Genomic DNA, 72089 nt, shown 5'->3' with positions numbered 1-72089 from the left:
TTTGCATAAGGTCCAGTGAAGTTCTTTGAGGGCCGTTGTGGTATCGGCTTGAGGGGGGATATACATGGCCGTGACTAAAACCAAATAACATTTTCTTTGGAGATAATACGGTCGGCATTTGATTGTGAGATATTCTAGGTCGGGTGAACGGAAGGACTCGAGTTCCTGTATGTTACTACAATTACACCATGAGTCGTTAATCATGAAACACGCACCTCCGCCCTTCTGTTTCCCGGAGAGAGATTTATTCCGTCTTAAAACTGCAACGCGTACGTTTGCATGTTAAAGCACAACTGAAGGCAATAAACAACTTCTCTGATAGGCCGTTTTCTATGTGGCATCGATATTAGTCAGAAACATTTATAATGGTTTCAAAATTGACTGCAGGTTAACCCCTGCAAGTGTAAATAGGATAATTTTGTTCATAAAGTCAGTCTTGTCCAAAACTGAGTTTTGTGAGTTCATCATGACTTACTTGAGGGTTGGGTTTTGATTTCGACAATGCTCCCTTGCCCACTAACATGGGATACACAGCTGTGGTTATTGTGCTAATGGGCGCCTAACTTTGTCTGGAAGTGGGGGTGTAAAAGCCTCGGAGGGGGGGTCTGGGGCACCTCCTCCATAACAGTTGTGCATTTTTTTATTTTTTATTCCTGCAATTCTACGCTGTCTTAACAGGGGTAATCCATATTTATGAACAGAACACAACTATCGTTCTTAGGTTTTGCCACAAAAAATAAAAAATAGTTTTAATGACAATATTACTAATCTACTCCCTTCCTTGAAAATCCCACCCCCAATAATTAATTGACAGGTCTGAAACCTACCAACCCTGTGACTCAAACATCCCTTCCCTGACAATCCCACCAACAGTGATCGATTGACAGGCCAAACTGTTAAGAATGTGGCCAGGATAACGCATGACAATGAGGAAATGAAATAAAAAAAAAGGTATAATATTGTTTTACCCAATAGAATTAGAATTTAATAAAAAGCAGTGTTAAATTGCACATTGAGTTTATCTTTTTGTCACAAATAATGCAATCACAATAATGTAGTACAATTACAAATGTGAACCTTGATTTATCTTTCTCAATATGGCAGTGTTATCTGGAGGGGCATTGAACTGTCAACTTAAATGCAAACTTTGCATTTCAATTTGGTCATTGATTATGTTCACATAAAAATTATATTGCAAACAGATTATTAATTTATCATTATCAAATTTGCATTTTTGGCAGCTATATATATCCATAAATTGCGGCCCAGAATCTTTAATATAAATAATAAAATGTAGCTCCAGTAATATTGGTCATATTTGAACAGTTTGGGCTAGAGCAGGGGTCTCCAACCATTCTTTTATAAAGGTTACTTCATGCAACAACAAAAAATTGAGTTTTTGTGTAGGCGTAATATGATAAATATAAACAAAGAACAGCACTGCATACATAATATCATTGCGTTTTCATTCTTAAAACCACACAGTTAAAAACAAAAATAATTATACTGTAGCCTACCTTGAGAATCTTGCCTTTTTAAGATGATAGAAAATGAAGGGGTTTACATTTGAACAAATCTGTAGCCTGCAGTTACAGGACTAGACTACTATCAATTATTTTCCAATTATTTTGTCATTTTGAACAACGACCACAGTGAGTAGGCTACATATTTGACAACAAATCGTGAAGAAACAGAATAATCATGGAAAGTATGAGGAATAACAGAAGTGTATTCTCAGCAAGCACATTCATTGACAATTCCACTTTTCTTCCAACATGGACTTTTTATGGCACAGTTGTTTGAAGCGCTGTCACCATGAAAATGTAAAAAATTATCTTGTCTCGGCAGCATACATATTTGATGCAAAGAGGGTAGAAATTTCTTATTTTGTCTATTACTTGCCAAGCCAAGCAGAGCTGTTTGTTTTATCAAGATTATCCTGTGCTTTTTCATTTGGCGGATAGGCGCATACATACACAGCTTGGCTTCATTGTAACTGCAAAGCGGCAACGGTGCGCTCGCATATGGGGCTCACCCAGGACTGTTACTTTTAACTGAATGAAAACATTTTAACTGAAACAATACAAGTAACAGCACAACAAAATAGATAAACACGTTTATTTTGCAGATGCCTTTTAATTTTATACACCAGTGGTGCAACTAGTGCTTTCTAACTGCCCTGAACTAAAACTGTGGCACGCGGGAGCGAAGCAAAACGTTTGTGGTCAAAACCATTCATCTTGAGGTGACGGGGGGGACGGGGTGCAAAATGCAGTCTGTTAATTATTATATCATATATAAAATGGACATATCCATGTTAATACATACTAGCTCAAAACATTACTAATCATTGAAAATGACAAATTACCCAATGGATCATGATCATTTTCTGGTAAAAAAGTGGGGGCGCAGAAACATACGTTTGCACCCCTTTTTTTTTAAAGTGGGCGCCTATGATTGCGCTCTATCCAATCCTACTACAGAGGGAGGGACCTACCTGAATTTGTCCAATAGAAACTCAAATTTTACTGTTTGGCTAATAATTACAACCCTGACTTTGTTTACATAAGACATTTTTTTACTTGCGAAATATTTCACCAAACACCTCAGCAAGATGTAAAATTGCGCAACTAAAACTAGGGCTGGGAGTTGCCAGGGACCTCACAACACAATATTATCAAGATATTTAGGTGCCGATACGATATATATTGCGATTCTCATGATTCTATATGTATTGCGATTCGGTCTTCCAAACATTGATCACCAAATGTGTGCTGCATAGGGACAAGAGAGCCATGAGAAAACAACTAGTTTTGATCAGTCATGGAAATAAAAGTGCTGTAAATAAATTGTCTCCCTTAAACTTGAGTTTGGTGCAGGCACAGTCAACTAGCGCAAAAATAGTGATATTATCGATACGATATAACGTCAAAATAAATAAAAAAATCTTCGCCCCCATCACTAACTAAAACCTCAGCAAAAACATCAAAGTTAATTACAGATTTCTTGAGTTATCTTAGATTCATTCTGACTATTTTGAGGAAGTAATACTGGGTCTGTTGCTATAGTGTCTCATGGGGAACAAGCATCAATAACTGCCACATCGAACCACACCCCCAAGCCTGAAGTCTTCTTTCTTAATGACCGACAGAGAAACACATGCGGAATCGCTGCGTTCAGTTGCTCTTTAATGAGTGGCTGCGGATCCCGACGCTTCTGCGCATGTGTGGATCACGTTCTGCGCATGTGTATATTATCCACTTTACGCATAGAGAACAGGCTACTCAGGCGAATCTTAGTCGTTTAATAAAGTTAGATCAAAGCTGAATCAGTCTGCAAGATCACGTAATGATAGTCTTCTACATAACAGAACCGAATATAATAGCATAGTTTAACGTTACTGCATTTTTCTCATGTGGCCAAAACTCAGCACAGGCCACTAGGAAAAAATACAGCGGCTATGCTACAGTTTTAACAACATCTGCTCAAGAAAATTGTTCACTGTACATCAATCAAAACAACTCTGTATAACTCAAGATCTAAATGCATATCCCCATGAAACTGATTGAGCTCAAATGGTTGGAATGCAGATGCTGCAATGACGTTTCACCAGTAAAACTTGAACTATCATTCACGATTGAGTGCCGTAGTAGTGTTGTCTTAAAATAACATTAGGGCTGTCAAACGATTAAAATAATTGAGTTAATGGCTTTAGTTAATCGCGATTAATCAAAAAAAATTAATTACAGAAATTGGGCCCTAAAGAACGATTTTTCCATTTAAAAGCAGTGCATTGAGTTACAGTGCATTCCAAAGTATTCATACCCCTTCCCCTTTTCCACATTTTGTTACGTTACAGCCTTATTCTGAAATGGTTTGAATAATTTCCCCCCCTCAATCTACACACAATAATACCCCATGATGGCGAAGCAAAAACAGGTTTTTAGAAATGGGGGAAAAAATGAAAATGAAAAAAATACCTTATTTACATAAGTATTGAGACCCTTTGCTATGAGACTTGTAATTGAGCTCCGGTGCATCCTGTTTCCATTGATCATCCTTGATGTTTCTACAATTTGGAGTCCACCTGTGGTAAATTTTAATTGATTGGACATGATTTGGAAAGGCACACACCTGTCTATATAAGGTCCCACAGTTGACAGTGCATGTCAGAGCAAAAACCAAGCTATGAGGTCGAAGGAATTGTCCGTAGAGATCCGAATCGAGACAGGATTGTGTTGAGGCACAGATCTGGGGAAGGGTACCAAAAAATGTCTGCAGCATTTAAGGTCCCCAAGAACATAGTGGCCTCCACCATTCTTAATTGGAAGAAGTTTGGAACCACCAAGACTCTTCCTAGAGCTGGCCGCCTTCTCCCCCTGAGCAATCGGGGGAGAGGGGCCTTGGTCAAGGAGGTGACCAAGAACCCGTTGGTCACTGACAGAGCTCCAGAGTTCCTCTGTGGAGATGGGAGAACCTTCAAGAAGGACAACCATCTCTGCAGCACTCACCAATCAGGCCTTTATGGTAGTGGCCAGACGGAAGCCACTCCTCACTAAAAGGCACATGACAGCCCGCTTGGAGTTTGCCAAAAGGCACCTAAAGGACTCTCGGACCATGAGAATCTAAATGTTCTGGTCTGATGAAACAAGGTTGTACTCTTTGGCCTGAATGCCAAGCGTCACGTCTGGAGGAAACCTGGCACCATCCCTACTGTGAAGCATGGCGATGGCAGGATCATGCTGTGGGAGACTAGCCAGGATCGAGGGAAAGATGAACGGAACAAAGTACAGAGAGATCCTTGATGAAAACCTGCTCCAGAGCACTCAGGACCTCAGACTGAGGCGAAGGTTCACCTTCCGACAGGACAACGACCCTAAGCACACAGCCAAAACAACGCAGCAGTGGCCTCGGGACAAGTCTCTGAATGTCCTTGAGTGGCCTAGCCAGAGCCCGGACTTTACCTGATCAAACATCTCTGGAGAGACCTGGAAATATCTGTGCAGCGACGCTCCCCATCCAACCTGACAGAGCTTGAGACGATCTGCAGAGAAGAATGGGAGAAACTCCCCAAATACAGGTGTGCCAAGCTTGTAGCGTCATACCCAAGAAGACTCGAGGCTGTAATCGCTGCCAAAGGTGTTTCAACACAGTACTGAGTAAAGGGTCTGAATACTTATGTAAATGTAATTTAATTAAACATTTTATAAATGTGAAAATAATTTAAAACCTGTTTTTGCTTTGTCATTATGGGGTATTGTGTGTAGATTGATGAAAAAACCCCAAATGTAATCAATTGTAGAATAAGGCTGTAACGTAACAAAGTGGAAAAAGTCAAGGGGTCTGAATACTTTCCGAAGGCACTGTTCCTTGATTGTAAGGGAAGGAAACACAAAATTATCTAGGCTACATCAGAATTTTTAAAATGGCATTTTCACCATAAACACAAAGTTACTAACAGTAATGCTCCAATGTTTAAGTAGGCCTACCTAGGGCTGTTGCGTCGAAGAAGCTAGCTAGCTCGCAGCTGAGTTAGCTTGCTGCCCTCTGGCTGCTGTCGAGTGATCTGTTATCGAGCCAGAGAGCCATCTAAGTGAGCTAGTTGGCTAGCATCTATTTACATGTGATTGGGTCAGATGGCTAGAAGCTAGGACTTGCAATCAGGATTGTATTGCATTTATCTGTAGCTAGGTAGCAAACATTAGTTGGCCAGAGATCCTAATTTACCAGCCAAGTGCAAAGCAATCCCTCAGCTGGAAATACCAACAATATTTATTAGCTAGCTAACACTATCTAGCTAGCTGTGGCAGGTTTGCTAACTAGCTAGTGTTGGTTACTATCATACAGAGATTGTTATTATGCGCACCACCAATGCACAAGTGAAATTACTTGTTAATGGGTAACGTTAGACCCATTTCATTTGCTCCTTCAATGGGGCCAGCTATCACCATTGTGTGTATTTATGATAACAAAATATAAACTGTAGCTACCTATGGACTTGAAATGTAATTAGGCTAGCTACAGTGCCTTCAGAAAGTATTCACACCACTTGACTTTTTCCACATTTTGTTGTGTTACAGCTTGAACTTAAAATTGATTAGATTTAGATTTTGTCACTGGCCTACACACTACCCCATAATGTCAAAGTGGAATTATGTTTTTAGATATTTTTTTACTAATTAATTACAAATGCAAAGCTGAAATGTCTAAGAATGTGCTTAATAAGTTGCATGGACTCACTGTGTGCAGTACTAGTGTTTAGCATAATTTTTGAATGACTACATCATCTCTGTACCCGACACATACAATTATCTGTAAGGTCCCTCAGTCGACCAGTGAATTTCAAACACAGATTCAACCACAAAGACCAGGGAGGTTGTCCAATGCCTCGCAAACAAGGGCACCTATTGGTAGATGGGTAAATAAAAAGCAGACATTGAATATCCCTTTGAGCATGTTGAAATGATTAATTACACTTTGGATGGTATATCAATACACCCAGTCACTACAAAGATACAGGCGTCCTTCCTAACTCAGTTGCCAGAGAGGAAGGAAACCGCTCAGGGATTCACCATGAGGCCATTGGACTTTTTTTTAAACAGTTAGTTTAATGGCTGTGATAGAACTGAGGATAGATCAATAACATTTTAGTCATTCCACAATACTAACCTTAATGACAGAGTGAAAAGAAGGAAGTCTATAAAGAACAAAAAATATTCCAAAACATGCATCCTGTTTGCAATAAGGCACTAAACTAAAACTTCAACAAATGTGGCAAAGAAATTAACTTAGTCCTGAATTGTGTTTGGGGCAAATCCAACACAAAACATCACTGAGTACCACTCTTCATATTTTCAAGCATGGTGGTGGCTGCATCATGTTATGATGGGTATGCTTGTCATTGGCAAGAACTGGGGTTTAGGATAAAAAGAAACTGAATAGAGCTAAGCACAGGCAAAATTCTTGAGGAAAACCTGGTTTCCAACAGACACTAGGAGACAAATTATCCTTACAGCAGGACAATAACCTAAAAGATGAGGCCAAATATTCTCGAGTTGCTTACCAAGACGACATTGAATGTTCCCGAGTGGCCTAGTTACAGTTTTGACTTAAATTGGCTTGAAAATCTATGGCAAGACTTGAAAATGGCTGTCAAGCAATGATAAACAACCAACTTGACAGAGCTTTAAGAATTGAAAATAATAAATGGGCAAATGAGCAAAAGAGCAAAAGCTCTTAGAGACTTAACCAGAAAGACTCACAGCTGCCAAAGGTGATTCTAACATGCATTTACTCAGGGGTGTGAATACTTACAGTACCAGTCAAATGTTTGGGCACACCTACTAATTTCAAGGGTTTTTCTTTATTTGTACTATTTTCTACATTGTAGAATTATAGTGAAGACATCAAAACTATGAAATAACACATGGAATCATGTAGTAACCAAAAAAGTGTTAAACAAATCAAAATATATTTTATATTTTTCCAAGTAGCCACCCTTTGTCTTGATGACAGCTTTGCACATTCTTGGCATACTCTCAACCAGCTTCATGAGGTAGTCACCTGGAATGCTTTTCCAACAGTCTTGAAGGAGTTTCCACATATGCTGAGCACTTGTTGGCTGCTTTTCCTTCACTCTGCGGTCCAACTCATCCCAAACCATCTCAATTGGGTTGAGGTCGGGTGATTGTGGAGGCCGGGTCATCTGATGCAGCACTCATCATTCTCCTTCTTGGTCAAGTAGCCCTTACACAGCCTGGAGGTGGCGTATCGCTGCAGAATGCTGCGATACGCCACCTGCCATCCAGGACCTCTATACCAGGCGGTGTCAGAGGAAGGCCCTCAAAATTGTCAAAGACTCCAGTCACCCTAGTCATAGACTGTTCTCTCTGCTACCGCACGGCAAGCGGTACCGGAGTGCCAAGTCTAGGTCCAAAAGACTTCTCAACAGCTTCTACCCCCAAGCCATAAGACTCCTGAACAGCTAATCATGGCTACCCGGACTATTTGCACTGCCCCCCCACCCCATACTTTTTACGCTGCTGCTACTCTGTTAAGTATTTATGCATAGTCACTTTAACTCTACCCACATGTACATATTACCTCAACTACCTCAACTAGCCGGTGCCCCCGCACATTGACTATGCAACGGTACCCCCCTGTATATATAGCCTCCCTACTGTCACTTTATTCTATTGTATATATAGCCTCCCTACTGTCACTTTATTTTTACTTCTGCTCTTTTTTTCTCAACACTTTTTTGTTGTTTTATTCTTACTTTTTTGTTTAAAATAAATGCACTGTTGGTTAAGGGCTGTAAGTAAGCATTTCACTGTAATGTCTGCACCTGTTGTATTCGGCGCATGTGACCAATAAAATTTGATTTGATTTGATTTGGTTAAGTGTGCCTTGAATTCTAAATAAATCACACACTGTCACCAGCAAAGCACCCCCACACCATCACATCTCCTCCTCCATGCTTCGCGGTGGGAACCACACATGCAGAGATCATCTGTTCACCTACACTGCGTCTCACAAAGACGGAACCAAAAATCTCCAGATTCCAACCGGTCTAATGTCCATTGCTCATGTTTCTTGGCCCAAGCAAGTCTCTACTTCTTATTGGTGTCCTTTTAGTAGTGGGTTCTTTGCCGCAATATCGACCATGAAGGCCTGATTCACGCAGTCTCCTCTGAATGGTTGATGTTGACATGTGTCTGTTACTTGAACTCTGTGAAGCATTTATTTGGGCTGCAATTTGAAGTGCAGTTAATTGCTGATTTCTGATGCTGGTAACTCTAATGAACTTATCCTCTGCAGCAGAGGTAACTCTGGGTCTTCCTTTCCTGTGGCAGTCCTCATGAGAGCCAGTTTCATCATAGCGCTTGATGGTTTTTGCGACTGCACTTGAAGAAACTTTCAAAGTTCTTGAAAATGTCTGTATTGACTGACCTTCATTTCTTAAAGTAATGATGGACTGTCGTTTCTCTTTGCTTATTTGAGCTGTTCTTTACATAATATGGACTTGGTCTTTTACCAAATAGGGCTGTCTTCTGTATACCAACCCTACCTTGTCACAACACAACTGATTGGCTCAAACGCGTTAAGAAGGAAAGAAATTCCACAAATTAACAAGGCACACCTGTTAATTTAAATGCATTCCAGGTGACTACCTCATGAAGCTGGTTGAGAGAATGCCAAGTGTGCGCAAAACTGTCATCAAGGCAAAGGGTGGCTACTTTGAAGAATCTCAAATATAGAATATATTTTGATTTAACACTTTCTTTGGTTACATGATTCCATGTGTTATATTTCATAGTTTTGATGTCTTCACTATTATTCTACAATGTAGAAAATAGTAAAAATGAAGAACCTTGAATCAGTAGGTGTCAACTTTTGACTGGGAGTGTATGTAAATTATTTCTGTATTTGATTTTCAATAAATGTGCAAAAACTAATTAAAACATGTTTTCACTGTCATTATGGGGTATTGTGTGTAGATGGGTGATTTTTATTTATTTATTTATACAACAATGGTGGAATGAGTCAAGGGGTATGAATACTTTCTGAAGGCACTGAATCTTGTTAGCTAGCCAGCTAGACTTCTCCTTTTTATAGGGAACATAGAGACTTCCGTGTTGGACTGCCTTCAATTCATCGCCACATTACAGTAATTTTTGCTGACAGTCCCATTTACAGTGCTATGTTTATCAGTGACATGAGACAGATAAATAGTTATTGAAAAACGGGGAGGAGTAAAAGAAAGCTGCAACTGCAATGTATGTACGATTTATGGTGTAACAATTGAGAAAATGCTTAAGTTCAATGCATGCAGGCCTTCTAGCCATCTAGTTACTTACAGTGCCTTCAGAAAGTTCACACCCCTTGACTTTTTCCACAATTTGTTGTTACAAAGTGGGATTAAAATGGATTTAATTGTCATTTTTCATCAATGATGTACAGAAAATAATCGAATGTCAAAGTGGAAGAAAAATTCTAACATTTGTAAAAAATAAATATGAAAAATAAGACACTTGATTAGAATAGTGTTCAACCCCCTGAGTCAGTACATGTTAGAATCACCTTTGGCAGCAATTGCAGCTGTGAGTGTTTCTGGAAAAGTCTCTAAGAGCTTTCCATTTCCATTTAAGTCATTTAGCAGACGCTCTTATCCAGAGCGACTTACAGTTAGTGAGTGCATACATTTTCATACTGGCCCCCCGTGGGAAACGAACCCACAACCCTGGCGTTGCAAGCGCCATGCTCTACCAACTGAGCTACAGGGGGCTTTCCACACCTGGATTGGGCAACATTTGCCCATTTTATTAAAACAATTATTCAAGCTCTGTCAAATTGGTTGTTGGTCATTGGTAGACAACCATTTTCAGGTCTTTCCATTGATTTTCAAGCAGATTTAAGTCAAAACTGTAACTCAGCCGCTCGGGAACATTCACTGTCCTCTTGGTAAGCAACTCCAGTGTAGATTTCGGCTTGTGTTTAAGGTTATTGTCCTGCTGAAAGGTAAATTAATCTTCCGGTGTCTGGTGGAAAGCAGACTGAAGTAGGTTTTCCTCTAGGATTTTGCCGGTGCTTAGCTCCATTCCGTTTAATTTTTTATCCTGAAAAACACTCTAGTCCTTAACAATTACAAGCATACCCATAACATGATGCAGTCACCACAATGCTTGAAAATATGGAGAGTGGTACTCAGTAATGTGTTGTATTGAATTTGGCCAGAACATAACACTTTGTATTCAGGACAAAAAGTTAATTGCTTTGTCACATTTCTTTTCAGTATTATGTAACTTGTTGAGCAAACTTTTACTTCTGAACTTATTTAGGCTTGCCATAACCAAGGGGTTGAATATTAAATTACTCAAGACATTTAAGCTTTTTATTTTTAATACAATTTCACAAATCATAATTCCACTTTGACATTGTGGGGTATTGTGTGTAGGACAGTGACACAATCTCAATTTAATCAAATGTTTTATTCACAACATATGTGGAAAAAGTCAAGGGGTGTGAATAGGCCTCCTGTAGCTCAGTTGGTAGAGCATGGCGCTTGCAACGCCAGGGTTGTTGGTTCGATTCCCACGGGGGGCCAGTATGAAAACGTTATGCACTCACTAACTGTAAGTCGCTCTGGATAAGAGCGTCTGCTAAATGACTTAAATGTAAATGTAATGTTGCGCAACATTTTTTATAGGCAATGCAACCGCGCAAGAAAACAGAGTGATTGCCTCTACTAAAAAGAAGATCCCATCAGCTTTCAATAGGCTAGGCCTACTATATTTATTTCTCAACTTTCCTAATATTAAGCACATTGCTTATATTTACAACAGGAGTATAGCCTACCTGCCTGGCATGAAAATGAACCACTGGAAAAGCGTCCTCCATTCGCTATTTAAGTGCATAGATGACGTCTTTTTTTCCCGCTGCCCCTGTTTCGATACAGGTGCATGATAATGGTACATTCTAAATCAAAGCAAATGTCACACATACCGTATATTATTTAGTATATACAGTTGAAGTCGGAAGTTTACATATACCTTAGCCAAATACATTTAAACTCAGTTTTTCACAATTCCTGACATTTAATCCTAGTAAAAATTCCCTGTCTTAGGTCAGTTAGGATCACCACTTTATTTTAAGAATGTGAAATGTCAGAATAATAATGATTTATTTCAGCTTTTCTTTCTTTCATCACATTCCCAGTGGGTCAGAAGTTGCATTGCCTTTAAATTGTTTAACTTGGGTCAAATGTTTTGGGTAGCCTTCCACAAGCTTCCCACAATAAGTTGGGTGAATTTTGGCCCATTCCTCCTGACAGAGCTGATGTAACTGAGTCAGGTTTGTAGGCCTCCTTGCTCTCACATGCTTTTTCAGTTCTGCCCACAAATTTTCTATAGGATTGAGGTCAGGGCTTTGTGATGGCCACTCCAATACCTTGACTTTGTTGTCCTTAAGCCATTTTGCCACAACTTTGGAGGTATGCTTGGGGTCATTGTCCATTTGGAAGACCCATTTGCGACCAAGCTTTAACTTCCTGACTGATGTCTTGAGATGTTGCTTCAATATATCCAAATAATTTTCCTTCCTCATGATGCCATCTATTTTGTGAAGTGCACCAGTCCAGGCTTTTTTATGGTGGTTTTGGAGCAGTGGCTGCTTCCTTGCTGAGCGGCCTTTCAGGTTATGTCGTTATAGGACTCGGTTTACTGTGGATATAGATACTTTTGTACCTGTTTCCTCCAGCATCTTCACAAGGTCCTTTGCTGTTGTTCTGGGATTGATTTGCATTTTTCGCACCGAGGTACGTTCACCTCTAGGAGACAGAACGCGTCTCCTTCCTGAGCGGTATGACGGCTGTGTGGTCCCATGGTGTTTATACTTGCATACTATTGTTTGTACAGATGAACGTGGTACCTTCAGGCGTTTGGAAATTGCTCCCAAGGATGAACCATACTACACATTTTTTTCTGAGGTCTTGGCTGATTTCTTTGGATTTTCCATTGATGTCAAGCAAAGAGGCACTGAGTTTGAAGGTAGGCCTTGAAATACATCCACAGGTACACCTCCAATTGACTCAAATTATGTCAATTAGCCTATCAGGAGCTTCTAAAGCCATGACATCATTTTCTGGAATTTTCCAAGCTGTTTAAAGGCACAGTCAACTTAGTGTATGTAAACTTCTGACCCACTGGAATTGTGATACAGTGAATTATAAGTGAAATAATCTCTGTAAACAATTGTTGGAAAGATTACTTGTGTCATACACAAAGTAGATGTCTTAACCGACTTGCCAAAACTATAGTTTGTTAACAAGAAATTTGTGGAGTGGTTGAAAAACTAGTTTTAATGACTCCAACCTAAGTGTATGTAAACTTCCGACTTCAACTGTATAAAGATTAAATCAAGAATAGGCTGATGGGTGACAATATTAGCCTATCACTTGTAAATTATATATTATCACTTGTGAATGATACCCAGCATAAGAAACAATTCCTTTTTTTAAGCACATGAATCTGCTTTATAAGGGGTGTAGAGCCTAACTGGCATATATAAGAAGCGTGTGAGTTTCAAATTTGGGGAAGATCAATTTTCACCATAAAAATGCACCTTTTATAATAAAAGTAGTACATGCATAATTGCATTTGCAGTCACTTTTGATAATGGTGTTTTCTGCTAATGGAACATTCGCGCTTATAGCCTATTACCATATGCTGCTACCATGTGCGCATTGCTGCGCTTATAATGTGACGAAATAGCCTAATAGTTTATCAACATTTTAAGCTAAACGTTCTGATCTGTTGCGTCAGCCACATTGCATAAAAAAGGTTTTTGGATGCTAGTGGTTGTATTAATTTGGGCTCTATCGCATCCCACAACTGTCCCAGACTGTTGGGAATATTTATTTCTCGCACAGAATAGGTCGACTTTTGTACTATGGGGTATAGTAGATTGACGTAGGCTAGTGCTTTTGCTGTTTGTTAGGCCTACTCATCTTGTTGGCTGACGAAAAGTAAATGTGGACAGTTCTTCCAAAATCTTCAATATGCACCTCGGAATTGGATAAGGACGCGCGCAGTTGCGTCCCTGCTGTGTCTGTCTTAACTTGTAGCCTGTGCGAAAGACCCGATCACGTGATGGAGAGCCGTGTGAGTGAGAGATGCTTCGGATTGCGCAGCACACTCAGGGAGAAGGGCACAATGCAGCACTCCGGGCCTCAAAAGGCATGGATTGTTTTAGGGTGCATTACGGCCACAAAGGGGATGTCACGGTAAAATTCGAGGCATTATCAAGTGCTTGTCAAATTGTGAATGAGAGACTATTGGAGTGTGTACAGCCCACACAAAACAAAGCAGAGCTCATGCTTTTCAAGCGACTTTTGTCAAATCATTAGTCTCATCATGCAGACTTACAATGTATAAAAAATCTAAACATATAGCCCAACGTTTGTAGAACAACTAAAGTTACAATAACTCTAAATTAAGCATATAGGAGTACCTATTTCATTGTTATCCGCTCAACACAGAATAGCCATATGTGCGCACTCCCTCATCGTTTGGAGAAAATATCCTTTCTATTTTATTCAGCTTTGTTCAATTGTATTCTTCATACTATAAAATATAAAATAATGCCACGGAATTATAAGCAAATCTTGTCTGCTAAATGATCTTGGGTAGCCACAGCCATTTGGCATAGCCACATCAGGAGGTAACATAAGGACAACTCAGAGTATAATATTTTTTTCTTCTGAAATAGACTACATTTTCTTCATGTCATGCTTATTTAGACCTGTCTAAAATAAATGTATTTATTGTGAAGGTGTAGGCTATATTACATGGATTTATTATACTTTTTTAAATGTAGATGTTCCAAAGGTCTGCATCAGTGGCTTGTAGGCTACGTGTGGAAGCCAGGAGATGCTAAATGTGTTTATGTTAATTAACGGTAAATTACCATGAGACCGACAGTTATTTGTTTGACAATCACCGGCTGACGACATTTCGTGACCGCCACAACCCTAGGTGTCAGCCACAGCCCTAGGTATGAATAGTTTCTGAAGGCACTGTATGTGTTGTATCTAAAATGTTTGTTGTTTATAATCTTCAACATCAAATTGTGTCCTCATGCCATGCAGGTGTGGCTAATATCCAACTCCTCTCTTGTATTTGTGTTTGCCCACAGATTTGTCTTTGGAGGGGTGCAGGCAGCCACCCAAATTAGCAACTGGGATGCCATTGCCAACACCAACATGAACATTTTCGATTGAAAACATTTGAAGGCGAAAGTTTTTTGCCGTGGGGCAACAAGCTAGGAAGGGGCCTCCCCATCCTTCATAATGGTAGGGGAAACACTGTATTAACCTAAATGCATTTCACAGAAAAACATGGTCCTGAAATGATTTTGATCTATGTAGTATTATTATTCACTGTAGCACACAAGTTCATATTTTCATGCTTTAGGTCAGCTTGTAATATCTTCATCCTATACCTGTTGTGGTTGAATGCAAGAGATGGACTGTGGCAGACCTGTGTTAAATTTCATATAGGTCTAGTATCGTATTTGTTTTCTTCTTTCAAATACTCCGAGCATTTGATTTGATTGGGCCTGCCTGCCTGCCTGGAGTGCCAGAAATGGGTTGGGTAGGTTTGCACTTTTGGGACTATTCCATAGACGGGTTGGTTGTTTAGCAACAACCGACGCGTGCACAACTATGGGGCAAAACAGCCGGAGTTGGCTTAAATTGTTAATAACATGTAAAACTATATTTAGTCTTGATGTTTATTGAAAACAAATACATTTGCACAATGAGCACTTATCGCTCAAATACATTGTTAGAGTTGTTGGTTAGCTAGCAAATTTTAACCACATTAGCATTGACAGGAAAGCAGTCAAAACACCTCAAAACAAGACATGATATAAACAAGATAAAACTAGCTGAAACAAGCCCCCTATGATTCCCCACATGGCAGCTTCTTGTCATTGTTGCTAGCTATCTGACTGTTCAGACTCATAATAATGCACCGTTTCTGGCCACATCGATGTGCGCAGATCATTTGTGACGTTGTCAGCCAACCCGTCTATTGGTTCCACGGGGTTTGACATAAAGGTCTGAAAGGCACTTGCCTTTCGGGCAAGTCAGGAGTCTTTTTTTGGTTGCCCGAAGATTAAGAATGGGGCGGCAGGTAGCCTAGTAGTTAAGTGCGTTGGGCCAGTAACCAAAAGGTCACTGGTTCAAATCCCAGAGACAATGAGGTGAAAAATCTGTCATTGTGCCCTTGAGCAAGGCACTTAACCCTAATTGCTCCTGTAAGTCACTCTGGATAAGATTGTCTGCTAAATGACTCATATGTAAAAAAAATATATATATATTAAAGTGATGCTCCAGAACTTTTGTATAATTTCAGCCAGTAGTTAAGTGGTGCTAACGAGCCAAACTGGTCCCCTTTTTGTGTGTGTGTACTACGTCATCCAATTGGTATGATATGTTACGAATTTGTTGTGTTTAAGATTAGGGTTATGAACTTTTAAACTAAATTGAATCCTTAACGTTAAGAAAAAATTCTGCCCAAAAACAGGCTTTTTTTACTCCACAAAATTACACTAATCAAAAATATCAATGCAACAATTTCTAAGATTTATACTGAGTTGGAGTTCATAGAAGGAAATCAGTCTGAAATAAATTCATTAGGCCCTAATCTATGGATTTCACATAACTGGGAATACAGATATGCATCTGTCAAAGATACCTTAAAAAGAAAGGTAGGATCAGAAAACCAGTCAGTATCTGGTGTAACCACCATTTGCCTCATGCAGCGCGACACACCTCCTTCGCATAGAGTTGATCAGGCTGTTGATTGTGGAATGTTGTCCCACTCTTCAATGGCTGTGCGAAGTTGCTGGAACTGGAACACGCTGTTGTACACGTCGATCCAGAGCATCCCAAACATGCTCAATGGGGTGACATGTCTGGTGAATATGCAGGCCATGGGAACATTTTTAGCTTTCAGGAATTCTGTACAGATCCTTGCGACTAGAGGCTGTGCATTATCATGCTGAAACATGAGGTGTTGGCGGTGGATGAATGGCACTACAATGGGCTTCAGGATCTCATCACGGTATCTCTGGGCATTCAAATTGCCATCGATAAAATGCAATTGTGTTCGTTTTCCGTAGCTTATGCCTGTCCATTCCATAACCCCACCACCACCATGGGGCACTCTGTTCACAACGTTGACATCAGCAAGCTGGTTCCACCATTGGGGTGCCAGGACAGAGAAGAGCTTGGACTGGGCTGGGCTGGGCTGAGCTGGGGGGGTGGGAGGGCCAAGAGACCAGACGTGGCAGAACGGAGTGCTCAGGTTGGGGTGTAGGGTTTGAGAATAGCCTGAAGGTAGGGAGGGCAGTTCCTCTTGCTGCTCTGTAGGCAAATCCATGGTCTTGTACTGGATGCGAGCTTCGACTGGAAGCCAGTGGAGTGTGCGGAGTAGCGGGGTGACATGGAAGAATTTAGGGTTGTTGAACACAAGGCGGGCTGCCGCGGTCTGGATAAGTTGCAGGAGTTTGATAGCGCAAGCCACAACGACCAGTCTACGTCAGTTACGGAGTACGTTTACATGCACACTAATAATATGATATTAAACTGATTAGGGCAGTAGGCAGATTATGCAATAGTCATGTAAACAGTTGCTTATCTTAATCGGCGTAAGGTCAAAATCGAAGTAAGCATACGCCAATTAAAGCACCAGATTTTTTGAGCAATGTTTTGAATTATTAGGACATCTTGATTGGCGTTCCAGCGGTGCATTTGATCTGCGCATGTGCTAGTACCAGCCGAGCAAGCCTCCCTCTTTAGCGCGAGTAAATGAATGCGTCTTATAAAGTTTATGTAAAGACTACTTCTATGTCCGAACTCAATCAAATATGCTAACATATTTCTGCATTTTTATCAGACTGCCATCAGGTAGCCTGATTACAGATGTGTCCATGTAAACAGGGTTATTACAGAAATCGTTACTCTTGCAAAGCATGTAAACTTTTTAAATCAAACTATTATATGAATCTGACTATCCACATTATTCACATTATGAGCATGTAACCGCACTCACTGTTTAATGAGGGGAACACCTCAACGAGAACATAAGACACACAGGTTTGTGATAGGCCACCTATTGAGTTGGATCAACGGTTCTGAGAAATGCAACGGACCAGACAAACACATTGGCAGAAATATACTGAACAAAAATATATATATGTCGAAGCTCGCATCCAGTACGAGACCATGGTATTTGCCTACAGAGCAGCAAGAGGAACTGCCCCTCCCTACCTTCAGGCTATGCTAAAACCCTACACCCCAACCTGAGCACTCCGTTCTGCCTACGGGAGAGCAGCTCCAGCTCAGCCCAGTCCAAGCTCTTCTCTGTTCTGGCACCCCAATGGTGGAACCAGCCTTCCCCTGAAGCTAGGACAGCAGAGTCCCTGCCCATGTTCCGAAAACAAGCCCCCCCCCACAGTATCCTACAGTCATGTCTGCAAACACTATAGTAAAACTACAGTAAAGTCCGCAAAAACACTGAATACTATAATATTTATATTGAACAAAAATATAAACGCTACATGTGAAGTGTTGGTCCCATGTTTCATGAGCTGAAATAAAAGGTCCCAGAAATGTTCCATAATGCACAAAAAGCTTTCTCAAATTGTGCACAAATTTGATTACATCCCTGTTAGTGAGCATTTCTCCTTTGTCAAGATAATCCACCTGACAGGCGTGGCATATCAAGAAGCTGATTAACAGCATGGTCATTACACAGGTGCACCTTGTGCTGGGGACAAAAGCCACTACAATGTGCAGTTTTGTCACACAACACAATGCCACAGATGTCTCAAGTTTTGAGGGAGCGTGCAATTGGCATGCTTACTGCAGGAATGTCCACCAGAGCTGTTGCCAGAAAATGTAATGTTCATTTCTCTACAATAAGCTGCCTCCAACATCGTTTAAGAGAATTTGGCAGTATGTCAAACCGGCCTCACAGCCGCAGACCACATGTAACCTCGCCAGCCCAGGACCTCCACATCTGGCTTCTTCACCTGCCAGATTGTTTGAGACCAGCCACCTTGTACAGCTGATGAAACTGAGGAGTATTTCTGTCTGTAATAAAGCCCTTTTTGTGGGGAAAAACTAATTCTGATTTGCAGGTCCTGGCTCCCAACTTTTTCCACATTTTATTATGTTACAGCCTGAAATTCAAATGGATTACATTGAGATGTCACTGTCCTACACACAACCCCATAATGTCAAAGTGGAATTATGTTTAGAATTTACTAATTAAATAAAAAGCTGAAATGTCTTGTCAAGTATTCAACCCCTTTATGGAAAGTCTAAATAAGTTCAGGAGTAAAAATGTCCTTAAATCACATAATAAGTTGCATTGACTCACTATGTGCAATACGTTTTTTACATGATTTTTGAATGACTACCTCATCTCTGTAGCCCACACATACAATTATCTGTAAGGTCCCTCAGTCGAGCAGTGAATTTCAAATAGATTCAACCAAAAGGACCAGGGAGGTTTTCCAATGCCTCGCTAAGGGCACCTATTGGTAGATGGGTAAAAATAAGAATAAGCAGACATTGAATATCCCTTTGGGCATGGTGAAGTTATTAATTACACTTTAGATGGTGTATCAACACACTCAGTCACTACAAAGACGTCATTCCCCAACTCATTGCCGGAGAGGACAAAACCGCTCAGGGATTTCACCATGAGGGCAATGGTGACTTTAAAACAGCCTTACAATGTATTAAAAATCCAAACATATAGCCCAACATTTGTAGAACAACTAAAGTTACATGAATAACTCTAAATTAAGCAGATAGGAGTACCTATTTCTTTGTTAACCACTCAACACAGAATAGCCGCATGTGCGCACTCCCTCTAGTCGTTTGTAGAAAATATTATTTATATTTTATTCAGTTTTGTTCAATTGTATTCTTCATACTATAAAATAATGCCACGGAATTCTAAGCAAATCTTGTCTGCTAAATGAACTAGTGTAGCCCACAACCATTTGGCATAGCCTGATCAGGACCACTCATAGTATGCTATTCTGTTCTTCTGAAATAGACTACAATTTCTTCATATCATGCTTCTTTAGACCTGTCTAAGATAAATAATTGATTTATTGTGAAGGTGTAGGCTGTATTAGATGGATTTATTAGACTTTTTTAAATGTAGATGTTCCAAAGGTCTGCATCAGTGGCTTGTAGGCTATGTGTGGAAGCCACATTGGGGACGCAACTGCGCGCGTCCTTATCCAATTCCGAGGTGCATATTGAAGATTTTGGAAGAACTGTCCACATTTTACTTTAGGCCTAACAAACAGCAAAAGCACTATCCTATGTCAATCTACTATCCCGCATAGTACAAAAGTCAACCTATTCTATTCTGTGCAATAAATAAATATTCCCAACATAGTCTGGGACAGTTGTGGGATGCAATAGATCCCAAATTAATACAACCACTAGCATCAAAAACAACTTTTGTATGCAATGTGGCTGACGCAACAGATCAGAACGTTTAGCTTAAAATGTTGATAAACGATTAGGCTATTTCTTCACATTATAAGCACAGCAATGCACACATGGCAGTAGGCTATACAGTGGGGAAAAAAAGTATTTAGTCAGCCACCAATTGTGCAAGTTCTCCCACTTAAAAAGATGAGAGGCCTGTAATTTTCATCATAGGTACACGTCAACTATGACAGACAAAATGAGAAAAAAAAATCCAGAAAATCACATTGTAGGATTTTTAATGAATATATTTGCAAATTATGGTGTAAAATAAGTATTTGGTCAATAACAAAAGTTTCTCAATACTTTGTTATATACCCTTTGTTGGCAATGACACAGGTCAAACGTTTTCTGTAAGTCTTCACAAGGTTTTCACACACTGTTGCTGGTATTTTGGCCCATTCCTCCATGCAGATCTCCTCTAGAGCAGTGATGTTTTGGGGCTGTCGCTGGGCAACACAGACTTTCAACTCCCTCCAAAGATTTTCTATGGGGTTGAGATCAGGAGACTGGCTAGGCCACTCCAGGACCTTGAAATGCTTCTTACGAAGCCACTCCTTCATTGCCCGGGCGGTGTGTTTGGGATCATTGTCATGCTGAAAGACCCAGCCACATTTCATCTTCAATGCCCTTGCTGATGGAAGGAGGTTTTCACTCAAAATCTCACAATACATGGCCCCATTCATTCGTTCCTTTACACGGATCAGTCGTCCTGGTCCCTTTGCAGTAAAACAGCCCCAAAGCATGATGTTTCCACCCCCATACTTCACAGTAGGTATGGTGTTATTTGGATGCAACTCAGCATTCTTTGTCCTCCAAACACGACGAGTTGAGTTTTTACCAAAAAGTTATATTTTGGTTTCATCTGACCATATGACATTCTCCCAATCCTCTTCTGGATCATCCAAATGCACTCTAGCAAACTTCAGACAGGCCTGGACATGTACTGGCTTAAGCAGGCGGACACGTCCTGCACTGCAGGATTTGAGTCCCTGGCGGCGTAGTGTGTTACTGATGGTAGGCTTTGTTACTTTGGTCCCAGCTCTCTGCAGGTCATTCACTAGGTCCCCCCGTGTGGTTCTGGGATTTTTGCTCACCGTTCTTGTGATCATTTTGACCCTACGGGGTGAGATCTTGCGTGGAGCCCCAGATCGAGGGAGATTATCAGTGGTCTTGTATGTCTTCCATTTCCTAATAATTGCTCCCACAGTTGATTTCTTCAAACCAAGCTGCTTACCTATTGCAGATTCAGTCTTCCCAGCCTGGTGCAGGTCTACAATTTTGTTTCTGGTGTCCTTTGTCAGCTCTTTGGTCTTGGCCATAGTGGAGTTTGGAGTGTGACTGTTTGAGGTTGTGGACAGGTGTCTTTTATACTGATAACAAGTTCAAACAGATGCCATTAATACAGGTAACAAGTGGAGGACAGAGGAGCCTCTTAAAGAAGAAGTTACAGGTCTGTGAGAGCCAGAAATCTTGCTTGTTTGTAGGTGACCAAATACTTATTTTCCACCATAATTTGCAAATAAATTCATTAAATATCCTACAATGTGATTTTCTGGATTTTTTTTTCTCAATTTGTCTTTCATAGTTGACATGTACCTATGATGAAAATTACAGGCCTCTCTCATCTTTTTAAGTGGGAGAACTTGCACAAATAGTGTCTGACTAAATACTTTTTTTCCCCACTGTAAGCGCGAATGTTCCGTTAGTGGAAAACACCATTATCAAAAGTGACCGCTACTGCAATTATGCATGTAATACTTTTATTATAAAGGTGCATTTTTATGGTGAAAAATTATCTTCCCCAAACTTGAAACTCACGCGCTGCTTATGTATGCCAGTTAGGCTCCACACCCCTTGTAAAGCGGATGAATGTGCTTAATTTAAAGAAATTATATGGCCACTTTAGTGATGCACACCTCATGTAGCCCATAGGTTTGTGACTATGATTCTAAAAAGTCGCAAAAAAAGCCATTGTTTCTTATGCTGGTCCGTATTCACAACTGATAATATATCATTCACAAGTGATAGGTTAATATTTTCACCCATCAGACTATTCTTGATTTAATCTTTACATATGCTAAATAATATATGTGTGAAATTTGTTTTGATTTAGAATGGGCCATTATCATGCACCTGTATCGAAACAGGGACAGCGGGAAAAAATACCTGTCATCTCTGCACTTAAATAGCGAATGGAGGATGCTTTTCCAGTGGCTCATTTTCATGCCAGCCAGTTAGGCTATACTCCTGTTGTAAATATAAGCAATGTGCTTAATATTAGGAAAGTTGAAAAATAAATATAGTAGGCCTAGCCTATAGAAAGCTGATGGGATCCTCCTCTTTTTAGTAGAGGCAATCAATCTTTTCTTGCGCAGTTGCATAGCCTATAGAAATGTTGCGCAACATGAGCTCATGGGCTCTCATTAAGTGTTTTGATTAGATTTCCGATCACATTTGCATTGATGTCAGAGTGATTAGTGGGACAATAGAGTGCTGAGTACCAGGCAGTTAGCAAGTTTGGTAGGCTACTAATGACCAGCAGCAGAGCTTGGAGAAGCCTAATTACCGTGACTTGGAATTTCACTGCCTTCATGACTCATGGCGGTAATATGGTCACCGCAACTGCCATAGTGGTGGCAGCATCATGCTATGTTGATGCTTTTCACCTGCAGGGACTGGGAGACTGGTAAGGATAGAAGGAACAATGAATGGCGCCAAATACAGGCCAATCCTTGATGAGAACCTGCTTCAGAGTGCAAACGACCTTGGACTGAGGTGAAGATTTAAGTTTGACAATGACCCCAAGCATACAGCTAAAGCAATGCTAGAATGGATTCAGAACAAGAATGTGAACTGATACGCAAAACAACGCCTGATTCAAAACTAAGAATTTGTCAATTTAAATTATCATACAAGATTCAAGCAACCAATATAATGTTATATATATGGGGGATACAATCTTCCCAGCTCTGCAGATTTTGCTGCGAAGAGACAGTCATTAGATCATTTATTTTGGTACTGTCTATATGTAGCTTGTTTTTGGTCACAGGTCCAGGAATGGCTGAAGAATTGCAACATTTACCTGGAGCTAACTCTGCAGATAGCACTACTGGGTAATTTGAAAAGTCATAGTCAATCGATCAATAATATAATAATACTTTTAGCAAAAATGTTTATCTTTAATTTACCATCTGTAGAAACTATGAGAATAGAAAGGTTCAGAAATTTTGTGAAACATCACTGTACAGTTGAAAAATATATGGCAAATAGAAATCCAATATGGATGGTGTTAAGAGATTGATGGGAGGGGTTGAAGGGAGCTGAAGGGTGGGACTAATAACAAGATAACTAATGTAAAATATACTGTGTCCGTAAAATGTATATAGGTTCAGGACTTTTGTGAAACAGCACAGTTAAAAATGTATGGCAAATAGAAATCAAACTGGATGGACATCAGAAATAGATAGGCGAAGTTGAGGGTAGAGGAAGGACAGGACTAAAAACAAATAAAATATAACTATTGTAAAATAGATTGTCCGTAAAATGTATATAGTATGTATAAGCTGGACGTAGAAGCCTAAGCGTTGTTCATTAGCTTACTCCAATTAGGGGAGGGGTGGTAGGGCTAGTGGAAAATAATAAAGGAAAATACATTTTAAAAAGATCTCAGTTCGTTACCTGTATAAAAGACACCTGGGAGCCAGAAATCTTTCTGATTGAGAGGGGGTCAAATACTTATTTCCCTCATTAAAATGCAAATCAATTTATAACATTTTTGATTTTTTTGTTATTTTGTCTCTCGCTGTTCAAATAAACCTACCATTAAAATTATAGACTGATCATGTCTTTGTCAGTGGGCAAACGTACAAAATCAGCAGGGGATCAAATACTTTTTTCCCCTCACTGTAGCCCTTACACAGCCTGGTGGTGTGTTGGGTCATTGTCCTGTTGGAAAAACAAATGATAGTCCCACTAAGTCCAAACCAGATGGGATGGTATATCGCTGCAGAATGCTGCGGTAGCCATGCTGGTTAAGTGTGCCTTGAATTTTAAACAAATCACAGACAGTGTCACCAGCAAAGCACCCCCACACCATAACACCACCTTCATGCTTTACGGTGGTAACTACACATGCAGAGCTCATCCATTCACCCACACCACGTCTCACAAAGACACGGCGGTTGGAACCACAAATCTCTAATTTGGACTCCAGACGAAAGGACAAATTTCCACCGCTCTAATGTCCATTGCTCGTGTTTCTTGGCCCAAGCAGGTCTGTTCTTCTTATTGGTGTCCTTTAGTAGTGGTTTCTTTGCAGCAATTCGACCATGAAGGCCTGATTCACACAGTCCCCTCTGAACAGTTGATGTTGACGTGTCTGTGACTTGAACTCTGTGAAGCATTTATTTGGGCTGCAATTTCAGAGGCTGGTAACTCTAATGAACTTATCCTTTGCAGCAGAGGTAACTCTGGGTCTTCCATTCCTGTGGTGGTCCTCGTGAGAGCCAGTTTCATCATAGTGCTTGATGGTTTTTGCGACTGCACTTGAAGAAACTTTCAAAGTTCTTGAAATATTCCGTAATGACTGACCTTCATGTCTTAAAGTAATGATGGACTGTCGTTTCTCTTTGCTTATTTGAGCTGTTCTTGACCGTAATATGGACTTGGTCTTTTACCAAATAGGGCTATTTTCTGTATACCCCCCAAGCTTGTCACAACACAACTGATTGACTCAAACACATTAAGAAGGAAAGAAATTCCATAAATTAACTTTTAACAAAGCACACCTGTTAATTGAAATGCATTCCAGGTGACTACCTCATGAAGCTGGTTGAGAGAATGCCAAGAGTGTGCAAAGCTGTCATCAAGGCAAAGGGTGGTTATTTGAAGAATCTCAAATATAAAATAGATTTTGATTTGTTTAACTCTTTTTTTTAAATTTACTACATGATTCCATATTTGTTATTTCATAGTTTTGACGTCTTCACTATTATTCTACAATGTAAAAAATAGTACAAATAAAGAAAAACCCTTGAATGAGTAGGTTTGTCAATTTTTGACTGGTAGTGTACGTCGTAAGAAGGTTCTAATGATGATCTTAACGCTACGAAGGCTCTGGGAAACGAGGCCTTGGACTATGGTCACAGGGGTCATGAGTTTAGCCTGAAGTCCTTGACGTCAGATTGTGGCAAATCATTAAACCTACATAGACCAGTAGCCTAATACTAGTGTTTTTTCAAGATACTCAGTATTTTGCAATACTCGAAGTAGGTCCTATCATGGCAAAGAAACAAAACATAAAGCAGACTGCATATCCTGAGGGAAAACAGACAATCCTAATGTTGGAAACAAACAGCCTGACTCGGTCACCCTGATTCTGTTGTCACTCTGAGTCACAATGTTTATTTTCTAAGATATAGGCTAGTACGCAATATTTTACATAGGTCTACAGCAACAGGTTTTAAAGGACCATGGAGTTCAGTCTTGCCAAGTGTTTTCTTGTTTTGCTATGAAAAAAAATGAGTATTAGGTGCCTATTTAGTATTGTGACAACACTGCTAAATAATGCAGTAACATGAATGGGCTTAGAATGCTGATAATTGGCCTTTCTCTAATGCCATTTCCTCTGCAGCTTGAGCTTCAGTTTTTGATGTTGGGAGTGTCTGGCTGCGTGTATGACATCCTAGTTTGTTTTTGTAACCTTCAATATGTGAGTGCACATTTAGACACCTAGGCCTATCGCCTATGTCTGTAGATCAGGGTTTCCCAAACTCGTTCCTCGGCACCCCAAGGGGGGCACGTTTTTGTTTTTGCCCTATCACTACACAGCTGATTTAAATAATCAACTAATCATCAAGCTTTGATCAGCTGTGTAGTGTTAGGGTCATTTCCATTTCAATTCAGGATGTAGGCGAAACTGAAATTCCAATCCTAATTACATATTTTCGTAATGGCTAACATGCATAAAGATGGCAGAATACAGATATGAGGGTATTGTGTAAGAACTATCAACATACTTTTTAATATACAGCGTGCAACATGGTTGAAATCGGCACAATCTATACTGAACAAAAATATAAACGCAATATGTAAAGTGTTGGTCCCAGGTTTCATGAGCTGAAATAAAAGATCCCAGAATTGTTCCATACGCACAAAAAGCTTATTTCTCTCAATTTTTGTGCACAAATTTGTTTACTTCCCAGTTAGTGAGCATTTCTCCTTTGCCAATATAAACCATCCACCTGACAGGTGTGGCATATCAAGAAGCTGATTAAACAGCAGTATCATTACACAGGTGCACCTTGTGCTGGGGACAATAAAAGGCCACTAAAATGTGCAGTTTCGTCACTTAAACAATGCCACAAGTTTTGAGGGAGCGTGCAATTGGCATGCTGACTGCAGGAATGTTACACCAGAGCTGTTGCCAGAGAATTGAATGTTCATTTCTCTACCATAAGCCGCTTCCAAGGTTGTTTTAGAGAATTTGGCAGTATGTCCAACTGGCCTCAACCGCAGACCACGTGTAACCACGCCAGCCCAGGACCTCCACATCCAGCTTCTTCACCTGCGGAATCGTCTGAGACCAGCCACCCGGACAGCTGATGAAACTGTGGGTTTGCACAACTGAAGAATTTCTGCACAAACTGTCAGAAACCGTCTCGGAAGCTCATCTGCGTGCTTGTCGTCCTCACCAGGGTCTTGACCTGACTGCAGTGCGGCATCGTAACCAACTTAACTGGGCAAATGCTCACCTTCCATGGCCACTGGCACGCTGGAGAAGTGTGCTCTTCATGGATGAATCCCAGTTTCAACTGTACCGCGCATATGGCAGACAGTGTGTATGGGCGAGCGGTTTGCTGATGTCAACTTTGTGAACAGAGTGCCCCATGGTGGCGGTGGGGTTATTGTATGGGCAGGCATCAGCTATGGACAATGAACACAATTGCATTTTATCAATTGCAATTTGAATGCACAGAGATACCATGACGAGATCATGATGCCCATTGTCATGCGATTTCATCCGCTGCCATCACCTCATGTTTCAGCATGATAATGCACAGCCCCATGTCGCAAGGATCTGTACACAATTCCTGGAAGCAGAAAATGTCCCAGTTCTTCCATGGCCTGCATACGCACCACATATGTCACCCATTGAGCGTGTTTGGGAGCTCTGGATCGACGCGTACAACAGCTTGTTCCAGTTCCAGACAATATCCGGCAACTTCGCACAGCCATTGAAGAGGGGTGGGACAACATTCCACAAATCACAATTAACAGCCTGATCAACTCTATGCGAAGGAGATGTTGCGCTGCATGAGGCAAATGGTGGTCACACCAGATTGCTGCTGTCTTGAAGCTAGAATTGGGATCATGTACCAAATCAAATGTTATTTATCAGATGCGCCGAATAAAACAGGTGTAGACCTTACCGTGAAAAGCTTACTTACAAGCCCGTAACCAACAATGCAGTTGAAGAAATAGAGTTAAGAAAATATTTGCTAAATAAACTAAAGTAAAAGTAACACAATAAGATTACATAACAATAACAAGGCTATATACAGGGGGTACCGGTACCGAGTCAATGTGCGGGGGTACAGGTTAGTCGAGGTAATTTGTACATGTAGGTTGGGGTAAAGTGACTATGCATAGATAATAAACAGCGAGTAGCAGCAGTGTAAAAACAAAGGGGGGGGGGGATCAATGTAAATAAGCCGTGTGGCCATTTGATTAATTGTTCAGCAGTCTTATGGCTTGGGGGTAGAAGCTGTTAAGGAGCCTTTTGGACCTAGACTTGGCGCTCCGGTACCGCTTGCCATGCGGTAGCAGAGAGAATGTGCTAATGCAGATACTGAAGTCACAGAGAGCAAGGTACAAAACAGAAAACTTGGCAAACAAATAATTTGTGGTAGGCATGGAGGTCGCCATCTTTATGCACGTCCGCTAGGAACATTTGAGTTTCAGTTTACTTCCTGAATTGAAATGGAATTCATTGTGACCCTGATGTGTTGGCTACATTTCAATGCAGACGAACTTAAGCTCATACCCTCATACCGGTATGTGTGTTTTCAGGCGCTGGCCATGCCGTCCAGTGTGCGGGCCGGGAGCCTGAAGGACCCGGAGGTAGCTGAGCTCTTCTACAGAGATGACCCTGAGAAGATGTTCACCGACTTGCGGGAGATCGGCCATGGCAGCTTCGGAGCTGTCTACTTCGTAAGAAGGGGGGGGGGGGGGGGGGGCAAATGGCTTAAGTGGGCAAATGGATGCATCTCACTCAGTAGTTTACAGTTTATTTTATTGTGTCCCTTTTTGGGAGATGATTTCTTAGAATGGATGAGCAGTAGTATGGAGATATTTGTCACTTGGTGCTGCATACATTTTTACTAAACACTCCTAAATAGTATCCAGTACAGTATTTGGGACATAGTAAACACTTGTAGTATGGGAATTCAGGCACAGCTTCAGTGATGGATACATGGGAACTGGGAAGAGAAATGGAATGGGTATTGAAAGGGTGTTGATAAGATGATGGGTGAAATGCTAGGCTAGGTTAAAGACAAGTGAAGGATGAAAGGTAGGAGGCGGGTAGGTACGGGTAAAAGGTCAAAAGGTAGCACAGGGCAAGAGATATCGGTGAAGGATGAAATGTCCTTTTAAATAGAGGGTGAAAAAGTGGCTAGTGAAAGAGGTGAAGCTTTAGTTTGTCAATTTGTGTGTGTGCGCTTGACGATATGTGTGCGGCCAGTGGCCCTTGTTAGCATGATTTAGAAATTAGAATAGGTTTGTGAATATCTTTTTTATTTATTTTTAACCCTTCCTTGTATTCCTTACATTAGGCACATGACATCCGCACCAATGAAGTGGTGGCAATTAAGAAAATGTCCTACGGTGGCAAGCAGTCCAATGAGGTAAGAACACAGGTCGAGCAATGGTCAAATGTTCCTCAGTTCACCACATTTGACATCTGTTGCAGTGGTGTAGGCCATGTTTTTAATGTTTTAAAGCGCCCTCTTTCTCTCTTATGAAGAAATGGCAGGATATCATCAAAGAAGTAAAGTTTCTCCAGAAACTGCACCACCCCAACACCGTGGAGTACAGAGGTTGCTACCTGAGAGAGCACACAGCATGGGTAAGTGTTGAAGCACTTCTTTAACTCCAACATGGTACCCTATTTGGGGCCCATAGGGCTCTGGTCAAAAGTAGTGCACTATATAGGGAATATGGTGCCATTTGGGACTGACACATGGACTGAGGGTTGCTGACAAATAAACTTTCACTCGTTGGTTATTAATGTTTTCAGTCAGCCCCTATTCACTCCCTATCCCTTCCCCTTGGCCCTAACCTTTTAGTGTTGGCAGATCTGAAGGCTCTGGATAGGTATACGCAGTGTAGTGAAGGAGCTTCCATCATATTCCATCCACCTTAGAAATGCAAACGTTGAAGTGGCCAATGGGAAGGTGTAGGGAATACATTTTGACCGGCTCTCCGTCACGTTGCCCCTCTGGCCGCTTTGCTCCGTATGTTAACCTCCATCTCTCTCTCTCCTTCATTCTTTTAGCTGGTGATGGAGTATTGTTTGGGTTCGGCCTCCGACTTACTGGAAGGTGAGTAGAAAACCAGATGGTTTAAGTTCAAGTTTTATGTTCAAACAAGTACTTTATGTAATGTGATGTTTTTACATGGAGGGACACTGGGGTGGTGGAAGTAAACCATGATTGTGTTCATTAGGCACGAAATGGTAGAAAACGAACTGAAACGGGGAGGGACAACCTGGAGTTGTTGTCAAATAAGAAATGCTTATTTTCGTTCTGTTGCAAAATGTTTTCTGTTGTGTGCCCTAATGAACACGACCAAGACTTCAAAGAATGAGTGGAATGAGTCCATTTTGTCTCCCTCTGTGTGCGTAGTCCACAAGAAGCCCCTCCAGGAACAGGAGATAGCAGCCATCACCCACGGTGCATTGCAGGGCCTGGTGTACCTTCATTCTCACAACATGATTCACAGGTGAGTAAACCTCTCTCCTCCCCCACACGATGGGACGGGAAGGGAAAAAAAGTGAAAGAGAGAAAGAATGGAATGTAATCCAAACATAAGCTCTCATTGTTGAAGGGGAGGTGTGTGTCATGGATGTTTTAACCCTCTTTTTAACTTCTCTCCCTTTCTATCTTGGTCTCTCTCTGTCTGTATGTCTCATTCTCTTTCTCTCTCCCTTTCTTTCAATTTATCTCTTGCTCTCTCTTTCCCTCCCTCTCTCGTTCCCTCCCTTCCCCGCTCTTTTTTTTTTCTCTCGCTCTCATTCTCTCTCTACCCCACCTCACTCTCTTTCTATCTCCCCCTCTCTTTCCAATTAAAAAGGCTTTTTTGGCATAGAAAGTGTTACCACATACATTGCCAAAGAAAACATATAATATTGACTTAAAAAAAAAATATATATATATATGACTTAATATTATAAGAAACAGAATATTCAATAAAAAATAATGGTGTCTCTCCACCCCCTGCTCTCTCTCAGGGATGTGAAGGCAGGTAACATCTTGCTGACTGAGCCTGGCCAGGTGAAACTGGGTGATTTTGGCTCTGCCTCCATCATTGCCCCGGCCAACTCGTTCGTGGGCACGCCCTACTGGTGAGACACTGGTCTCCTCTGTTGTTTCTATGGACATTATTGTAAGATTGCCAACTCTATTGACGACAATAGGGATATGATCCAGAAGTAGGACAAAATACCAAGGTTGTGTCCCAGATGGCACCCTATTCCCTATATAGTGCCACTACCACAGAGGCCCTGGTCAGAAGTAGTGCACTATATAGGGAATAGGGCGTCGGTCGGATGGGGGGGCGTGGGGATCCCCCCCCCCCCCCCCCTTAAATATATACAGTTGAAGTCGGAAGTTTACATACACTTAGGTTGGAGTCATTAAAACTTGTTTTTCAACTTCTCCACAAATTTCTTGTTAACAAACTATAGTTTTGGCAAGTCGGTTAGGACATCTACTTTGCATGACACAAGTAATTTTTCCAACAATTGTTTACAGACAGATTATTTCACTTATAATTCACTGTATCACAATTCCAGTGGGTCAGAAGTTGACTGTGCCTTTAAACAGCTTGGATAATTCCAGAAAATGATGTCATGGCTTTAGAAGCTTATGGTAGGCTAATTTACATCATTTGAGTCAATTGGAGGTGTACCTGTGGATGTATTTCAAGGCCTACCTTCAAACTCAGTGCCTCTTCGCTTGACATCATGGGAAAATCAAAAGAAATCAGCCAAGACCTCAGAAAAAAAATGGTAGACTTCCACAAGTCTGGTTCATCCTTGGGAGCAATTTCCAAACGCCTGAAGGTACCACGTTCATCTGTACAAACAATAGTATGCAAGTATAAACACCATGGGACCACGCAGCCGTCATACCGCTCAGGAAGGAGACGCGTTCTGTCTCCTAGAGATGAATGTACTTTGGTGCGAAAAGTGCAAATCAATCCCAGAACAACAGCAAAGGACCTTGTGAAGATGCTGGAGGAAACAGGTACAAAAGTATCTATATCCACAGTAAAACGAGTCCTATATCGACATAACCTGAAAGGCCGCTCAGCAAGGAAGAAACCACTGCTCCAAAACCGCCATAAAAAAGCCAGACTACGGTTTGCAACTGCACATGGGAACAAAGATTGTACTTTTTGGAGAAATGTCCTCTGGTCTGATAAAACAAAAATAGAACTGTTTGGCAATAATGACCATCATTATGTTTGGAGGAAAAAGTGGGTTGCTTGCTAGCCGAAGAACACCATCCCAACCGTGAAGCACGGATGTGGCAGCATCATGCTGTGGGGGTGCTTTACTGCAGGAGGGACTGGTGCACTTCACAAAATAGATGGCATCATGAGGAAGGAAAATGTTGTGGATATATTGAAGCAACATCTCAAGACATCAGTCAGGAAGTTAAAGCTTGGTCGCAAATGGGTCTTCCAAATGGACAATGACCCCAAGCATACTTCCAAAGTTGTGGCAAAATGGCTTAAGCACAACAAAGTCAAGCTATTGGAGTGGCCATCACAAAGCCTTGACCTCAATCCTATAGAACATTTGTGGGCAGAACTGAAAAAGTGTGTACGAGCAAGGAGGCCTACAAACCTGACTCAGTTACACCAGCTCTGTCAGGAGGAATGGGCCAAAATTCACCCAACTTATTGTGGGAAGCTTGTGGAAGGCTACCCGAAATGTTTGACCCAAGTTAAACCATTTAAAGGCAATGCTACCAAATACTAATTGAGTGTATGTAAACTTCTGACCCACTGGGAATGTGATGGAATAAATAAAAGCTGAAATAAATCATTCTCTCTAATATTATTCTGACATTGCACATTCTTAAAATAAAGTGGTGATCCTAACTGACCTTTTTAAATGTATTTGGCTAAGGTGTATGTAAACTTACGACTTCAACTGTATATACACTACTGGTCAAAGGTTTTAGAACACATACTCATTCAAGGGTTTTTCTTTATTTTTACTATTTTCTACATTGTAGAATAATAGTGAAGACATCAAAACTATGAAACAACACATATGGAATCATGTAGTAACCAAAAAAGTGTTAAACAAATCAAAACATATTTTATATTTGCGATTCTTCAAAGTAGCCACCCTTTGCCTTGATGACAGCTTTGCACACTCTTGGCATTCTCTCAACCAGCTTCACCTGGAATGCTTTTCCAACAGTCTTGAAGGAGTTCCCACATATGCTAAGCATTTGTTGGCTGCTTTTCCTTCACTCTGCAGTCCCACTCATCCCAAACCATCTCAATTTGGTTGAGGTCGGGAGATTGTGGAGGCCAGGTCATCTGATGCAGCACGCCATCACTCTCCTTCTTAGCCCATAGATTTTGTTGTAATGTTTCAGTCACTCAAATATCACATGAACACACATTAGACATGGCAAAATATATAGAATTATAAGAAAATTAGCTTTACAACTGCAACATTTTCTCTGCACCCCATGACAAAATGTGTAGAATTGCAGGAAATAAGCTTTAAACCCACAAAATGTTCTCTTCACCAGAGGGATGTGAACAGTTTGTGTCAAGAACAGTTCTTGTTATCATAGAAATAGACATGGCGTGCAGGGGGGTGCGGTATGTTCCCCAATGCTGGAAAGGGGGTTTGAGTGAAAAAAATGTGGGAACCCCATGGTATAGGATGCGTTCACAAATTGCACTCTATTCCCTATATAGTGCACTACTTTCTACCAGTGCCCATAGGGCTCTGGTCAAAAGTAGACCACTATGTTGGGAATAAGGTGCCATTTGGGATACAGAAATAGTTGTCTCACACTGGCTCCGATGTGTTTTACCTCCGTACAGGATGGCACCTGAGGTGATCCTGGCCATGGACGAGGGCCAGTACGACGGCAAGGTAGATGTGTGGTCACTGGGCATTACCGCCATAGAGCTGGGTAAGCTAAGCACAGCCCATATAATACACATGTTCACATGCATACAAGCTTTTAAGGTGTATGTATGCCTAGTCTGATATAAAAAAAAATTCCTCACTACTATTAGTTTTCTTGCCAATACTTTATCTGTGCTTGATTGAGCTTGCCTGGCACAATGGAACAAATTGCGTAGTCCATGAAGTGCGAAACCCAGACTTTTGGCACTTTGAGCGTTTGATTTGTGTTTGCCCAAAGTATTTATGTAAAATACCGTCTCATAGTTGTTTTAACTGGGTTTTCTGTGTGATCGGTCCAGAGGGGTTCCAATTTATGCGGTAGCGAGGTGTGGTGTAAACAGAGGAAGAGTCAGCTTTTTATGTTGCAAAACTCTAAACGATATACACTAAATATACAAAAGTATGTGGACACCCCTTCAAATTTGGCTATTTGTAAAAAATCGAGCACACCGCCATGCAATCTCCATAGACAAATATTGTCAGTAGAATGGCTGACTAGCTCAGTGACTTTCAACATGGCATGTCATAGGATTAAAAATAAAATAAAAAATAAAATAAAAATTGGATGACACCTTTCTAACAAGTCAGTTCGTCAAGTTTGTGCCATGCTAGAGCTGCCCCGGTCAACGGTAAGTGCTGTTATTCTGAAGTGGAAACGTCTAGGAGCAACAACGGCTCAGCCGCGAAGTGGTAGGCCACACAAGCTCACAGAACATGACCGCAGAGTGCTGAAGCGCGTAAAAATTATCTGTCCTCGGTTGCAACACTCACTACCGAGTTCCAAACTGCCTCTGGAAGCAACGTCAGCACAATAACTGTTCGTGGGGAGCTTCATGAAATGGGATTCAATGGCCGAGCAGCCGCACACAAGCCTACGATCACTATGTGCAATGCCAAGCGTCGGCTGGAGTGGTGTAAAGCTCGCCGCAATTGGACTCTGGAGCAGTGGAAATGCGTTCTCTTGAGTGATGAATCATGCTTCACCATCTGGCAGTCCGACGGACAAATCTGGGTTTGGCGGATGCCAGGAGAACGCTACCTGCCCCAATGCATAGTGCCAACTGTAAAGTGTGGTGGATGAGGAATAATGGTCTGGGGCTGTTATTCATGGTTCGGGCTAGGCCCCTTACAATTACATTCTAGACGTTTCTGTGCTTCCAACTTTGTGGCAACAGTTTGGGAAGGCCCTTTCCTGTTCCAGCATGACAATGCCCCCGTGCACAAAGCGAGGTCCATACAGAAATTGTTTGTCGAGATTGGTGTGGAAGAACTTGACTGGCCTGCACAGAGCCCTGACCTCAACCCCATCGAACTCCTTTGGGAGTAATTGGAATGTCGACTGCGAGCCAGGCCAAATCGCCCAACATCAGTGCCCGACCTCACTTATGCTCTTGTGGCTGAATGGAAGCAAGTCCCCGCAGCGATGTTCCAACATCTAGTGGAAAGCCTTCCTAGAAGAGTGGAGGCTGTTATAGCAGCAAGGGGGGGACCAACTCCATATTAATGCCCATGATTTTAGAATGAGATGTTCGACGAGCAGGTGTTCACATTCTTTTGGTCATGTAGTGTATTTAATGTTCACAGAATGGCACTCGGCCGGTTCAAGAAAGGAGAAACAAAATCCAAGCCCGGTTCAGAGCACTTCACTTACAAACTAAAGATCCTTTCGATAATCACCAAATTAAATAGTATCTTTTGTGGCGTAACTTGGCTTTGGCCCGCAGCTATGGGAATCACTCACGCAAGTTCTTCCTCTTTTAAGCTGTTTGTCTTTGTCTCTCAATGTCCTCTTCTGTCCTTTTATCCTCTCTTCGTTCTATATTTCTCCTCATTTCTTTGTCCGTTCCTTTCTCCCCCCGCGTCTCTATTGTTCTCCTCTTTCTCGTGCGTAATTGCCCCGTCCCTTCACCTGCGCCGGTAATAAAGGGTGTGACGTCGGCGGGGAATCCCGGAGTGGCCCCGCCCTTCTGACTCCCCTTGGCCCCCACACCTCTGGATGGTTCAAACACCCCCGTCCTCAGAATCAACCCAGCAGGTCGAGCACCAGCCGCTACGAGGGCGTCGCGGCAGGATAGTGCGTCTGCGTTTCTGTGATTGACCCAGGATCTGTGGATGATAGAGAAGTTAAAGGTTGCAACCTGAAGAACCATCTAGTTACCCTACTGTTATTCTCTTTTTTTTTTCTCGCCATCCAGGTGAGTGGTGCATGATCAGTCACAAGAGTGAATTTTCTTCCTAATAGATATCTAAGATAGTTGAGTGCCCATTTTATAGCCAGCCCCTCTTGTTCAACCGTGGCATATTTATTTTCCCTCTCTGAGCTTACGGCTGATTTAGGCTATGGGGTGTTCGCCCTCTCCCGACATCAGAGGCGTCCATCTGTACAATGAAGTCTCTGTCAAAGTCTGCCAATAGCCTTTCGTGAGATCTAGGGTAGTTATGTAGCTCGCCTTTCCCAATCGCTCTATCAGCTCATCTACCCTGGGCATTGGGTATGCGTCAAATTTGGAGATGTCCTTCAGGCCTCGGAAGTCGTTACAGAATCTCACCGTTCCGTCTGGCTTCGGAACGAGAACTATCGGACTTGACCAGGCACTGTGAGACGCATCGATAACTTCCCAACCCAGCATCTCTCTCACCCCCTCTCTGACTATTTTTCGTCGCGTAGCAGGGATTCTGTAAGCCCTTAAGTTCACTCTCTTGCCTGGCTCTGTGTATATATGATGCTGGATGAGATCTATATTCCCTGGGAGGGCTGAGAATACCTCCCGGTGTCGGTCCACTAGGGCCCGTAGGTCCTGCTCTTGCTGGTGCGTCAGCGACTTCCCCACCTGCACCTCTAGCGGGGATTGATCTTGTTGGGCTGTGGGAAGGGAGCAGAATATAACATCTCCATTTCTCTCGTGGTACTCCCTTCATAAGGTTGATGTGGTATAGCTGTTCAGGTTTTCTACTACCTGGCTGCCTAACTCTGTAGTTTACAGGGGATACTTTTGCTATTACTTCGTACGGACCCCTCCATTGCGCTAAGAACCTGTGTTCAGATGTCAGAATTAAAAGGAGTACCTTATCTCCTACATTAAAAATTCAGGTCTGGGCAGTCCTGTTGTAGGCTGGCTGTTGCGCTTGCTGCTCGCTCTCAATGTGTTCCTTCTCTATTGGCCACACTGCGGCCATCCGTTCTCGCATTAGGGCGGCATGTTCAGTCAGAGTTCTGTGGGGACACAGCTGGGCTTCCCATGCCTCCTTGGTGAGGTCTAGGATCCCTCGGCACGGCCTCCCATATAACAGTTTGAACGGGGAGAAGCACGTTGACGACTGGGGCATCTCCCTAAGAGCAAATAGCAAGTGAGGTAATAACATGTCTCAGTTCCTCCCGTCCTGTTCCACAACTTTTTTTAGCATAGACTTTACTGTTTTATTCAAGCGTTTGCATAAACCATCTGAGGATGATATACGCTCGTGCGTATCTGTTTAACCTGGTACAAGGCACACAAGTCTTTCGTTATGCGGGACATAAACGGGTCCCCTGGTCGGTCTAAATAGAGGAGAGTAGGCTGACTCTGGAAAACATCTAACTCTTTAGCAATACCTTTAGTGGATAAATTACGCTTGGGAATGGCTTCAGGGTAGAGTGTGGCATAATCGATTACCACCTGTATATATTCGTGCCCCCGGACTGATTTGTGAATAGGACCCACCAGATCATAGCTATCCGCTCTAAGGGCGTTTCAACGATGGGGAGGGGTATGAGCGGATTTCTGTTATTGACTTTGGGGACATTCTTTTGGTACTGTTCACATGACTTACAGTACTTCTCTACATCACTTGTAATGTGGGGCCAGTAGAATCTACTCATGATGCGCTCCTTAGTTTTGTCTACTGCCAAGTGGCCTCCCAACACATGTGAATGCGCCAGGTAAAGTACCGTGTCTCTATATGCTCTAGGCACCATTAAGAGCTCTAGCAATTCTGTCCATCACCAGTGTTTCGATGACTGCCCTGGATCCTTTTTCTATTTCAAGCCAACCGCTGGTCAGCCGTATTAGTTGGTATATTTGGGCTCTCACTGACTCGTTGCTATCGAAGGTCCACGCGTGGAAACTCTTGGCCTGTGCCCGTGGATTCAGACAGTAACGGGATAAGATTTCGGCCTTTAATTTCTTTTAGTCCACTGCTTCTGCAGAATCCAGGTCGAAATATGCAGCCTGCGCACGCCCGGACAGAAAGGGGGCTTGCATCCCTGCCCACCGCTCCGGGGCCCATAGTTCTCTTACTGCTGACCTCTCGAATGAAAGCAGATAGACCTCATTGTCATCCTGTTCTTGTAGCCTAGGTATATGGGTCCTCACTCCAGGCTTACTGTCCTCCCTGCCTGAGCCAATCTGGCCACTTAAATTCTCAAGAGGTCTGTGCTTTCCTTTTGCGCAATGGCGCACGTAGCCAACTGTTTTAACAATGCGGCGTCCATCCTTAATATAACATAGTAACTCTGTCACCACTTCTAGTGCCCGCATTCTCCACCACTGTGATCAGTCCAGAGGGGTTCTGATCTATACAGTAGCGAGGGGTGGTGTAAACCGAGGAAGTCTGCTTTTAAAGTTGCAAAATCAAAATTATATATTTAATGTTCACGGAATGGCACTCCTTATTTCTTTGTCCGTTCCTTCCCCCCCATATCTCCATTGTTGTCCTCTATTTCTTGTGCGTAATTGCCCCCGTCCCTTCACCTATGCCGGTAATAAGGGGTTTGTTCAGGGAATCCTGTAATGTCGGCGGGGATTCCCGGAGTGGCCCCACCCCTCTGAATGGTGCACACCTGTATTTTATGTTACAAATCTGGCCTAGAGTGTGTTTTGATGTTTTATGTCTCCTGAACTTTGTCTCTGTCTCTCTCTCTATGCAGCGGAGAGGAAGCCGCCTCTGTTCAACATGAATGCTATGAGTGCCTTATACCACATCGCCCAGAACGAGAGTCCCGTTCTGCAGTCCAATCACTGGTGAGCAACTGACTGAGCACAGAGGAGGGTCTTGTGCCCTCTTTTTGTTTGGTGTCAATGTACTTTCTGGGTAGCCTGGTCCCAGATCTGTTTGTGCTGTATGGCCTCCTCCTATGACAATGATCTTAGGACTTGGCTATGCAGCACAAACAGATCTGTGACCAGGCTACTTTCTGAGGACAATATGAGCCATTGGTGTACATCAGGGGTGTCATACATACAGCCTGCTGGCAAAATGAGTTTGACACTCCTGGTGTAGATGAGTACCGTTTTATAGTGTGACTGTGAATAGTTTTTCATTGTTTGGTCTCATTGTCCTTTCCAGGTCTGATTATTTCCATAACTTTGTGGACTCGTGTCTGCAGAAGATCCACCAGGACAGACCTACCTCTGACGTGCTGCTGAAGGTAAACGTTATCTCTCGGTCTACGTTTCCTCTTTAAAAATAAAGTAATTCAAAGTTTAAGAAAGTCTGAAGAAGGCACTACACAAACAGGTGTGTAGTGCCTCATGTAGAAACCAAGGAATGGTCATGAACTCTTTACCCATTAATAATATCAGAGGTGGCCAAAAGAGGTGCTGTGATTCCTTATTCTCATAATGACAAAGAAGCATCTCTTCAATGGCTCCAGTTTGAAGTGAACCTTAACTCGCCAACAGCTCCAAGTGGCACCATCAGGTAGAAATGACGTCCTTACAACCAGAATTGGTTGAACGTTATAATCTGTCATTGCAACCAGTTTTGCCCACTAGGCTAATGGTTGATACATTAAACCAACAAATATGGCATTGATTGACATGACGTCATTACAACCAGAAACTATGTGAAATTATGTAATTCTAACATCATTCCGACCAGTTTTGCCTGCTGGAATAACCTTAAAATCCATTCTCCCTTTCCCTCAGCACAATTTCCTATGCAGAGAGCGTCCCCACACGGTGGTGATGGACCTGATAGCTCGCACCAAAGACGCGGTGCGGGAGCTGGACAACCTGCAGTACCGCAAAATGAAGAAGATCCTTTTCCACGAGGCCCTCAACGGGCCCCAGCCCGAGGGAGGGGAGGAGGAGGAGGTATGAGGAGGGAGGGAGGTGGTAAGGAGGGAGGGGACAGGGGGGGTGATGAGGGAGGGGGGGAGGTGGTAAGGGGGGGTGATGAGGAAGATGGTGGTAAGGAGGGAGGGGTGAAGGGGGGTGTAATGAGGGAGATGGTAGGGAGGGGAGAAGGGGGGGGTGATGAGGGAGGTGGTGGTAAGGAGGTGGGGTGAAGGGGGAGGGGAGGAGGTGGTAAGGAGGGGAGGGGGGGTGATGAGGGAGGTGGTGGTAAGGAGGGTGGGAGGGGTGAAGGGGGGGTGAAAGAGGTGGTGATAAGGAGGGAGGGGTGAAGGTGGGTGTGATGAGGAGATGGTAAGGAGGGAGGGGAGAAGGGGGGGGGGGCAGGAGGAGGTGGTAAGCAGGTAGAGGGGGGTTGATGAGGGCGGGAGGAGGTGGTAGAAAGAAGGGAGGAGGAGAGAAATGGCATAAAAAAAGGGAGGTAACAAGGGAGAGGGGGAGAAAGTGAACTTGGAGGAGAGGCGGTAGAGAGGGATGAACAAGTGAGAGACTATAGCGGTGGGGGAGAGAGAAAGCGGGGAGGACATGGAGATGTTACATAGAGGGAGAAAATGAGCTGGTAGTAGGGAGAGAGGAGGAGGAAGGAGGAGAGTAGTAACAGTTGGCCACTTAGCCATGGAGCCGAGGATGATATAGGACCAGAACCTAAATAAAAAAGGAGGATGAGTGGAGTGAGGAGGGGGAAGACACAGACTACAGAACGCACTGGTCTTAATTTAGAGGAAGAGGATTGGCATTAGCATCCATCCTGTCTTTGCATAGCATACGTCACCACAGTATAGTCCAACATTGTGTGCGTCGACACATTGAATGACCTCTCATCCCCAATACTAATAACTTTGATCTCTTCAGGAGTTTTTAAACTTTGTTTCCATTGAACATGCCATACAAATAAAGGCATTTTAATTAATTATATGAAGAGTGCCTTGGTCCTCCTTTCTTTTTGATGACCCTTCAGGATCTAATTGTGTTCCCCCAGGGTCTTGCATAGGAAACACAGGAGGGGGTGTGTGTGTGTGTGTGTACATACAAGGTCTGTGTTTTGGTGTTGGTGTGTATAGGTGTATGTAGGCTAGCTATGCATTTGAGTGCGTATGTGTGCGTATGTCATCACCACTTCTTCTAACCACCATCCCTCTGCCTCTGTCTCCAGGACGTGGAGCAGTACATGCTGCGGACGGGTACAGTCAACAGCATGGAGAGCTCCCATTCGCTGCCTTCCATGTCCATCAGCGCAAGCTCCCAGAGCAGCTCGGTCAACAGCCTGGCGGACGGTTCGGACGACAGCGGCGAGATGGCCATGATGCAGGAGGGCGAGCAAACAGTCACCTCCAACAGCTCAGTCCTGCACAAGCCCCTGGTCAGTTGGGACTTACCTTTTAGACATTAGTCACAGCAGTGTTTCCTTTAGACTATTTTTCCCAAGGCGGGGGGCATAAGATAAGAACCCCCCCAATTTGCCCAAAGCGTCACCCCAAGTCCTATTTCACAATTTTGTCACAGTATGTGACAAAATTGCTGTATGCTGTATGAGGGGGATAAACGGTTACTACACTGAACAAAAATATAAACGCAACATGTAAGGTGTCCATCAGGACAAAAAACGTATTTCTCTCAAATTCATTACACAGGTGCACCTTGTGCCGGGGACAATAAAAGGCCACTCTAAAATGTGCAGTTTTGTCACACAACCCAATGCCACAGATGTCTCAAGATGAGGGAGCGTGCAATTGGCATGCTGACTGCAGGAATGTCCACCAGAGCTGTTGAATGTTAATTTCTCTACTATAAGCCGGCTTCAACGTCATTTTAGAGAATTTGGCAGTACGTCCAACTGGCCTCACAACTGCAGACAACGTGTAACCACGCCAGCCCAGGACCTCCACATCCGGCTTCTTCACCAGCGGGATCGTTTGAGACCAGCCTCCTGGACAGCTAATGAAACTGTGGGTTTGCGCAATTAAATAGGTTTTGCACAAACTGTCAGAAACCGTCTCAGGGAAGCTTATTGCGTGCTCGTTGTCCTCACCAGGATCTTGACCTGACTGCAGTTCGCTGCATGAGGCAAATGGTGGTCACACCAGATACTGACTGGTTTTCTGATCCACGCCCCTTTTTGTTGCTCTGATTTTTTTAAAAACTGTAAATTTAAGGTTTTACCTCAATTTAGTTTACCACAGAAATGGCTCACTAGTGGCTAACTAGTTACTATTCCCCCACCCCCAGATCGATTCCACAATGCAACATATGATTTACACAGCAACGATTTGTCTCTCTCTGTACTTCAGAGCCATGACAACATCTATGACGACCCCTACCAGCCCGAGCTGGACGCCCAGCAGCAGCCCCCGTCGTCACGGGGTGAGGGAAGAGAAGGAGGCGGCGGCGGGGGAGGAATTGGCAGGCGGAGGGGACACCGCAGCCGAGACCACTTTGCCACCATCCGGACAGCATCGCTGGTGACCCGGCAGATCCAGGAGCACGAGCAGGGGTCGGCGCTGAGGGAGCAGATGTCCGGGTAGGAGAGCTTTTATGGAACGACCAATACAAAGAGCCCGTTTGGAATTAGAAGGCAAAGGATTGGGTAGTCCATAGAAATCAAGATAAGTACACTCCCCTCAATATGTATTTGGACAGTGAAGCTAAAATGTACAATTTGGCTCTATACTTCAGTATTGTAGATATGCTGTACCGTCATCTAATATGTAACATTCTATCTTCTTTTATTTGAGTGTATTTTCATACATATCTGTTTTACCGTTTAGAAATGAAAGCACTTTATGTATCTAGTCCCCCTCATTTTGGAGAAGTGATAAGTATTTGGACAAATTCACTTATAGTGTATAAAAGTAGTCAAAAGTTTAGTATTTGGTCCCATATTCCTTGCACGCAATGACTCTACAAACTTGTTGGATGCATTTGCAGTTTGTTTTGGATTATGTTTTGCCCAATAGGAACTAAATGGTGAATAATGTCTTGTGCCATTTTGGAAGAATAGAAGATGTTTCTGAACACTTCTACATTCATGTGGATGTTACCATGATTATGGGTAAACATGAATGAATTGTGAATAATGCTGAGTGAGAAGGTTACAGATGCACAAAGGTCATTCCCCCCCAAAATACTAACCTCAACTGTTATTGGTAATGGTGAGAGGTTAGCATGTTTTGTTGTAGCCTCTGTAACCCCACTCACTCATTATTATTCATGATTCATTCATGGTTTTTCTTAATCATGGCATTATCAGGATTAATTTAGAAGTGTTCAAAAACGTCTTATCTACTCACTTTAAAAAATATTACTCCAGTTATCATTCACCATTCAGTTAATATTGGGCAAAACATAACCCAAAACACAACCAAAACAAACTGCAAATTCATCCAATGTCACACGCTGGATGTAGTTGTGTACAAGTAATATGGTACCAACTACAAAACATTTGACTACTTTAATACCCTATAAGTGAATTTGCCCAAATACTTATGACTTCTTCACATGGGGGGACTAGATATATAAAGTGCTTACATTTCTGAACGGTACAGCGGATACGTTTAAATATACTCTCAAATAAACATTCTGTACTGTCGCCACATATGAAACTTAAACATTAAAATTAAACAATTTAGCTTCACTGTCCAAATACATAATAATAATAATAATAATATGCCATTTAGCAGACGCTTTTATCCAAAGCGACTTAGTCATGCGTGCATACATATGGAGAGGAGTGTACTTGTATAGTATTATTCAGAGGTACTCACTACTAGTGTTCTCACGATACTCGATACCAAAACAATCCCCCAAGGCAAAAAAATTAAGCGGAGAGCAGGACTGATTTTTCTGGTTTAACCCAAAATCCCACTTTTTAAAAATAGAAAAACAACAAAATTGATGTTCTAAGTCCACAACAACGCTTAAACCACATCGGGACCACTTTTGAGGTCTGGGAAAAATCTTAAAGTTAGTTTTTTTTGTGTAGTTACCCTTTAATTCAATTGGCATGCACTTAACACTTATTTGGTTAGCAATGTTTTATGTAGCGCACTTGGAGTTTGCAAAACAAATGGCCACTGAATTGATGCAAATAATCTTGAATCTGACAGGTAGGCTACTTTGTTGTTAGCTTTTAATTGAGAAGGATTTTGGGAAAGGCTTTTCATCTACCCGAAGACGGTTATAGCTAACGGCTACATAAAGTGGTAGACATACGCGTACCGCACACACACAGACGGGTGCATTCCCGTGCCGTTGCCTCTTCAGAAAGTTGCAGGGAATAAGAATCACTAATGCATTCTGTTCATGTCTTATGATAAACTTGGGCAAATGAATACATTCAAAGTTCAATACATTTAGTTTATTTCCAAATGTGAGACATTTGATAGAATAACAAAGTAACAGAACCGTTTTTCGTTTAGTATTGAAGAAGTACAGAAGTTTCGGTGTACCATGCAACACTATTTGCGACTTGATCTAGCCACGCTGTGACGCACAAAAGTGGATACCTAGCGGCCATAACTGGTTGAAATTATTTGTAAAAATCATTACAACGAAATGACAACATTAGGGTTGTAAACTGGTTGTATTGATGTCATTTCAACCAGCTTAACCCACTGGTAATAAATGTGCTAAATACTAATTTGTGGTTAGAAAGCAGTTAATGGAACTATATAAAAACGACCGGCACAGTTGGCTGTACTGGTTGTTGTCAAGGGCTGCCTAGTTATTGGTAAAAGATCTGATCTGATTGGTCAAAAGACCAATTAGTGGCAAAATATTAGAATAGGCTGCTTATGTAAATGCCCATTCCAGTTGGCTGTACTGGTTTTTGACATACTTTTCTCGTGTCAAATCCTCCTTTACCCCATCCCAGGTATAAGCGCATGCGGCGGCAGCACCAGAAGCAGCTGATGGGCCTGGAGAACAAGCTGAAGGCAGAGATGGATGAGCATCAGCTGAGGCTGGACAAGGAGTTGGAGAACCAGAGGAACAGCTTTGGAGGGGAGGGGGACAAGCTGAGCAAGAAGCACCAGGCTATCCTGGAGAAGGAGGTGAGGGAGGGATTGAGGGATGGGGAAGGAGGTAGGTGGGGACATCCTCAGCAAAAAGCACCAGGCAATCCTGGAGAAGGAGGTGAGGGAGGGATGGAGGGATGGGGAGGGAGGTAGGTGGGGACATCCTCAGCAGAAAGCACCAGGCAATCCTGGAGAAAGAGGATTGTGAGGGGATGGGGACAAACTGAGCAAGTAGCACCAAGCCATCCTGGAGAAAGAAGTGAGGGAGGGATAGGAAGGGAAGGAGGAGTTGGGAAGGTGGGGACAACCTTAGCAAGAAGCACCAGGTTGTAGAAAGAGGTAAAGGTGGGGGGGGGGTAGGGGGTAGACAGGAATGGAATGAGATGGAAGTAAACGTCAAAAGAAAAGAGGAGAGGGTATTGGCCACGGCGACAGGGTGCGGCTATCCCAGGATCTCAAGGTACATTTGTAGGCCAAAGTTTTAAGTAGATAGTCAAGCTGAATAGAAGGTCTAGATTTTTGGGGTTTAGCTCTATTCTTACCCAGCTTATGGCCTTGTGTGGTTGGTTTTCAGACCAAGGCAGCCCTGGCTGAGGAGAAGAAGTTCCAGCAGCACATCCTGGCCCAGCAGAAGAAGGAACTGACCAGCCTGCTGGAATCCCAGAAACGCCAGTACCGCGCACGCAAGGAGCAGCTCAAAGAGGTACAACCATACTGCAACTACACACCAACCATACTGCAATTACTCACCAACCAATAATCCATCTACTAGGGCTGCATGAAATGACCAAATATCGCAATTTGACATGCGATATGGATCAAATCACTTGGATAAACTGTCCATAACACATATGGAATCATATAGTAACCAAAAAAGTGTTAAACAAATCAAAACATATTTTATATTTGCGATTCTTCAAAGTAGCCACCCTTTGCCTTGATGACAGCTTTGCACACTCTTGGTATTCTCTCAACCAGCTTCATGAGGAATGCTTTTCCAACAGTCTTGAAGGAGTTCCCACATATGCTGAGCACTTGTTGGCAGCTTTTCCTTCACTCTGTGGTCCAACTCATCCCAAACCATCACAATTGAGTTGAGGTCGGGTGATTGTGGAGGCCAGGTCATCTGATGCAGCACTCCATCACTCTCCTTGGTCAAATAGCCCTTACACAGCCTGGAGGTGTGTTTTGGTTCATTGTCATGTTGAAAAACAATTGATAGTCCCACTAAGCGCAAACCAGTCCAACATTTCAAATTTGGACTAATCAGACCAAAGGACAGATTTCCACCGGTCTGATGTCCATTGCGCGTGTTTCTTGGCCCAAGCAAGTCTCTTCTTCTTATTGGTGTCCTTTAGTAGTGTTTTCTTTGCAGCAATTCGACCATGAATGCCTGATTCACGCAGTCTCTTCTGGACAGTTGATGTTGAGATGTGTCTGTTAATTGAACTCTGTGAAGCATTTATTTGGGCTGCAATCTGAGGTGCAGCTAACTCTAATTAACTTATCCTCTGCAGCAGAGGTAACTCTGGGTCTTCCTTTCCTGTGGCGGTCCTCATGAGAGCCAGTTTCATCATAGTGCTTGGTTTTTGCGACTGCACTTCAAGAAACTTGAATTTTCCGTATTGACTGACCTTCATGTCTTAAAGTAATGATGGACTACAAATTCTACAAATTAACTTTTAACAAGGCACACCTGTTAATTGAAATGCATTCCAGGTGACTACCTCATGAAGCTGGTTGAGAGAATGCCAAGAGAGTGCAAAGCTGTCATCAAAGTGAATGGTGGCTACTTTGAAGAATCTCAAATATTATTTGTTTAACACTTTTTTTTGGTTACTACATGATTCAATATGTGTTATTTCATAGTTTTGATGTCTTCACTATTATTCTGCAATGTAGAAAATGAAATAAAGAAAAACCCTTGAATGAGTAGGTGTGTCCAAACTTTTGACTAGTACTGTATATACACAAAACTAAATAAATAAATATCACAACATACTATCCCTTCTCTCCCACACCCTCTCATATCCCTTGTTGGCCAAGATTCTTACTCCTGAAAAAAAGGAAATTTAAAGGCTGCCATCTCAAGAAAATGTTATCAGGACAACCTCTGTGTATTACATTTTTTCGAGGTGTAGAAAATACAGATCTTTCAACCAGGCTGATACAGTGGGAGGTTTGGAGGATTTCCAATTAAGCAAGATCTGCTGGCGGGCTATGAGGGACGCAAACGCTACAACATCTGCTTTACTTTGAGTGAAACTAGGCAACAAAGATGGAACTCCAAATATAGCTATCAAAGGACAAGGTTGCAGGTCTATATCTAGAATTTTAGAGAGAGTATTAAAAAAGGATGACCAAGACAGTTTAGAAAATGAATAAAACATATGGGTGTGGTCTGCCGGATTGATTGAACATCTATCACGTGTCATTTGTGTCCGGGAGGAATTTTCTTTGGTGTACTGAATTCTGTGCAAGACCTTGAACTGAATTAAACTTAACCGAGCACATGAGGATGTGGAGTTAACCCTAAGAAGGGCCTCCTCCCACCAGTCATCTGTAAATTCAAGTTCACTACTCCAGTCTGTCTTGATTTTGTTTATTGGAAAGAGAAAGCATAATGTCATATAATCTAGAAATCAGACCCTGCCAAATCCACGGCAGGGACAAAATCTCTTCTAGCAACATCTTGGGAGGTAGTTGAGGAAAGGTAGGAAAATGAGAGCGAACAAAGTTACGGGCTTGAAAATAGTGGAAAAGATTAGAATGAGCCAGATTACATTTAGCTACGAGATCATTAAAACTGTCAAACTTCCCATCTAAAAATACATATTTGAAACATACCAAAGCTCTCTTACGCCACAAAACAAAAGCCTGGTCGAGTTTGGAGGGTAAAAATAGGTAGTTGTTACAAATAGGGTTTAGAAGAGAAGGAGCAAAAAGTCTAAAATGTTGACAACTGTCTCCAGATCTTGAAAGTAGAGAGCACAATGGGGTTTCCAGTATACTTTGAAGGACACAAGGACAGTGGGGCACAAGAGCAGAAATGGAGGATGATTGGCAGGAGTGTGCTTCTAATGAGCACCAGTTGGTACTCGGAGCATTACACCAGACCATAAACTTTTGAATATTGGCTGCCCAACAGTAAAGCGCCAATCCTCCATCTTGTCTCCTTCTTTTAAGTATTGCTCTACGTATCCTAGGTGATTTTCCTGCCCAGATAAAATGACTGATGAGCCTATCCAACTTGGTAAAAATGATTTCGGCAGAAAGATCGGAAGACATTGAAAAAGGTACAGAAACCTAGGTAAAATTTTAATTTTAACAGATTGGATTATTCCAGCTAAGGAGAGAGGCAGACTATCCCAGCGTTGTATGTCTGCTTTAACTCGTGTGACTAGACTTGCAAAGTTAGTTTTATGGAGGTTAGCCAGAGAATGTGTTATATTCACACCTAAATAGGAAAAATCAAAGGCAGGGCTCCAGGGGGAATTAGCTTGGCAGCGGGGTTGATTGGAAAACATTCACTTTTCTGAATGTTCAATTTGTAACCTAAGAATGATCCAAATGTGTTTAAAATATGCAGTATGTTATCGACAGAGTTCACAGGGTTAGTGATATATAATAGTAGATCATCTGCATACAGTGACACTTTGTGTTCTTCACCAGCTCTGTGAATGATCATTTTAAGGCCATGGAAAGCGGTTCTAGCGCAAGTGCAAAAAGGAGCGGGGACATGAGACACCCTTGACTGGTCCCTCTGGAGAGGGGGAAGTATTTTGAGAGTTGGTGTGTACGCTAGCCGTAGGAGCAGAATAGAGCATGAGATGAAATTGGACCCAAAACCAAATCTTCCCAAAATCGTAAATAAATAATCCCACTCCACCCGGTCGAAAGCCTTCTCCGCATCAAGAGAAACAACAATTTTGGGGTCTGGAGAGACAGGAGGAGAGAGTATGATGTTCAAAAGACTGCGTACATTGGAAAACAGTTGTCGCCCTTTGATGAAACCTGTTTGATCATCAGATATGACATCCTGAAGGCAGGGTTCCAATCCGCATGGTAGAACCTTAGCTAATAGTTTAACATCAGCGTTCAAAAGTGAAATGGGCCAATATCCACCACATTCTGCCAGATCTTTATCTTTCTTGAGTATAAGTGAGATGGAGGCTTGAGTTAGCGTCGGGGGGAGAGAGCCCTGTGATAACAAGTCGGTGAACATATCTAATAGTAATGAGGTGAGTTGATCTGACCATTTTTTATAAAAATCGACAGGGAAGCCATCAGGGCCTGGGGCCTTGCCACTTTGCATTAACTTTAGACCCTTTGTTATCTCATCTAGATGCAGAGGGTTATCCAGAACTTTACTCATGTCCATATCAATGGATGGAATATCCAAGTTTATCTAAAAAGTAGTCCATAGCTGTTTTATCTGATGGGGGTTCGGATTTGTAGAGGTTAGAATAAAATGACACAAGTTGAATTAATATTAGAGGGATCACTTGTAAGACTATGGGAAGAGTCATATACCTTAGAGATGAGATGCTGACTGGCGTTGTAAGTTGGCGTGCCAAAAGGCGGCTGGCCTTGTCACCATATTCGTAGTACGTCCCCTTTGTTCGTTGCAACAGAAACTCTGCTTTGTCAGTGGAAAGCAGATTAAATTGAGTTTGAAGTTTCAGCCTCTGCGTATAATTCATGGGATGGTGAAGTTGAATATTGGCGGTCTATTTCCAGGATTGAGTCCACAAGTTCTTGACGTTTCAGTTTTCTTTGTTTGACATAATGAGCATTGTAAGAAATTATTTCCCCATAATACAACTTTGAAAGTCTCCCAAAGAAGAGAGGGGGAGGTGTTGTCATTTTTATTAGTTTGAATTAATACATCTGTTGGTTGAAATAAAGTCACAGAATTCTTTGTTAGACAATAGGGCCGTGTTAAATCTCCAATTCAACTGTTTTTTTGCGTTCGGAGAAAGAGCTAAGTCCAGAATGTGAGGGGAATGGTCCGAAATTACTATAGCAGAATATTCTGTTGTTTTAACTGAGGGAGAAGGGCTCTATCTAACCGTAGTGCAACTGCTTACCAACCAAACCGTAGCCATACTGTAACAATTCACCAACCATACTGCAACCAAACCAGCAATTACTCGCCTACCATACCGCAACCCCTAACAAACCACACCACAGCCATACTGCAACTACTGACCAACCATACTGTAATTACTCACTAACCACATTGTAGCCATGATGTAACTACTCACCAACCATACTGTAATTACTCACCAATCATACTGCAACCACTCATAGCTGAGAAGTACAGCTACTCACCCAAATCATCTGACTGTTAACAATGGCCGTTAACAAAGATACAGCCATATACCAACCACGCAGCAACCATTATTAACCCCTGCCAAAACGCATGCCACCACTATACCTTAATCACAAGCTATTATATTGACCTATCAAGTGGTGGTGTCACGCTCTGACCCTTCCTCCTGCTGTATTTCCCAGGAACTGAACGAGAACCAGTTGACCCCCAAGCGGGAGAAGCAGGAGTGGCTGGTGCATCAGAAGGAGTGTCTCCAGCAGCTGCAGGCGGAAGAGGAGGCGGGGCTCCTGCGCCGCCAGAGGCAGTACTACGAGTTGCAGTGTCGCCAGTACAAGAGGAAGATGCTGCTGGCGCGCCACAACCTGGAGCAGGACCTACTCCGAGAGGTATAGTACTTCAACAGTACCCATAACAAATAAATATTTCAGGTGACCTAGCAATAGAGCTGTTTCAGAGTTCCACAAGGCTCTGGTCTCGGACTACTACTCTTCTCATTATATAATATATATAAGGGTTAAAGTTCTCCGTCACTGCGACTGATTTTTTTTAGTTGATTAGATAGATTTTTTTATTAGATTTTTTTTCAATGTTGAAAAGGACTGGAATTGGTCAAACGCGCTGTTTAATACATGTACAAAATGATCCTCTGTCCCTAAAAGCATGATGGTCATAACCTCGGTTTCATGTAAAAAAAAGTTAACTTGGCCCCAGACAATCGATATGAGATCGACTTAAGTTTCAGTCATGGGATTTGTTTTTTCTTTAACCCCGATATAATGCTACCTCTGTGATGTTATATAGTACAGCACTAATGCCTAATACCCCAACAGGCAAAAATGACATATTTGGGTTGTTATCTGGTCAGATTCTCTCCATATGTCTTTCTCTACCCTCATCCATTTCTCTCTCCTTTCTTCCTTCTCCATCCAGGACCTGAACAAGAAGCAGACGCTGAAGGACCTGGAGTGCGCAATGCTGCTGCGCCACCACGAGTCCACCCAGGAGATGGAGTTCCGGCAGCTGGGCTCGGTGCAGCGCACGCGGGCCGACCTGATCCGCACCCAGCACCAGACGGAGCTCACCAATCAGATGGAGTACAACAAGCGACGCGAGCAGGAGCTGAGGCAGAAGCACGCCGTGGAGGTCCGCCAGCAGCCCAAAAGCCTCAAAGTGAGTGAGAGCGAGACCCCCAGTACCCAGAACCAGCCACCTCCAGAGGAGGAGGACAGGGGGGACGAGGGCCAGGAGACAGGGGGGCAAAGGGGAGCCCAGGCTGGGGCTGAGGGGGTGGAAGAGGTGGGAGTATGTGAAACCAAAGAGGAAATGAAGGAGGGAAACGAAGCAGAGGTTAGGAAAGGTTTTGAAGGAGGGATTGAAAAGGTGGTGAGAGACCAAAGTGGAGATGGAGAGATTGAGAAGGGAGAAGAGGAGGAGGTGGGGGATGAGGTTTGCTCCAGTGTAGAAACAAAGGTTGAAGTAGAGGAGGAGGAGAAGAGCGAGAAAAGCGAATATGACGAGGGTCAAGAAGTTGAGGAGTGGAAAGCGGGGGAGGGAGAAGGAGAGCTAAGGCAGGTGGAGGGAGTGCAGTGGGGGGAGAGGGATGAGGAAGACGAAGCGAGATACGTTCTCGATGATGACGATGAGGAGGAGGATAGGGGCGTGGCAGACGGCTGTCCGTCTGAGCATTTCTCCTCCCCATCCCTGGAACGGAAGCGTGTCCGCGAGCAGCGCAAGGCGGACGAACTCTCTGAGTTCTACTTCCCCGACACCCTTGAGGAACTCGAGCCTCTTCACCTCTCTGCCCCTCCCCCTTCTCCGCCCCCCGTCCCCTCTTCCTTTCCCTCCCTCTTCTCTCATTCCATCTGCCTCCTCCTCTCTCTCTCTGCCGCCGTCCAGCCCTCCAACCTCACCTTCCTCCTACTCTCAGTCTTCCTCCTCTCCCTTCGTCGCTCTCCCCCTCTCCCCTCGCTGGCCTCCCTCCTCCTCTCGGGCGAGCTCGCCCTCCTCGCCCTCTTCTTCTCCTACCTCTTCCTCCGCTCCTGCTGCTCCCTCTCTCTCTCCACCTACCTGTCCCTCACTCTGTGGGCATGCGGCCTCTTCAGCCTGGGCCTCTCGCTGAGCCTGGGTCTCTATTACGTCCCCGTGGCCCTGATCTCTGCCTCCTTCCTCAGCTCGCCGTCCCTCTTCCTCTCCCTCTACCTTGTGGTGGTGCTGGTGGTGCGGCCGGCACGCGTCTTCCTACAAAACGCCCCCCGTAAACTCAACCGTCTGTGGATGAGGTTCCTCTTTCGCCTCCCCCGCCCACTCTTCAACATCTGCCAGTCTCTCTTTGGGGGCCTGGCGGAGCGCAGCCTCTATGACATGTTCCCCAAGGCCGGGCGCAACTGGGGCGGGCGCCAGTCCAAAATCCCTGTGCCCCTAAAGAGCCTGCCCTTAGAGCGCCTGGCGGGCAGGGGCCACGATGGCTCGCCCCTTGCCACGTGCCTCCTCTGGGTCAGGCGTTTTGTCAGACGGCCCCTAGGGGTCCTCGCCGACCTGGCCAACTCGGTCGTGCTAAGGCTAGCTAGCAGGGTCCTTAAAGAGCTGCCCCCGGAGTGCCTGAGCAGACTTCGTACATTCGGTCTGCTGAGAGTGGAGAAACCTAGCAGGCTGCCCAGGCTACTGCCTAGGGAGATCAGAGAGCAGAAACAGAAGGAGAGGAGGAAGAGCGAGAGGGAGAGGCAAAGAAGGGAGGAGAGAGAGTGTATTTTCAGAGATGAGGGAAGGTGGGAATGCGGGTTGAGACGAACATCATCTGGGCGGAGTGTGAGGGGTAAAGTGCGACCATGGAGATAGTAAGAGAGGGAGAGAGTTAGGGAGTTGGATAGTGTGTGTGCATTCCATCGATCACTGTCTGACCATCATGTGCGTTTGTTTCCTGACTCGCACGGTTTTGGGGTCCATTTTCAACCCTCCCAAAGATAGGTATACCTATGATGCACACAACCTAACACTGTGTTGCATTGACTGGAATGTAATTGGCAGTTTTAATGTACTGTATTGCCAAAAGCATCCAGCAACTCCTGTCATGTCACTGTCTTATACCCCATTGAAGTTTCACCGTTTGTCACTCACTATTGTGCTTTTTGTAAAAGTTTAAATGTTTTCTTTATTTTGTTCTTAATTCGTAAGACAATATGTTTATGGTTATTGCTGAGACCATGTTTGTGCAATCTATTCTTGTGTTTTTATGGACTTTTTAAGATTTCAAGTCTTTTTAGTGCACTGTTCACGCACATTGAATTTGTCAGTGGATAGTGGTTATCATCAATGGCCACTATTGATAGATATTATTGGCTGTGGATTGTCCACAAATCAAGCATTTCAACCCATTTATAATCCTAAATGACTGTGAAAGTAGAAGTAGGCCTACATCTGGATAATTTCACATAACCGCCCCCATAAAACACTACTAGGTCATTAATATAGTGCAATAAATATTCAACCACGCAGAAACTTCCAGAACAAGGTTGCTTCAATCCACAAAGCGAACTGTAATACATTAATGTTATGTACAAGCTTACATACATAATGTGTTTAATACGTAAAACTTGACGAATACGCTAAACTGTGAAATAATTTCCCAAAATGTGTTTTTGTTCTTAAAATCCAGTACTGTACCTCTATCAGTCATCCGAATATAGGATACAATATTCAATATTATTATACCCAATTATCAGTTAGCCAATGTTTTGAGATATTGTATTTGGCCGGGTCGACTTTGGCTGTCAATTTAGTGAGATATATTAGATATTTAGTTAGTATTTCTCATTGAGAAGAGTTGATAGTTTGATAGTAAGACCCCAAACGTGAACACGTAGAGAGCAGTGGAAGCTGGTGAAATGGTTATTACCGTTATTACAGAGTTATTACATTTCAGCGTCTAATTAAGTAGATTGATTATTCATTATTGTGCTATTGGCAATAATCTTATATAACGAATGATTTACCATGTAAACATTGTTTTTCTCATTCTCCTAAATTAAGATACAGCGGTTGTCTGAATGACTGTTCTGTTATACAGCCAGAGAGGTTAGGCTACCTCCATATCTGCAAAAAAAAGTATTATATCGTTTTTGTTCATTTTAGGACTATACCTTTTTAATATTATTTTATTGCTGTTTAATTGGGATATTGGTTAAAATGTGTTTTAAAGCCATAAAGACTTAAGTCCAAAGGTTGAGGGAACCACTGAATGTGAGAGAAATGCAATACTCAACGAAGAAATTGACAATCGTTCAAATTGGTCAAAGGGTTTTAACTAGTCTAAAACGATGCAAACATATTTCTTCCAAAAAGAGCTGAAAATTGACTGGCCCCTCCCTCGACTTTGAATACTAGTCAGTTTGTCACGCAAATTATATTGAATTATGTTATGTATCCAATGATAGATATATATATATATATATATATATATATATATATATATATATATATATATATATATATATATATATATATATATATATATATATATATATATATATATATATATATATATATATATATATATATATCAAGTGAATGTTGATATAGATCTATCTTATCTATATACACAAAATATACAAAGTATGTGGACACCCCTTCAAATGAGTGGATTCGGCTATTTCAGCCACACCCATTGCTGACAGATTTATAAAATCGAGCACACAGCCATGCAATCTCCATAGACAAACATTGGTAGTAGAATGGCCTTAGAGCTCAGTGACTTTCATCGTGGCACCGTCATAGGATGCCACCTTTCAAACCATTCAACATGTAGCGTTAAGATTTCCCTTCACTGGAACTAAGGGGCCTAGCCCGAACCATGAAAAACAGCCCCAGACCATTATTCCGCCTCCATCACACTTTACAGTTGGCACTATGCATTGGGTCAGGTAGCGTTCTCCTGGCATCCGCCAAACCCAGATTCGTCCGTCGGACTGCCAGATGGTGAAGCGTGATTAATCACTCCAGAGAATGCGTTTCCACTGCTCCAGAGTCCAATGGAAGGGGTGTCCACATACAAAAAAAGTATTATTATACTTAACTACATTGAATTGATTGCTTGGTCACCCGTCCATTGAGTTGCAACCGGTTGTTTAAATGGGCAGTTGGCTATTGAAGAAGAGCCAGGGTAGATGGAGGGCTAATTTAGAAGGATACAAATTTCAGTAAAAATGTTTGCAAAGAAGAGATTCTTAATTAAAATATATCTATCTACCTGGGAGGTCAGGGGAAATGTACTTTGAAGTGCAGGAATACTACTTTAAATGCAGGTCACCCAGAAAATAGTCCCCTGCATTTTACAGGTGAGCCATTGAGGTGGAAGGGTATTATTGAGTGTGACGCGGCAGGAGGCACACTCCCCCTCTCCTGCACTGTATTCTAACACAAAGAAAACTAGGGTGTTGCTTTCTGGATGACTTGCATTGGAGGGAGAGTTGGCGAATCCCTAATCCCCTTTTTGAAGGGTGATGTATATTACATTGTATTCTGGCTTTAAAAATAGGCATATCTTGTGTGCAGTTTTTCACCCCTTGTTATTTTGTGAATGTAATTTATGGTTTCAAATTATTTCTGTGTCAGTATATTTGTCTTATTTTTGTATGTTTACTTTTGTTCTATGTTTGTGTGTTAGAATTTCCAGAGTTTATTTGAATATTGAATATATGCAGTATTTATAAGGTTAGTACTGCATTCTGTGTGTTGGGCCAGTAACCGAAAGAACGCTGGTTCAAATCCCTGAGCCGACAAGGTGAAAAATCTGTCTGTGCCGTTGAGCAAGGCACTTAACCCTAATTGCTCCTGTAAGTCGCTCTGGATAAGAACGTCTGCTAGATGACAAAAATGTAAATGTGTTCGGCAGCCATTTTTTGTTTGCATTTCATCCTTATTGTGAGTGCATGAGTGGTGTATTGTATGTGTGTAAGTATACGCAGCATTTTGGCATATTTACAGGGGTTTTATCTCCACACAGAAATAAATTATTATTTTGTTAATCATTTTGTCTTGTTCATTTTTATGATTTACATCTTTGTTTTCATTATTTCCTTATTGTTATCATTTACCATCATTTCCATATCTTTATTTATTCATTCAATCAGTTCATCAGTCTTTTACCAAACATGGAGAAAAATAGTTGAACCTAAGTTAAGTATTCCGGATTTACATTCATCCTCACTCATTTTGTCATCACATAACTTTTATTTTTGTCATCCTCTGTTCTCCCTGTCCCTGCATCCACCTCCAACATGAATAAAATAAGTCAAATTTTGTTTTGGCACGGAACACCTTGTAGAGCTGGGACGATAAACTGAAAATTATCGACACCGACCATATCGATCACTTATCGCAGGCATTTTGCTGATATCGTTCATTACGATAAGTTGCCTATATTAGAGAAATGTGATTTGAAATGAAATACGTTTGCTATTATGGGTGATTGTTAATGGGAAAATGGATTGCTACAACCATCAAACTAGTAGTTGAAAGGATCTTTTATTTTAATTGTTTTACTCTGGTGCACATTGTTATAAACGTATGGTTCTATTTATCATTATCGCATCAATTCAGGCAATTTATTACGATATGGATTTTTGTCCATATTGCCCAGCTCTAACACCATGGCTACGTCCCAGTTATCTCTCCTCTCTTCCAAAGTGTAGATGTAAATTACTAGTATAAGAAATATGGTGGAAATGCCCTTGATCCCATGCCACCCTGCAATCCAATGCGTTTAGATTTGTGGGAAGTAGTGAACGAGTGTACACTTCAGGAGAAAGGAGATATTATTGGGACGCACCCAGTATATCTGAATTCCAAATCGACCCTAGCCTTTACACCCTAGGTTTAGGCACCCATTTAGATCTGAGAGGATTGGATAGATGTAAGCAATATGGAGTTTTTACAACATTGCTTCAATCTATCCTATCCTCAGACCTACAATGGCTACGGAGTAGGAGCTAGGGATCGATTTGGAACTGAGAATATACAGTTGAAGTCGGAAGTTTACGTACACTTAGGTTGGAGTCATTAAAACTTGTTTTTCAACCACTCCACAAATTTCTTGTTAACAAACTATAGTTTTGGCAAGTCGGTTAGGACATCTACTTTATGCATGACACAAGTAATTTTTCCAACAATTGTTTACAGACAGATTATTTCACTTATAATTCACTGTATCACAATTCCAGTGGGTCAGAAGTTGACTGTGCCTTTTTAAAGAGCTTGGAAAATTCCAGAAAATGATGTTATGGCTTTAGATGCTTCTGATAGGTCCTCTGTAGCTCAATTGGTAGAGCATGGCGCTTGTAACCCCGGGGTAGTGGGTTCGATCCCCGGGACCACCCATACGTAAAAATGTATGCGCACATGTCTGTAAGTCGCTTTGGATAAAAGCGTCTGCTAAATGGCATATTAATTGGAGGTGTACCTGTGGTTGTATTTCAAGGCCTACCTTCAAACTCAGTGCCTCTTTGCTTGACATCATGGGAAAATCAAAATAAATCATCCAAGACCTCAGAAAAAACATTGTAGACCACCACAAGTCTGGTTCATCCTTGGGAGCAATTTCCAAATGCTTTAAGGTACCACATTCATCTGTTCAAACAATAGTACGCAAGTATAAACACCATGGGACCACGCAGCCGTCATACTGCTCAGGAAGGAGACGCGTTCTGTCTCCTAGAGATTAATGTACTTTGGTGCGAAAAGTGCAAATAAATCCCAGAACAACAGCAAAGGACCTTGTGAAGATGCTGGAGGAAACAGGTACAAAAGTATCTACAGTAAAATGAGTCCTATATCGACATAACCTGAAAGGCCGCTCAGCAAGAAAAAAAAAAAAAGTCACTGCTCCAAAACCACCATAAAAAAGCCAGACTACAGTTTGCAACTGCACATGGGGACAAAGATAGTACTTTTTGGAGAAATGTCCTCTGGTCTGATGAAACAAAAATAGAACTGTTTGGCCATAATGACCATCGTTATGTTTGGAGGAAAAAGGGGAGTATTGCAAGCCAAAGAACACCATCCCAACCGTGAAGCACGAGGGTAGCAGCATAATGCCGTGGGGGTGCTTTGCTGCAGGAGAGACTGGTGCACTTTACAAAATAGATGGCATCATGAGGAAGGAAAATTATGTGGATATATTGAAGCAACATCTCAAGACATCAGTCAGGAAGTTAAAGCTTGGTCGCAAATGGGTCTTCCAAATGGACAATGACCCCAAGCATACTTCCAAAGTTGTGGCAAAATGGCTTAAGGACAACAAAGTCAAGGTATTGGAGTGACCATCACAAAGCCCTGACCTCAATCCTATAGAAAATCTGTGGGCAGAACTGAAAATGCGTGTGCGAGCAAGGAGGCCTACAAACCTGACTCAGTTACACCAGCTCTGTCAGGAGGAATGGGCCAAAATTCACCCAACTTATTGTGGGAAGCTTGTGGAAGGCTACACAAAATGTTTGACCCAAGTTAAACAATTTAAAGGCAATGATACCAAATACTAATTGAGTGTATGTAAACTTCTGACCCACTGGGAATGTGATGAAATAAAGAAAAGCTGAAATAAATCACTCTCTACTATTATTCTGACATTTCACATTCTTAAAATAAAGGACTTGTGAAAAACTGAGTTTAAATGTATTTGGCTAAGGTGTATGTAAACTTCCGACATTTATTGTGACTTTGTTTATTCTTATGTGGGGGAGTGGTTACGAAAATGTTAGTCAATAGGAGTTGGGTTATGGTTTGCAATTGGTGATCAGCAATACCTTGAGCCAACTAGGGGTAGGCAGTCAATTCTGAAAATAAATTGAAATTCAACAAATTTATTAAACAGTATTTATCGGAATAGGAAGCAGTGGGCAATGATCAATTTGTTGACCAAATTATTAATCAGGACATCCTGATTTGATATGGAGCATACAGTACCTAGAATGGGGTGAGGACTAGGAGATGCAAGATCAAGCTAATGCCCTTTTCAGCTGAAGTTGTCACTTATTATACTCAGACTTAACCCTCAAGGACATTTTAAGAAATGTCTGACAACTTAAGCGGATATGAGAAGTTGTAGTCCTGTGTAGCTCAGTTGGTAGAGCATGGAGCTTGCAACGCCATGGTTGTGGGTTTGATTCCCATGGAGGACTAGTATGAAAATGTATTCACTCACTACTCTAAAATGTCAAATGTATTGCAGGTAAGTGTAATGCGAAATATTCATGAGAAGACCCCGCTTTCATCCAACTGATGTCTCATGGTGTCTTGTAGGAATACATGACTGTCTTTCTCACAATAAGTGAACAGAACACCTATTGAATTGATGGTGAATAGGAATAACGAAATGGTTGTACACATACCCCGCCTCCCAGCCCCACCCCATTTGAAAAATAATTGAGGAATGCACGTCCTATTATAGATAATAACCATTTATGAACGTACAACTTTCATTTGCATATGTTTGATACCGTTCTGTTTGATACTGTTCCATTCATTCCCAGTCAGACATTACAAGGAGTTTTTCCCAATACTGCCTCCACCAATGCATACATAGGATTTAAATCAGGGGGGAAGGATTGCGACATGGTATACAGTAGGCAGCCATTCAGTAGATGTACTTATTTCTTAACTACCATGGAAAAGCAAGTGATTGTGGGGTCACTTCCACCTCGTAAAAATCCAAATGCACACTCCACAGCCCTATATAGCCTATACACATATTGGATCTTCACATATTCAAATGAACACATTCAAGCACATCAGCCAAAACCGTTGTCTCGTTCTCTCTTTCTGTATTGCTAAGGAGACAACCAGGACACCATTACGTTAGCCTCAGAACATCTTTACAAAGCCTTTTATCTCAATTCATCTTTCATCGATTCCTCACATCCTGTCCTTGCCTCCTTCTCAAAACCCATTGGAGAAGTAGGTCAGAGGGGAGGTAGCTAGGAATTACAATACATTTGAGAAGGAGGCAAGGAAATAGGATGTGATGAATCACAGAAAGACAAATTGAGAAAGAGGCTAAGATAACCTGATATGTTACAAACAAAACATTATGGGTACTGTAGTACATCATGCCACACTCTCTCTCATCCAGTCCAAAGAACTCCAGATCAAGCGTCAGTTCCAGGACACGTGCAAGATCCAGACGCGCCAGTACAAGGCCCTGCGCAACCACTTGCTGGAGAACACGCCCAAGTCGGACCACAAGGCGGTGCTCAAGCGCCTGAAGGATGAGCAGACACGTAAGCTGGCCATCCTGGCTGAGCAGTACGACCACTCCATCAATGACATGCTGTCCACACAGGCTGTGAGTAATGCAAGAATATGTTGTTCACTCTTTGCACCGCACCACCAACCCACCGTAGCGCCTTACCCACCCCTGCCTGGGCATGTGAGGGCATGCGAGCCAGCTGCCTGCACTCCTGACTGTCCCCGGACTTGACATCATCACACCGCTTTCTTTGTCCTCACTTAAGTGTTATGATACCCTCTCGGCACTTGGCTAGCAAGCTACACCCTTTCTCTCCGTAGTTGACTAATAGTACCGCTTCTAAAAAAATATGCCATTCCCCCTGCCCTGGGTCTGACTGTCCTTGCATGGCACAACATGGGCCTGTTCAGAGGATGTAGCGTTACAGAACGTTCAGATAGAAATGTATCATATAGAACAGACATTTTGGTCAGATAGAATAGGGGAATTGTGTCAGCTCTATTCATTCTATTTATATCTGCAACGTTGCACCTGAGATGGTAGAGAAAGCGAGACATCTCACTGGCAAAATTAATAAGTATACCAGAGCCAGCTGTTATTGGACAGTTTCCCATTGAAAAATATGTCTATTTAAGTGGGCATTTCCTCTCTCGCGTGAGCATGCCAGAGATTATGGAGGAACCGCGAGCTCACGCGGGAAAGCATGCTCACGCAAGAGAGGGAATGCCTACTTACACAGACCGGAACCTTGACAATGTTTTCCAATGGTAAACTGCCTGAGTAAGACATTTATCCACTATCTTTGGTTACACCCCATACCTACTAGAACAGCAGGTCCGCAATCAGCAGGGCACAACGTTGTGGAATATTCAGATATAAATATATGATGGAGAACAAATACTCCTCTCTGACATGAAGAAAAAGGAATCCTGTCAGCTCTATTCATGACATTTCTATTTAACGTTCCACAGCTTTGCACCCTCCTGAACAGACCCCAGTTACGTGCATCTGTTAGGTCCTCACGTAGCACCAACACACGTCCAAGACACTCAAGTAAGCCAAACCCCCTTTTTCTGTCCCTACACGACACCACATCTGCTGGCACACAGAAAGTTACATAACATCTCTTGTGTCTCCGAATAGCACCGCCTCACATCCACAGGCACAGATCTGCCATATGTCATGTACTCATGTAACACCTCACATAGGCCACACACACCCCTGTCCCTATCCTCACCACACTCCTCCACTTGTAGGCTACTAGCCAAATGCCTATTCACATTGTTACAAGCTATACCCAGCTCTATACAGTCTCTACTGTTTCTATACTATCTCTACTGTATCACTATCATCAATACCACAGCATGTATCAAACAAACTACGACACCCTATTCATGTCACACAATACCACACTGTTATTTCCCCATCACACACTCATGGAAAGAAGTGGGGGGCGCTCAACCATCACACACTCAACCACATTCAATCGGAGCAAACCACTACCTCATCAATAATATTTACCCAAAACATTTCCATTAAGTAACTAACACACCTCCCTCACACTAAGATACACATCCCCTTCCTATACGCCACACCCCCTGATCTGTCCCTCTGTCACCCTATGCCTAAGTACGGGAGGAACTCCCTTTTCCACTTCCTCCACCTATTTTTATGCTGACGCCCCACCTTATTTGCCACTCTGTCTCCAGCTCCGATTGGATGAGACGCAGGAGGCGGAGTATCAGGTGCTGCGGATCCAGCTGCAGCAAGAGTTGGAGCTGCTCAACGCCTACCAGAGTAAGATCAAGATCCACACCGACTCGCAGCATGAGCGGGAGGCCAAGGACCTGGAGCAGAGGGTGTCCATCCGCCGGGCACTGCTGGAGCAGAGGGTAGGTGTAGGGTGAAGTTGCCCCTAAACTCTGATCTGGGGTCAGTTTTGCCTTTCCCCCGCTAATGGTTAGAGTTCGGGGAGGGGAAACTGATCCTAGATCACCCTGGAGCAAGGGGTGGAGAGATACAGCTGGTCCCAAATCTCTCCCTATCCCTCCCCTTAGCCCTAACCCTAGCATGTATGTGGGGTCTGGATAGATATAACTAGTGAAGTGGAGGAGCTTCCACCATATAGCTTTCACCTTACAGATTTGCACACATCAAAGGGTTAGGGAGCGAATTGGGACTGACAGAGAGTATGGTTTCATTACAAATCGACCACCTAGCCCTAGACTTTTGTCTTGGATGTTAAAAGATGTCTTGGATGTTTGTCCAAAATCTAAATCCAAGATTACATATCTGGCCCATTGAAAAATGCCAAGAATTTATACCAAACTCTAGCCCCACTACATTCTAGGCACTCCTGTAGATATGACCGAATTGGATAGGTGGAAGCAATAATGCAACCAATCAGAGGCTATTACCAGAATGCTTATATCTATCCAGTCCTCTCAGATCCAATCCTCTCAGTTCTACAGGAGTGCCTAGGCCGGTTTGTGATTACATTTTTGGACTTTTGGAATGGGCCAGATATGTAACTACTGTATGTAGCGATTTCAGTGGCAACAGAAATTGTATTTGAATTCCATCATTTTTATTTGCATGAGGATATAGCATTTTTATTTAATATTTTTGAATTTGTACTGCACAAATTGAACTTGTATTTTCATTATTTGAAACTGAATTGAATGAATATTGCATTCAGTTTTAAAATTCAATTTCAATTTAATTGAATATTCAAGTTCAATATTAAGTTTCAATCAGAGTATGTGAGCGAGTTGATGAGCGGTCGGAAATCCAGCTCATCGCTCATGGAGCTTGCACACTGCTCCGGCACTCCACGTCCTGCTCCAAGTCCTTTCCAACCGCTCCGCAAAAAACTGCTCCTTGCTCAAAGGAAAAAAAAACGGCCATCCAAATTCGCTCCATTCATTAAAATCACAATTTAACCAACACACATCTATTTCTGTGACTATCTGGACCTACTGTACCATTTTGTTTTGAAGTATTGAAACCAAACCATATGATTTGAATGAAAACAGGAAAAGGTGACTGTAAGAAGCGCTCATCATTTCAAATAGGCCACATGTCACATTAAACAGCATATAAACACTCTAAATAGGTCAGCAGCCAGACAGGTAGCCTAAGAAGGAGTGAAAATGAATTATTTTGTCTATATTATTTCAAGGCTATAGCCTGCAAATACATAAATTGTGAAGCTTTTTGCATGTGCGACACACTAGGCTGGCAGGGACATTAAGCGCTCTGCATATTATGTAATGGCAAAATGTAGATTCCCGCCTAAATAGACATACCCAAAAGTAACTGCTATTCATGTGTAATCACATGATTCTGACATAAATAACTTGGTATATTTGGAAAGAAGACATCTGTGAGATTATGAGAAAATGATCAGATAGGAGTTACATAGTTCAGAATACACAAGATCAAGCACACACAAAATAACAGATTTGTTATTTTGAAAGTAATCTTTCATTGACAAGCTATAAATGAATTATTGATGACTAGAGCTGGAAACACATCAGATGGCTTCCACAACATGTGAACAATATAAAAAAAGGGATTGATAGACCTAACAACTAGAAATGGCAGATGTTTTAGTAAGTGGTGTCAGGTGTGGTCACGGGACGTTAACAAGTGTCCCTAAACCTCTCCAAAGTGGCATATGTCTGTAAATTAGATAATTTCCAGTGCTATTACATATTTTCAATCACTAAATGCCATTTGTTCAGTATAAAAACACAATTTCTACCATATCAACCTCACTCAAACATTGTGGTGGTGTTATGGGGTATCCAGGGTACATTCAAGTGTCCTTTCAACCTCTCCAAAGTGTCTAAATGTGGTAATTGCACTGTTTTTGCACACTGGATGTGCCTCTTGCTTTGTCCCACCCAGGTCAACTGCATATCCCTGGAAAGCTTATCTCATTGGCAACAAGACTGTCAAGGTGCCATAGTAGCCAATCCCCTGTGTAATGGATGCCTACAGCGCGTAAGCAGGCAACATCAAATGTTTTATGCGCAAAGATAGTCACTAGGTGGACATTCGATGTTGCCATTAAGTCATACATCATCTGATAACATTGGCAATAGGCTAGATTTGTTCCTACCAACCTAAGGATTAATTTGATACCCCCCATGTAGCTATAGCTCAAACACAGACCAAATCGAAGCTTACCTTGTAAGATGTTTGCTGTTTGGTGAAAATGTGTAAAATAAACATTTTGACTCTCGAGGTTGGTGATCAATAACGGTAGGTCACAGGCAGACAAATAAGATATCCTCATGATCTGTGGAGTCCTGGCTTTCGGTGTGTATCAACGTATTCCATGTTTATTTCGTTTATGCTTCACAACGTTAACCGGAATGTAGGTAGCAGCCATCTTGAAATGAGGTCATTGGCTCGGCCTGCCCTAATAAATTCGTATGCCCAAATTTGGTAGTAAGTCACACGAAAGATTTGAAGGCACCGATCAATAGCCAAGATACTGCTTTCCGCAGACACCCTGCTTTTGCAGATAAGGGCTACTGTTCTCATACCAGACTGAATTTAATAAAACAAATCTAATAGGGTCCCCAAATATGGGGACTTTACATTTAAGAGGTACAACATTTCGTTGTATTAAATCATTATAGTCTATAAATTGCACATATAGGCTGTGACTTAGAATTAAATACAAATTAAACGTAAAATGCCCTATTAGGCTCCATCTACAGTGCCTTTGAATTCATTTATGAAACATGAGTTTGGCCAGAGTCTGGGCTTCAGGCTCATGCGAGAATACCCTCTCAGCGCTTGCAGAGCCACTAGGGATGCTAAACACACTTCGGGCCACTCTTGCCAGACTGGGCAGGGATGCGTTTTTTTGTTGTTGTTGTTGTAGGTAGGACTAAAGGATTTTAGGTTAAATAACCCTATCAATCAAAACGGAAAGCTCCTTGAAAGAGGTAATATGCCAGGCCTATTGGGCCAAAATCCATGATGGCCTATTGCAGTGCATTCGGAAAGTATTCAGACCCCTTGACTTTTTTCCACATTTTGTTATGTTAGTCTTATTCTAAAATGGATCTAAAAAAATTAAAAAATTAAACTCATCAATGTACACACAATACCCCATAATGACAAAGCAAAAACAGGTTTTTAGACATTTATGCAACATCAACAAAATATATTTATGGACATATCACCTTTACATAAGTATACTGACCCTTTACTCAGTACTTTGTTGAAGCACCTTTGGTAGCGATTACAGGCTAGAGTCTTCTTGGGTATGACGCTACAAGCTTTGGGGAGTTTCTCCCATTCTCTGCAGAGCCACTCAAGCTCTGTCAGGTTGGATGGGCCACTGAAGGTCATTCAGAGACTTGTCCCGAAGCCACTCCTGCGTTGTCTTGGCTGTGTGCTCATTACCGAGTTCCAAACTGCCTCGGGAAGCAACGTCAGCACAATAACTGTTCGTCAGGAGCTTCATGAAATGGGTTTCCATGGCCAAACAGCCTCACACAAGCCTAAGATCATCATGCTCATTGCCAAGTGTCGGCTGGAGTGGTGTAAAGCTTGCCGCCATTGGACTCTGGAGCAGTGGAAACGGGTTCTATGGAGTGATAAATCACACTTCACCAGTCCAACGGCCAAATCAGGGTTTGGCAGATACCAGGAGAACGCTACCTGTCCCAATGCATAGTGCCAACTGTACAGTTTGGTGGAGGAGGAATAATGGTCTGGGGCTGTTTTTCATGGTTCGGGCTAGGCCCCTTAGTTCCAGTGAAGGGAAATCTTAACGCTACAGCATACAATAACATTCTAGACGATTCTGTGCTTCCAACTTTGTGGCAACAGTTTGGGGAAGGACCTTTCCTGTTCCAGCATGACAATGCCCCCGTGCACAAAGCGAGGTCCATACAGAAATACATACAGAAATGGTTTGTCAAGATCGGTGTGGAAGAACTTGCCTGGCCTACAGAGTCCTGACCTCAACCCCATCAAACACCTTTGGGATGAATTGGAACGCCGACTGCGAGCCAGGCCTAATTGCCCAACATCAGTCCCCGACCTCACTAATGTTCTTGTGGCTGAATGTAAGCAAGCCCCCGCAGCAATGTTCCAACATCTAGTGGAAAGCCTTCCGAGAAGAGTGGAGGCTGTTATAGCAGCCAACGTGGGACCAACTCCATATTAATACCCATGATATTGGAATGAGATGTTCGTGCAGGTGTCCACATACTTTTGATCATGTAGTGTACCATATTGAATATAAATATTGAATTTGAATATTCAATTAAATTAAATGTTCATTTTAAATGTTTCAAATGATGAAATACAAGTTAAATGTATGAATTCAATTATTCAATTTGTGCATTAAACATTCAAAAATATTAAATTAAAATTCTATATCCTAATAGTCATTTAGCAGACGCTCTTATCCAGAGCGACTTACAGGAGCAATTAGGGTTAAGTGCCTTGCTCAAGGGCACATCAACAGATTTTTCACCTAGTCGGCTCGGGGATTAGAACCAGCGACCTTTCGGTTACTGGCACAACGCTCTTAAACCCTAAGCTACCTGCCGCCCCATCTACACACAATACCCCATAATGACAAAGCAAAAACAGGTTTTTAGAATTTTGCAAATGTATTCAAAATTCAAAACTGATATCAAATTTATGTAAGTATTCAGACCCTTTACTCAGTACGCTGTTGAAGTACCTTAGGTAGTGATTTGGCAAACTCCAAGCAGGCTCTCATGTGCCTTTTACTGAGGAGTGGCTTCCGTCTGGCCACTCTACCATAAAGGCCTGATTGGTGGAGTGCTGCAGAGATGGTTGTCCTTCTGGAAGGTTTTCCCATCTCCACAGGGGTACTCTGGAGTTCTGTCAGAGTGACCATTGGGTTCTTGGTCACCTCCCTGACCAAGGCCCTTCTCCCCTTGATTGCTCAGTTTGGCCAGGTGGTCAGCTCTAGGAAGAGTCTTGGTGTTTCCAAACTTCTTCCATTTAAGAATGATGGAGGCCACTGTCTTCTTGGGGACCTTCAATGCTGCAGAAATGTTTTGGTACCCTTCCCCAGATCTGTGCCTCGACACAATCCTGTCTCGGAACTCTACGGACAATTCCTATGACCTCGTGGCTTTGCTCTGACATGCACTGTCAACTGTGGGATCTTATATAGACAGGTGTGTGCCTTTCCAAATCATGTCCAATCAATTGAATTTACCACAGGTGGACTCCAATCAAGTTGTAGCAACATCTCAAGGATGATCAATGGAAACAGGATGCACCTGAGCTCAATTTCGAGTCTCATAGCAAAGGGTCTGAATACTTATGTAAATAATGTATTTCTGTTTTAATTTTATTTGCAAAAAAATCTAAAAACCTGTTTTCGCTTTGTCATTATGGGATATTGTGTGTAGATTGATGAGGAAAATGTTTTATTTAATCAATTTTAGAATAAAGCTGTAACGTAACAAAATGTGGAAAAAGTCAAGGAGTCTGAATACTTTCCGAATGCACCGTAACCTGGATTTGTTTTTACAAACATCCAAGACATCTGTGTTTGTTTGTTTGCGTGTGTGCGTGTGTGTTTTTTTTGGTTTTACTATCCTTGTGAGGACCAGAAGTCCTCACAAGGATAGTAAAAAAAAAAAGGAACATTCGGACTACTGGGGATATTTCGCCGGTCCCCACAAAGAAAAATACACTGCTCAAAAAAATAAAGGGAACACTAAAATAACACATCCTAGATCTGAATGAATGAAATAATCTTATTAAATACTTTTTTCTTTACATAGTTGAATGTGCTGACAACAAAATCACACAAAAATTATCAATGGAAATCAAATTGATCAACCCATGGAGGTCTGGATTTGGAGTCACCCTCAAAATGAAAGTGGAAAACCACACTACAGGCTGATCCAACTTTGATGTAATGTCCTTAAAACAAGTCAAAATGAGGCTCAGTAGTGTGTGTGGCCTCCACGTGCCTGTATGACCTCCCTACAACGCCTGGGCATGCTCCTGATGAGGTGAAGCATCCGTCACCTCCTGGACAGTCTGTGGTGCAACGTGGCGTTGGTGGATGGAGCGAGACATGATGTCTCAGATGTGCTCAATTGGATTCAGGTCTGGGGAACGGGCGGTCCATAGCATCAATGCCTTCCTCTTGCAGGAACTGCTGACACACTCCAGCCACATGAGGTCTAGCATTGTCTTGCATTAGGAGGAACCCAGGGCCAACCGCACCAGCATATGGTCTCACAAGGGGTCTGAGGATCTCATCTCGGGACCTAATGGCAGTCAGGCTACCTCTGGCAAGCACATGGAGGGCTGTGCGGCCCTCCAAAGAAATGCCACCCCACACCATGACTGACCCACCACCAAACCGGTCATGCTGGAGGATGTTGCAGGCAGCAGAACATTCTCCACGGCGTCTCCAGACTCTGTCACGTCTGTCACATGTGCTCAGTGTGAACAGGTGCTTTCATCTGTGAAGAGCACAGGGCGCCAGTGGCGAATTTGCCAATCTTGGTGCTCTCTGGCAAATGCCAAACGTCCTGCACGGTGTTGGGCTGTAAGCACAACCCCCACCTGTGGATGTCGGGCCCTCATACCACCCTCATGGAGTCTGTTTCTGACCGTTTGAGCAGACACATGCACATTTGTGGCCTGCTGGAGGTCATTTTGCAGGGCTCTGGCAGTGCTCCTCCTGCTCCTCCTTGCACAAAGGCGGAGGTAGCAGTCCTTTTGCTGGGTTGTTGCCCTCCTACGGCCTCCTCCACGTCTCCTGATGTACTGGCCTGTCTCCTGGTAGCGCCTCCATGCTCTGGACATTACGCTGACAGACACAGCAAACCTTCTTGCCACAGCTCGCATTGATGTGCCATCCTGGATGAGCTGCACTACCTGAGCCACTTGTGTGGGTTGTAGACTCCGTCTCATGCTACCACTAGAGTGAAAGCACCGCCAGCATTCAAAAGTGACCAAAACATCAGCCAGGAAGCATAGGAACTGAGAAGTGGTCTGTGGTCACCACCTGCAAAACCAGTCCTTTATTGGGGGTGTCTTGCTAATTGCCTATAATTTCCACCTGTTGTCTATTCTATTTGCACAACAGCATGTGAAATGTATTGTCAATCAGTGTTGCTTCCTAAGTGGACAGTTTGATTTCACAGAAGTGTGAATGACTTGGAGTTACATTGTGTTGTTTAAGTGTTCCCTTTATTTTTTTGAGCAGTGTACTATTTTAGGCTTAGGGGCTAGGGTTAGGGTTACAATTAGGATTAGGAGTTAGGTTTAGGGGTTTCAGATTAAGGTTAGGGTTAGGTTTAGGGGTTAGGGAAAATAGGATTTTGAATGACAATCACTTTTTTGGTCCCCACAAGGATAGTAAAACAAATGTGTGTCTGTATTTGTGTGTTTATCAGTGTTTTCTCACGTTCAACAGTTCTGTGACCTTGTTCCCCCTATTACCCACAGATTGAGGAGGAGATGCTGTCTCTTCAGAATGAGCGCTCTGAGCGCATCCGCACCCTCCTGGAGCGGCAGGCCTGTGAGATCGAGTCCTTTGACTCTGAGAGCCTCCGTCTGGGTTTCAGCAACATGGCCCTCACGGGCATCCCCAGCGAGGCCTACCCCAAGCAGGGCTACACCAACGCCCCACCAGGGTTCCGCTCCGGTGGGGGCCACTGGAGCCATGGCATGCACGCCCAGCCCCAGCCGCACTCGCGCCGCAGCCACAACAGTAGTAGCGGTGGAGGGGGTGGGGGTGGTGGAGGGGGGAGCAGAGGGGAGTCTTCTTCTTCTCACGGCATGGCTCTGGGGTTGGGTCTGGGGAGGGATGGGAGGGAGGTGCATCCTTCATCTCGTTCGTCAGCCTCTTCTTCCTCTTCCTCCTCCCAACAACACCACCACCGTCATCACCTGCCGCAGCACTACCACCACCAAAGCACGCCCCAGCTCTACCGGGAGCGGGAAAGGGATAGAGAGAGGGAGCGGGAGAAGGAGAGGGACAGGGAGTGGGCCGGGGTCCGAGGCGGCGGCGACCTGGCCCACCCGCAGCACCCCCACCCCTTCTCCCACAACCTGCCCTCTCGCTCCTCCTCTCAGTCCCTGGCCCTGCTGCCGCCGCCGCCCCCCACGCCCCCCTCTATCTCGGGGCCCTCCTCGCAGGGAGGGGTGTATGGCGGGGGGCTGGTCGTCAGGGGCGGTCCCAGCCTCATGGCCCTGAGGAACAGCCCCCAGCCGCTGAGGAGGACGGCATCCGGAGGGGGACCCGGCGGGGCGGGTGGAGGCGATGGGGTGCTGAGCCGCAGCACCTCGGTCACCTCGCACATCTCCAACGGCTCCCACCTCTCCTACTCCTAAAGAGGGGGGAGGCGGTGGAGGGTGTTCACCTGAGAGAGAGCGGGCGGGGGGGGGGGGTAGACGGGTGGTTTTCACTTTGACTGGGAATGTAGCTACCTGTCTTACCATTGAAGTGGGTGAGGGAAAGGGATGGAGAGTGGGTGGTGTCTGTTCACTTTTTTCTGAGGTGAGGCAGGGGAAGGGGGGGGGGGGGGGGGGGGGGTAGGGGCAGAGAAAGGTGGAGGTAGCCATGTCTTCTTCTATGATGTTCTATATTGGAATGGAGGAAGCAAGAGAATAGGTGGGAAAGTGCATGGAAAGGGAAGAGATAAAAACAACAGACCTGAATGTGAATGTATGTACAGTTGAAGTCGGAAGTTTACATACACCTTAGCCAAATACATTTAAACTCAGTTTTTCACAATTCCTGACATTTAATCCTAGTAAAAATTCCCTGTTTTATGTCAGTTAGGATCACCACTTTATTTTAAGAATGTGAAATGTCAGAATAATAGTAGAGAGAATGATTTATTTAAGCTTTTATTTCTTTCATCACATTCCCAGTGGGTCAGAAGTTTACATACACTCAATTAGTATTTGGTATCATTGCCTTTAAATTGTTTAACTTGGGTCAAACTTTTCGGGTAGCCTTCCACAAGCTTCCCACAATAAGTTGGGTGAATTTTGACCCATTCCTCCTGACAGAGCTGGTGTCAGGTTTGTAGGCCTCCTTGTTCGCACACGCTTTTTCAGTTCTGCCCACAACTTTTCTATAGGATTGAGGTCAGGGCTTTGTGATGGCCACTCCAATACCTTGACTTTGTTGTCCTTAAGCCATTTTGCCACAACTTTGGAAGTATGCTTGGGGTCATTGTCCATTTGGAAGACCCATTTGTGACCAAGCTTTAACTTCCTGACTGAAGTCTTGAGATGTTGCTTCAATATATCCACATAATTTTCCTTCCTCATGATGCCATCTATTTTGTGAAGTGCACCAGTTCCTCCTGCAGCAAAGCACCCCCACAGCATGATGCTGCCACCCCCGTGCTTCACGGTTGCCTATCAGAAGCTTCTAAAGCCATGACATAATTTTCTGGAATTTTCCAAGCTGTTTAAAGGCACAGTCAACTTAGTGTATGTAAACTTCTGACCCACTGGAATTGTGATACAGTGAATTATAAGTGAAATAATCTGTCTGTAAACAATTGTTGGAAAAATTACTTGTGTCATGCACAAAGTAGATGTCCTAACCGACTTGCCAAAACACTAGTTTGTTAACAAGAAATTTGTGGAGAGGTTGAAAAACTAGTTTTAATGACTCCAAACTAAGTGTATGTAAACTTCCGACTTCAACTGTATGTAGTGTGATAATCTAGCAAGCACATGTGTTATATGGCTTCAGAAAGGGAAAAATGCTGGTTTTAGTCTGCATTCAAAGGTAGCTATTGTTCGAAACACATTTTATTGGTTTATAACAGTTATTTGTTGACATTGTTTTTTGTTTAT

At 42.8% G+C, this 72089-nt stretch overlaps 1 protein-coding gene across 3 annotated transcripts; it reads left to right on the top strand.

Annotated features, from left to right (window-relative positions):
• Positions 1 to 14777: 14777 nt before the first annotated feature.
• On the top strand, positions 14778 to 70604 carry taok2b (TAO kinase 2b; the record flags this gene model as incomplete). Of its 3 annotated transcripts, XM_084163406.1 has the most annotated exons (20): positions 14778 to 14851; positions 28157 to 28297; positions 28921 to 28992; positions 29112 to 29213; positions 29643 to 29688; positions 29992 to 30088; positions 30597 to 30710; positions 33446 to 33537; positions 38440 to 38533; positions 38859 to 38940; positions 39440 to 39607; positions 40800 to 41006; positions 41935 to 42164; positions 44517 to 44694; positions 45233 to 45361; positions 50176 to 50379; positions 50924 to 51163; positions 60114 to 60326; positions 61940 to 62122; positions 69717 to 70604. In XM_084163406.1, exons 1-20 carry the CDS (start codon positions 14849 to 14851, stop codon positions 70602 to 70604), a joined length of 3483 nt encoding a protein of 1160 aa, XP_084019532.1. In that variant the 5' UTR covers positions 14778 to 14848. The 3 variants fall into 3 exon arrangements, with proteins under 3 accessions (XP_084019532.1, XP_084019531.1, XP_084019533.1); XM_084163405.1 differs by lacking the exons at positions 60114 to 60326; positions 61940 to 62122; positions 69717 to 70604 and having other exon boundaries at positions 50924 to 54080; XM_084163407.1 differs by lacking the exons at positions 14778 to 14851; positions 28157 to 28297; positions 28921 to 28992; ... (8 more) ...; positions 61940 to 62122; positions 69717 to 70604 and adding an exon at positions 39129 to 39212 and having other exon boundaries at positions 50924 to 54080.
• Between the last annotated feature and the right edge of the window lie 1485 nt (positions 70605 to 72089).

Source organism: Coregonus lavaretus (assembly GCF_964263955.1).
Source record: "Coregonus lavaretus genome assembly, chromosome: 1".
NCBI classification, from domain to species: domain Eukaryota; kingdom Metazoa; phylum Chordata; class Actinopteri; order Salmoniformes; family Salmonidae; genus Coregonus; species Coregonus lavaretus.
The sequence above is the reverse complement of the archived record's forward strand: the minus strand, read 5'-3'. Positions and strand labels throughout refer to the sequence as shown.